Source organism: Anolis carolinensis, chromosome 1 (assembly GCF_035594765.1).
Source record: "Anolis carolinensis isolate JA03-04 chromosome 1, rAnoCar3.1.pri, whole genome shotgun sequence".
Classification (NCBI taxonomy): domain Eukaryota; kingdom Metazoa; phylum Chordata; class Lepidosauria; order Squamata; family Dactyloidae; genus Anolis; species Anolis carolinensis.
Window position 1 is genome coordinate 237,020,913 of NC_085841.1, and position 72,089 is coordinate 237,093,001.

The following is a 72,089-nucleotide window of genomic DNA, read 5'->3' on the forward strand; positions in this document are numbered from 1 at the left end:
TTGGGCATATCAGGTATTTTTGTCAAATTTGGTCCAGTGAATGAAAATACATCCAACATATTAGATATTTACATTATGATTCATAACAGTAGCAAAATTACAGATATGAAGTAGCAACGAAAATAATTTTATGGTTGGGGGTCACAACAACATGAGGAACTGTATTAAGGGGTCATGGCATTAGGAAGGTTGAGAACCACTACTATAGCAAGTCTGGCCTTATCATTAGGGAGCATAATGTTATTATGGACCTCATCACATTGAGATCCCAAACATGGGTGACAGTAGGGATCACTGGGCAGCATGGCGAATCCATGGGGCAGTGAGGGAAATCATTGCCCCATGCCTTGCATCACCACTTTCCCTATCACATGGGGGAGCCCATCACCACCTGGCTTACACATACACACACACACACACACACACACACACACACTGGCCCTGTTCTAAGTAATGAGAACACGGGAAGCCTCCTGTGTTCTCTGGGTTCCATCCTAGGACACTTCCAGGATGGACCGAGGACTGAGTCCCACTGAAAGTAGTCCTGCATTGTGTGAACGGCTCTGGCAGTTTCTGTCCTGGAAGCATCCTAGGGTAGAGAAAGAAGTCAATGTGACGAGGTCCTACATCAGACAGCAGGTGCTAGAGGGCTATGGTGACATTTGCAGATCTGACAATGGTGTCAAAATCAAAAAACATGAGCATGAAACTGTTACATCTTAATTGTAGCTTGTTGCATCATGACTGCCTAACTGATTGTCAACTAATCAGTCAAAGGTATGATGGTCTTGGTTTAATCATTTTGACTTCTATGGAGAACCCAGTCTTGATTTATTCTAGGATTCAGCTGATTTTCTTTTCTTTCTTTTTTTCTTTCTTTTTGCAGTGCTGAATGCAAAAATGGAAAAGGGGTTAAGATTTTAGGTCTGGATTAAGAAACCAAAAGGTTTTGCCACCCCATGGATTGAGATGCCAACAGGTACCACTATTGCCAGTTTTCTTTCTCCAGCCATCTCAATGAGCGCGAAGCAACAGATGTCTAGAAACCTATAGGTTTCTTATACAAAGGCAAGTGCCCCTATTGCCCAAATACCCTGAAGGCAGCAGATCCTATATGATCTTGGAAACTAAGCACAGTCTGGCCTGGTAAGGACTTGGAAGGGAAACCACCAAGGAGTAGTAGGTACTGCAGGCTGTACTTCAGAGGAACACTATGGCAAATCACTTCTGAGTATTCCTTGCCTAAGAAGCCCCTATAAAAATTGTGGTGTGGATATAGGGTCTCAATAAGATCATAGATATTTTGAACACACATAGTTTGCTTTTAAGCTCCATTATGGATGTTGAACATTTTTTGTTCAATGAGAAATGTGTGTATTCAGTTCAAGCTCATGAAAGGGCATATACATCTGTGGTGCTGTATATTTTTAATCAATGCACATCCCTCTACCGTAATTGAGAGCAGAACTCCTTCAGTTGTCTGTTCAGGTGCAGATTCAGTAACATCTTGGGTTGTGCACTGTCTCCATTCAGTGAGACCTAGGGATGCTCTTGAACGGGAATATTTTGGTATTTCTGAGAATGGCCAAATTTGTTCTTTATTTGGTAAATAAAAAACGAGGCTTTGTAATTGTGCTAATCTTTTCTTAATTGTATGTGTTCGTTGCACTAGATAGATAGATAGATAGATAGATAGATAGATAGATAGATAGATAGAGGTTGGTTTGTTTAGAAGCCTTCCAGTGTTTATGAAAAATACTAAGAAATACACGTTTTAAACAAGTAGGACAATTGATAGCAAGTTTTAAAGCACGATTATTGAATATATTTAAAATCATATTTATGTTTAAGTACCATTTAATTCAGTGAGACTTTATCCCAGGTAAGTTTGTACATCTGGCTTCAGAAAACAGTAAAGTTCTGAAATGAAGTTTTGCTTTTCAGAAATATATTCAGTTCACTAGTCAGATTGCTCACAAATCCTGTCCCGCTCTTAAATTACCAACAGCACTGTACTAACCTGAAACAGATAGATCTCTAGTGACATCTAGTGACTCTCTAAAACTGTACATGGTCTTTTTGAGCGAGAGAAATGCAGCTTATTGTATGCTTTTTAAAACACTATCAGGCAAGAAAATGGTATGGAATATGCATTCTATGTGTGGGTGTAGGTGTTCAAGTTGCTTGCGAATTATGGTGAGTCCCACACATTTTGCAGGGTTTTCTTATGCAAGGACTAATCACAGGGGGGGTTTGCCAGTCCTGTCTTTCTGAAATATAGCTCTAATCCAGTGGTTCTCAACCTTTGGTCCTCCAGATGTTTTGGTGTTCAATTCCAGAAATCCCAGCCAGTTTACCAACTGTTAGGAATTCCTGAAGTCCAAAACACCTGGAGGACCAAAGGTTGAGAACCACTGGCTTAAAGCATCTAATATTTGCATTAGTTCCATATTTGTATTAGACCCACATGGAGCTACACATACCTATGTTAACAAGAAGGTCTTGTGATTCTGCTTCCATTGGCTCCAAAGTAGGTTTTTTAAAAGACTGGATGGAATACTGTTATTGGGTAACGATAACATAACTTCAACTAATGCCATCATAACTTGGTCATTGCACAGGATCCTATATAAACCATATAGTAACCAAAATCCCCCTTCCAAACCTCAAAAACATTTTCTCTGCTTTTAAAATGGCAGTTTCCAGGATGCTGGAGGACAGAGAAATTGCAGAAATGCCCAGCTGTTTTCCTACATCATCAGAAAACACTATGAAATCAGGGTTGTTGTATGTCTTTCGGGCTGTGTGGCCATGTTCCAGAAGTATTCTCTCCTGACGTTTCGCCCACATCTATGGCAGGCATCCTCAGAGGTTGTGAGGTATGGAACAACCTATGAGGATGCCTGCCATAGATGTGGGCGAAACGTCAGGAGAGAATACTTCTGGAACATGGCCACACAGCCCAAAAGACATACAATAACCCTGTGATCCCGGCCATGAAAGCCTTCAACAACACTATGAAATCAGTTTTAAAATATTTGTTGGAAAATACTAAATTTGATTTGAATTACTTTAGAATGGAACAAAAGGAATCAGATCCTCCTGTTAAGATCAACTAATAAAAATTCAATTTATTAAATAACTAAATTTCCTTAAATTTAAAACTTTCACTGGCTGAGCAAAAGTTGTTATTTGAGGTATATTGGATGCCATTTTGGCTTCTTGATTAATGGTTCCTTGATACTGAAAACCCAAATCAAAAATCTAAGATTGGGAATGCATGCCTCATTTCATTATAACTCTATACTCAATATTCTTCTGACACGATAAATAAATTAATCATGTGCCAGCGATAATCAACCATGTACAGATAAGTAAGAGGCTGAAGTTTTTTCAGGGATTACTCCCCAAAGTAACTGATCTCATAAATAGCTCCTATTATTCACCTCCAAGGGTTTAGGAGAATGTGGCCATACCAACAACTAGCCTGGGTAGTAGATTCTTGGAGCTTAGAATATCAGAAAGAAAGAAGGCCTTATCTCTGCTGTTATGTTGACCACTCAGACACAAGGTATTGGATTCCTTTTGGTTAGTAAAGTGCCAACGTAGGTGACATTTCATTTCTACCTCCAGGAATCCAGTTCTAATCAAAGACCTAACTCCCATCAGCTATGATTTGCACTGCACAGTTCCTCTTCTTCCCCGAGGGAGAATATGTGTTTGGCTCTTCAGAAGTCTCCCTTGGGGTTAGTAGAACAAATACATATAGCTTACAGATCTAGATAAATACTGTGGTGTTATCAGGACCTCACATTTTCTTTTTATCTGGGAATTACAAATAAGTTGCTTTAACGGACTCTTCTAAGTAGCTTAATAGCTGAATAAATATGCATTTCTATTTTGCAATATTTATGTAAGTTTTTCACTTTTCTATCAGCTCCCCTGTATGCACTTTCTTCAGATTGGGAGCATCTTGTTTCTATTTTTCCACCTTGTCTAACAGAAGTTAAGATAACGTGTAGACATAAATGTATGTTAATTCTTATGGATTTGTTCTAGTGATGTTTGACCATTAGTGCAGAGTGTCTATCGTTTATCGTACCTTATGGGTTTTGCTAGCTGACAAATAGGAAGAACACAAGCCTTAAACTGGTAATAAGCTCAGAGTAGAGCAACCTTCTAATAGCCTGGTTTTCACAGCTGAAGGTCCTCATCTCTGACCTGATGTAAACCTCCTTCAGAATGGAAGGTGAGTCTGGGATCTCCACTTTCAAATGTATGTCAGGTGTGCTGGTATGTCAGGTGTCACTGGGCTATTAGGCAGATATAATACATAACCAGATAATGTGTGTGAAGTTATTTGCATATTTGAAAATGCTATTAGTGTTACTATTATTTATTTATTTACTGTACTATATTTATACCCCGCCCTTTTAAGGGGCAGAAAATTTTACTATATTTATACCCTATACAAAGTTTATAGTTTAATGGAAAACAGTGATTAATTCAGACCCATATAACTCATAAAAGGAAAAGAAAAAAATGTGTTGTATATATTCAATAAAATATACAAAAAGGGAAATTGTCCGACTGATAATACAGTAGAGTCTCACTTATCCAACACTCGCTTATCCAACATTCTGGATTATCCAACACATTTTTGTAGTCAATGTTTTCAATAAATCATGATATTTTGGTGCTAAATTTGTAAATACAGTAATTACTACATAGCATTATTTCATATTGAACTACTTTTTCTGTCAAATTTGTTGTATAACATGATGTTTGTGTGCTTAATTTGTAAAATTATAACCTAATTTGATGTTTAATAGGCTTTTCCTTAATGCCTCCTTATTATCCAACATATTCGCTTATCCAACATTCTGCCGGCCCGTTTATGTTGGATAAGTGAGACTCTACTGTACTTGTCAACAATAAGGACACAAGAATACAGATAAGGTTATATATGCTTAAGGGGCCCCTGGTGGCACAATGTGTTAAAGCGCTGAGCTGCTGAACTTGCAGACCAAAAGGACCCAGGTTCAAATCCTGGGAGCAGAATGAGCGCCCGCTGTTAGCCCCAGCTCCTGCCAACCTAGCAGTTCGAAAACATGCAAATGTGAGTAGATCAATAGGTACCGCTCCAGCGGGAAGGTAACGGCACTCCATGCAGTCATGCCGGCCACATGACCTTGGAGGTGTCTATGGACAACGCCGGCTCTTTGGCTTAGAAATAGAGATGAGCACCAACCCCCAGAGTCGGTCACGACTGGACTTAACTTCAGGGGAAAACCTTTACCTTTTACTATATATGCTTAACAGGACTAAAGTTGAAACTGCATTAGAATAAACTCATAGGTAAGCTTTAAAACAATGCACAAGCACACTCAACATAACAATGCAATGTTTTGTATTTTGTACTGTATTTAAGAGTGCAAATCCAGCCTAGTGGGCCTCAGTTCCTCCATAGGTTCAGTGCTGCCATCTAGTATCTCAGCCCATGTTTCATCAAGGAGGTTGCACCTATAAAGAATACTCACAGAATGACTGACACACCTTTTTATTATTTAAGAAAATCACTCCAGCTTCCTGAATGTGCAAACTGATCAAGAGGGAAACTGCACTATGATGAGAAAATTCATTCTTCTGGGATTTTCTGAAGGTCAGAGGAGCAGTTCCCTTGTTTGTAGTGTTTCTTCTGATCATCATCCTAACAAGGAATATGAGGATGATTGTGTTAATCAGGATCAGCACCTGGCTTCACCTGCCCCATGTATTTTTTCCTGATGAACCTGTCCGTTGTTGACATTTGTTAATCATTGACCATCACCCCAAGGAGACTAATAAGCTTTCTATGGGAGAACAAAGCCATTTCCTTCAGTGTATGCCCTTCTTATCTCTACTTTTTTGTTGCCTGGATGTGCACTGAATGTTTCTTCTTGCCACGATGGCATATGACCACTACTTGGCACTCAGTAACCCATTTCTCTATTCAGTAATCATGTCTTAGAGTCTGCATCCCCTTGGTTGCTGGCTTGTGTCTCGTTACCTTCTCAAATGCCACAATAACAGTCTGTTTTTTAAGTAGCCCACCATGTGGTAGCACTAACATTATTAAGCATTACTTCTGCAATATTTCTTCTCTTTAGGTGCTGCCCTTTGATAACTGCCTTACTGAAATGATAATTTCCATCCTAGCTGGGTTCACTGCCACTGGATCTGTTCCAGTCAAAACAAACACAAGCCTTCTCCACTTGCACTTCTCACCATCTTCTAGTGGGCTCTGAAATTTGCATATCTGCATCACAAAAAGATACTCTTTGCACTGGGACCAAGTGGTATCCGTCTTTTATCCGTCATTATGGCAGAGGTGGTTCACCCTTAAGGCAATCTAGGCACTTGCCTGGAGCGCCATCATTTGGGAGGCGCACTTGAGGTGCCTCTTGAGGCACCTCCAAGTGCCCTAAAGCCAACTTTTTGTTGGCGCGTGCCGCTGCTTCCGGTGGTAGGCTGCGGAAGCCATGTCCCTGTACTCCTCGTAGCCAAAAGCATAGCGCCGGCTCCCTGCTCACAGGGAAAAGGGGTGGGATCTTCTTTGTGGCCCAATGACCAGGCTCTGCTTACTCCCAAAGCCTGGCTGGGAGTTGGAGGCGTTCTCCTCTTCCAGCGCTACTTCCACCGCGACGTGTGGAAGCCTGGAAACCTTGCCGGAAGCAGCAGCACACATACTCGCCAGCCCCCTGCCAGGTGAAGCGGCTGGCAAACGTGTGCACCGCCACTTCCAGCGAGATCTCCAGGCTGCCTGGCCCTGGTCTCAGCAGCATGCTGCGGCGGAAGTAGCGCCGGAAGAGGAGGCTACCTCCAACTCCCAGCCAGACTTCAGGAGGAAGTGGAGCCTGGTCATTGGGCCACAAAGAAGATCCCGCCCTTTTCCCTGCGAGCAGGGAGCCGGCACTATGTTTTTTGGCTACGAGGAGTATGGGGCCGTGGCCTCCACATTTCCCTCTATTTGGTCCTCCAGGCACGTTCTGACTTCAACTCCCAGAATTCACGTGCACCGACTTTACTGGGTAGCTATGGGTTTTTCGGGCTGTATGGCCATTTTCCAGAAGCATTCTCTCCTGACGTTTCACCCACATCAATGGCAGGCATCCTCAGAAGTCCTGAGGTCTGTTGGAAGCTAGGTAAGTGGGGTTTCTATATCTGTGGAAAGTCCAGGGTGGGAGAAAGAGCTCTTGTCTGCTTGAGGCTAGTGTGAATGTTGCAATTGGCCAGCTTGATTAGCATTTCATGGCCTTGCAGATTCAAAGCCTGGCTGCTTCCTCCCTGGGAGCATCCTTGGTTGGGAGGTGTTAGCTGGCCCTGATTGTTTACTTTCTGGATTTCTCCTGTTTTCAGAGTGTTGTTTTTTATTTATTGTCCTGATTTTAGAGTTTTTTAAATACCGGGGGCCAGATTCCCTTTCGGTGGCCTTTTAATTATCTGCCTTGATATTCTGGGTTGTATGGCTGGGTGGAAGGACCCTCAGGGCTCTTCCACACAGCTATAGAACCCAGAATATCAAGGCAGAATAACCCACAATATCTGCTTTGAACTGGATTATCTAAATCCACACTGCCATATATCCCTGTTCAATGTTTGATGCTAAATTCACAAATATAGTAGTTCCTACATAACACTACCATGTATTGAACTGCTTTTATTTATTTCTTTCTTTATTTACAGCATTTATATTCCGCCCTTCTCACCCCGAAGGGGACTCAGGGCGGATCACATTACACATACAGGCAAACATTCAATGCCTTTTTAACACAGAACAAAGACAAACAAACATAGGCTCCGAGCGGGCCTCGAACTCATGACCTCCTGGTCAGAGTGGTTCATTGCAGTTAATTACAGCTGGCTTGCTCTCCCACCTGCGCCACAGCCCGGGCCCCTTTTCTGTTGATTTGTTGTAAAACATGATGTTTTGGTGCTTAATTGGTAAAATCTTTATGTAATTTGATGTTTAATAGGCTTTTCCTTAATCTCTCCTTATTATCCATTTTCGCTTATCCAACGCTTCTATTTTTCAGTGATTGGTTTGGGGCGGGCAAAATTCTGTTCGCCTACACTTGAAAATTACCTAGGGCCGGCTCTGCACTATGGTGGTCCCTATGTAGAATCCTTTAATCTACAACCTAAATAACAAGGAAGTAAAGGAGACTCTCATGCAAACTTTCACCATGGAAATATATTTGCAATGATTACAGAAATGATCTAGTAACTTAAGTAAGTTGCAAACATGTAACAAAATAATTACACAAAAAAATAAACAGAAGCCTCTGTATATTATAGAGTGGGCTTGACAGTGTTTGTAAATGTATTGTATTCCTGTAGACCTTAATTAAGACAATGACTAAGATTTTAGGAGAGACTATCAGAAGAAGTAACTCAACTGGTGGAAGTTTGTCATAATTACAATGGAGCATTTTGTCCTTTATTTATTGACTTCTATTTATTTATCTACAGTAGGCTCTTGGTGTCTTCTGGGTTTTGATTCCAGTTCTTTTGCGGATAACAAAATCTGGGTACAGTGTTCCCTCACTTATCACAGGGTTTACGTTCCAGGACCACCCGCAATAAGTGAAAATCCGTGAAGTAGGGACGCTGTATTTATTTTAATGTGTATACATTATTTTAGTAGTTATACACTATTTTAAGTCTTTATCAACCAATCGAGTGTTGATAAATCGCTTCCTTCTCCTCCCGTTGCCATTTGGGCTCCTTTTGTCTCCCTTCTGTGTCTCCTTCCTCCCTTCCTTAGGCTGTAAATTATAATTTTTTATGATTTATAATAGTCTTTTAGGGTTTATTGAAAAACCGCAAAACAGCAAATTTGTGAAAAGCGAACCGCGAAGTAGTGAAGGAACACTGTACACCGATACATCAGCATAGTGCTCTGTGTGAGGTGAAATCAAGCTTTCTTTTTTAGGTTATTATTCTGCACATTTCTGGGCCATGGTTGCTTGAATGCATGAATTCAGAACCAATAGATACAGAGGGCCATCTGTTAAAAAAAGTTTAAAATTTCAGTTTTGTCTTAACTGCTACTGCTTAATTATGCTGCTGCATTGAAAATTACATTAAATATGGAATTGCTTGCTTGGTCCAAATGAATCCAAAACGTGGGACTTTTTAAGCCTTGACCCTAAATTATCGAGGCACCATTTTTTCAAGTTCATTGACTAAAGCCAGTAACATGTTCATGGTCAATTGCACTGGACCTGCATGCAGGAGATGACAGGAAGCGAGTTGCACATTCCATGGGAAAAGCCCATTGCCCACATATAAACTGTAAGCTTGAGAGCAAGGTAAAGTCAAATTAGCAATTTGTAAGCCACTCTGGGGTCCTTTTTGGCTGAGGAACTGGATATTATTATGCCCTAGTTACCTCCAGACTGGACTACTGTAATGCACTCTACGTGGGGCTTCCCTTGAAGACGGCCCGGAAATTACAACTGGTCCAACGCTCGGCAGCCAGATTAATAACGGGGGCAAATTACAGGGAGAGATCCACTCCCTTGTTTAAGGAGCTCCACTGGCTGCCGTTCATCTTCCGGTCCCAATTCAAGGTGCAGACCATCATCTATAAAGCCCTGAACGGTTTGGGACCCACCTACCTCCGTGATCGTATCTCCTTCCATAAACCTGCCCGTTCCTTGCGATCATCCGGAGAGGCCCTGTTATCACCATTGCCTATATCCCAGGCTCGCCTTGTAAGTACAAGGGAGAGGGCCTTCTCTGCTGTGGCCCCCCGATTGTGGAACTCACTTCCCACTGAAATAAGGCAAGCTCCCACTCTGTTAGCTTTTAGGAGAGAATTAAAAACATGGCTCTTCCATTGTGCTTTCGGTGAGTAATGTCTGTCATATATCTCCGTATTACTCCCCTCCGAACTTCTATCCTCCAGATTACCCCTTCCAAATGTCCCTGCCCATAGTGGAGTACTTCTCTGTCCCTCTCACTCCGGGTTTTATCTTTGTGTTCAAGTGGCCTGCCCTTGATTTATAGTTTTTTTGTTTTTGTTTTTTTTCTTGATTTCTTGATGTTCTGTTTATTATTATTTATTGTATTTTAAATGGTGTTATGATATGTTGTTCTTATATTTTATTATGTTGTATTGCTCTGGGCATGGCCCCATGTTAGCCGCCCCGAGTCCCCATTGGGGAGATGGTGGCGGGGTATAAATAAAGTTTTATTATTATTATTATTATTATTATTATTAATAATAGTAGTAGTACTGAGTCATGATGAAAAGTGGTTCCTTCATGGCTCAGATAATGTAAAAAGAGCTCTCCTGTGTGGTGTTTCTCCCTAATTTGCAAATGAGTAATAATGCATATTATAATCATCATTATCATTATCATGCATTTATATAGCAGCATCAGTATACACACAAAAATTACATGACCCTCGGGGAATCTAATCTAAAAACACTTGACATACAAGGAAAATTGGATGGCAGTAAGAGAGGAGATTAGGTCCAGCAGCTGCTGGCTGCTGTAGTCTCCTTCAGAGACCACAACAGTTGCAGTTGAGATGGAGAGAAAGCCTTTGCAGTAATTAATTCTTTTTGTTTGCTACTTGTAATCCCTAACTCAGAAGACTCACTGACAATCATGAATTTCAATTGTTCTGGAAAATGAGTGCCTAGTTCTTTGGGTATTCAGTTGTTCCTCGCAGTACATCATGCTCTTAGTTGTCCTTGAGACAGCATGCCTCCCTTGGGGCAAATCCACAATGACCACTTAGGCTGGTCTGAAACCAGCAGAGGAAGCAGTTTCACTGTGCAGATTATTTTATAAGAAACCCTGGAACCAGGTCAAGGCTTGGACAGTGTTTGTACATACCATAGAGGTTGACTTCAACCTAGTTCCAAGATCTGAGATACCTGAAGCTTCACCAAGGGGTCAAGTCTTCACCTCCTCTGCCCCTGCAATGCACGATATGGAGTATCAGGGTGCTTACTCCTTAATCGCTTTTACCTCTCCACTTTCAAAAATATGTCATGTGTGCTGATGTATGATGGTAGCAGAGGCACTGGACTATTAGGCAGATAAATTACATGACCAGATAATGCATGTGAAGTTGTTTGTATATTTGAAAATGCTATTTGAATGTTAGTGTTATTATTGTACAGTCTACAGTTTAATGGAAAACCACAATGATTAATTCAGATCCCCATATGTGCAATGACCACAAAACGGTTCAGACTATGAGTTTCAGATGTCGTGATTTTAATATTGATTGCAATTTTAAATGTTTAATATGTATTAATTTTAATTTATTTCAAGTTCAACGTGTTGCATGTTTTTAAGGCATGTAAGTCGCCTTGAGTCCCCTTCAGGGTAGAGAAAGGCAGGGTATAAATGGGGTAAATAATAAATATAACTCATAAAAGGAAAATAAACAATTGTTGTATATATCCAACAAGATATACAAAAAGGGGAACTGACCACTGATAATACCTGTCAACAATAAGGATACAAGAATTTACAGATAAGGTGATGTATCCTTAATAGGACTAGAGTTGAAACTGCATGTGAGTATACTCTTAGATAAGCTTTAAAACAGTGCACCAGCAATATGATTTACACTAAAGCATGCTAATGTATATTAAGCGCACTGTCCTCCAATTTTGTTTATCCCAGTTTAAAGCCCTTAATGCATGTTGGTATGTGCATTTGTGCCATGCGTCATGTAAGCACTGTGCTGTCAAACTACCTTCAAATTGCATTAAGTGGTTAGTGTAGATATGCTCTTGTTAGATGCCAAGCCCATTCCTCTGTGAGAATTTAAAAAACAGCATGTCCCCCAGGTTTTCCCAAAATGAATATCAGGTGTGCCATTTAAGAGATTTATCACACAAGGCAGTAATTGCAATTACAGCAGAACAATGTAGTCTTTGGCAGGGACTTTTCCACATGGCATTGTGTCTCTCTCGTATTATTACATTGTATTTCCATCGTTATTGGATTGCATCTTTTCACTGAGATGAAAAATCCATTAGTGGCTGCAATATTGCTCCTGTTCCACTACTGTTTTAGATAATATGGTAATATTGCAGCAGCATATAATGTGGGTGGTGTGGTTTTCTTCTCTCCCTCGATATCCCCAAATTACAGGAGCAAGTTATTACAGGAAAATGGAGCCAATCTTCCTTGTTGCCTCCAGGTTGTTGCATCCTTGTTCTCATACATCCACCATCTTGGTAATCTCTCCCTCCCCTCCCTCCCTCTTTTTTCTCTCTCTCAGAACATAGCTCTGAATACACTAGAGAGGATGAAAGGGGTTAGCAGATAACATTCAGACAAGCAGAAGAGAAAGAGCGCACCCATGGGTTTTTAGGCTACACACACACTTAAGTTGTCCAGGCTGTGTGTGAGGAACTGCAGGATTGGAACTGGAAGCTTTTATATCTTGTGGATTTCTGCAGAATTGTTCTTACTTTTTAGCTGCTGGTGCGAGCTTCTCATACAGGCAGCAAAGATCTCATTATTGACTTTGTTGTTGTTGTTTTTACCAGCTAGGACTTCAACCAGACTCTTTTCCTCATCATTTGTCATGCTTAACAAAGCACCTTCTCAGGACAGAAATCAACTGGATTTCTTTAGCCTTGAAAATAAATTGGTATGATCTGCAAACATACCGGGGAGAGAAGAAAAGGAAGGAAGGGAAATAAGCTTCGATTACATGACAAATGAGCAACTGCAGAAAAAAAATAAACAACATGCATGCACTAAGTAGAGCAGACACAAATAGGATATAGGATAGCAGGGTCAATGAAGCAGTGCTATTTCAGAGAAGTGTGATGCCGTTTCCATTCCAGTATGTTCCCAGTTCTTTCAACAATGCGACTGTTGTGAGACAACCAATAAGTGTTATAAAGTCCTAAGTCAGGCCATCTCAAACATAACCTCCTAATCAGGTGATTATCCAGTGAAATGGCAAACAGAATCCACTTCAGCACGCCACTCTCAAGTTAAATTTGTATCACCACATAGTTAATATTTTGTCAAATCATCACAATCATACCCTCCAAATTTGGTTAAAATCTATATACTCATTTTCACATCATGTGATAGTAAAGTAAAGGTAAAGATTTCCCCTTGACATTAAGTCTAGTTGTGTCCAACTTTGGGGGGTGGGGCTCATCTCCATTTCTAAGCCGAAGATGCCTCCAAGGTCATGTGCTCAGCATGACTGCATGGAGTGCTGTTACCTTCCGATCAAAGCAGTATCTATTGATCTACTCAGATTTGCATGTTTTTGAACTGCTAAGTTGGCAGATGATGGGGCTAACAGAGGGAGCTCGCCCAGCTCCCCAGGTTCAAACTACCGAACTTTTGATCAGCAAGTTCAGCAGCTCGGCAGGTTAAACTGCTACACCACCAGGGGGTTCCTAATTTGTATAGATTTGTGACTAAACTTTCTGGGACTTTAACCCTATACAAAAGTAGTAATTAGATGTTGAACAGCTCACTTGGGAAACAATATTCTCTGTCCTGGTTTTTCACCCGACCAAGATGACATGAATTATTGCCCCAGTGTGCTATTGGATTTTATGCTTTTCTGTAATGCTAGGTTGGTACACAGCAAGACATCTATTCTTTAGGATTTCATCTTTGTTAGAAGCTTCTGTTTATTTTACACACATTACCATGATCTGGGCAGACAATATGGGAGAAACTGACTTGGTTTCTTGATGCAGAACCAACAGATTGGATCATAGAATCATGGATATGGAAGTGATTTGGGGGTTCCTCTAGTCCTATTGTTTCTCAGTTCAGGATCTGTAGTACAGGATGGTTGGCCAGCCTTTATTTAAATACCTCCAGTTGAGATCTCAACATTTTCAAGACTCTCAGCCCCACTGCAAAATAACAATCCCAAGTATGAATTTCCTCCTAATTTTTAATCAATTTTTTTCTTATGATATAAGCTTAAAACAATGTTTAACGGAAACACCTATGTAACGGAAAGCATTATTTTATTGATAATTTTTGCCTATGTTATTTAATGTTGATTTAGAGATAAAAGTGGGCAGAAGTTAGCTACTGATGATTGACCATGTGTCACTATGGTAACGTAGCTGCTTCGGTAGAAATGTAACAATTTCTAAGCTAGTGAAAGGGGCGGAGCTAGCTTGAGGAGAAAAGGAGGAGATGTTTTAAAAAGAGTGGAGTTATGTTGATGTTTCTTGTGAGGAAAACTAGAGAAAAGATGTGTGTGTCTGAGGTTCAGTTATGGTAGTCTCTAGCCGGGTGAGCTAGAAGGAAAAGGATCCTAGTTTAAGTGGGACTTCAGTTGGAATACTGAAGTAAAAAAGTGACTATTATTGAGTCAGATCTGGGGTTTCTATTGAGGAAGAGCTGAGGAGAAGGAATATGGTAGAGACAAAGTTTCAGTCAAGTTGTTAATGTTGAAGAATGAAAGATATGGTTTATATTGTATATATGTGAAACTGAAGAAGTAAACTATTGCCACAAGTTACGATTGTTGGACTAAAGTAACCATAAATAAATAGTTCTCTGTTTTAAATAAAGAAAGTGCTTCTGAGTGGTAAATTGCTCAACTTAGTATCAGTAGAAGATTTGTCTCACATATTTCCCCTCAGTGTCATATCGTATTGTACATGCACACGTACAGACTCAAGGGTTTATAGCTGGCAGTGGCTGGGATCCTGAAAGAAGGATTGCCCCCTGCCTGTTTATGAAGTGGACCCTTGCAACCTACCATTCCTAAAATTTGGTTCACACCAAGTGCAGAATGGGCAAAAATTAGAAATTTTCTGGAAAAGGAGTTCACAGATCAGTCCTTATAAAATGTTAGGATGCCACAAGGTACACAGAGAGAAAGAAGCAAAGGGAAGCAGCAAGGAAACTTTGGGACTAAGGCTACCTATCTCACCCAGGGAAGTTCAGCTGGATAAAGCATCCAGATTCACAGTATCCATGAACATCCAAGATCCAGAACATCTGTATTCTATGCAGAACATCTGTGTAGAATATAAATGTTTAACTAATTGCCTTAGGGCTTATGTTGCTTTTTTAACCTTAGCTGAATATGATATATAGTAAAGGTAAAGGTTTTCCCCTGACATTAAGTCTAGTCATGTCCAACTCTGGGGGTTGGTGCTCATCTCCATTTCTAAGCCCAAGTGCCGATGTTGTCAATGGAATCTGGAGAGAGGAGTGGTCATGTGGCTGACATGACTGCATGGAGCGCCGTTACCTTCCAGCTGGAGCGGTACCTATTGATCTACTCATATTTGCAAGTTTTCAAACTGCTAGGTTGGCAGAATCTGGGGCTAACAGCAGGAGCTCACCCCACTCCCCAGATTCGAACCACCAACCTTTTGGTCAGCATCTCAGCAGTTTAACCCATTGCATCACTATGACATATAGACTCATTATAACTTGAAACTACTCCCAAGTAACATCTGGAAGAAAATGCCTTCGGGAATAAGATATCCATTTTGCTAATGTAAGTTACTATGAATAAAAGATTTCCTTTGAAGATCTCCTCTCTTATACACCCCCTTCATGTGCCTTTGCTTGGTGCAAGTGTGCAGGATTCTCTTCTCCAAAAGGGAGAGAATGAGAATAAAGGATGTGGAAAATGTAAATTAATCCCTTCATTAACTTACAACTAAGTTATTGGGTCACAGCGTTAAATTAGTGGGTGGTGATTGCTAGATGCTCATTAGGGCTCCTGTCTTTTACTCCAGATCAGGAGTTGGGATCATTACAGTCCTAAACTTTAGCATAATGTTTAGGACATCAGTTATAAGTTAATACCAAATTTTGTCAAAATCAGTTCATTAATCTGCATTCTAGAACAAAATATATAAACAAATAAGAAATCAGAAGAGCCAAAATCAGTCCAATTATCCAATGGATGGGGAAGAATTAGACTGGCTCTGTCCAGTCTTGGGCTTAAATTGTAGGCCCAGAGTGAGGGACTATGGCCCCCCAGATGTCTTGGACACTCTGCGTTTTCACTCCCACAGCCAATGAGATGGAATAACGGCAGTAGCAATCCATCAGAACTATAAGATCAATAGGTTCCCATCACTACATAAGCCACTATCTCATACTGGATCTTTGGTGTCTTGTCTTGTGGGCCATAAATATTATTAAAGATGACATCTATAAGTCTACACAGATGAGAACCACTATACCTTCCTAGAGAAGAAAGGGACTTTGATTCAATCATATATGGTCAATTGTCCCACCCATTCACTCTTCATGCAAATAAGACATCTATCTATGGGTTGAATCTATCTAATGGTTCTTGGCAGGGGTTGGACTGGATAGCTCACAAGGTCTCTACCAACTCTATGATTCTATCTCTTTTTTCTTTTGCTGCTTCTTCATTTCTTCTGCTAGATGATCATCTTCATTTATAACCCATCTTTTCCCCCAAATTAGAACTCGGGACAGCTAACATTCAAAAATCCCAGGCTGAGATTTTTTTTAAAAAGTTGAAACAAAATACAAATCATAGATGGTAGTGGTGCTGTTATTATTTCTGAATTCATCTATTGTTCAGCACATCTGCAAATTGCAAGTAAAGATGACCCAAAGGACAACCAGGTCTCAAAGCACCCAGAACAACATAGAAATACTCCAGTAGTACCAGTGTTTGAGTCCTTTTAAATGCAGCCTCAAAATGCTTCAGGGCCTTTCTAAATCTTAGTATCTTCACTGTTAGAAAATTAATCTTGCACATATGTCTACAAGCAAGAGCCTCCCTCTTAAACATCTTAGGAATAAACACACATAGAGCCATTTCAATGCTTTAATATTAAAAGGCATCAGAACCCAAATACTCTGAAGCATGTTATGTTAAACCGTCTATCTATGCATGTATTTATTTTTGGATAGTAAACTGGACTTGCAGGCAACTGCAAAACAGCATATTTTAACATTCATTCTGCATTATATTGAACAGGAAAACTTGCTGCCTGAAGTCCTTGGATATTTTCATTCTTTGGGGAAGTGGAAGAGTCGTCTTCTACTGGGTCACAGTAAGTCCAGTTCATTTTCTGTGTCCGTGTTGCATCGTACAGATAAAATATTTGAGGCTTAAAAAAGATTTGAAATTATATATTATATTATATGATTGATTGATTGAGATAATAGATAGATAGATAGATAGATAGATAGATAGATAGATAGATAGATAGATAGATAGATAGATAGATACATCGATAATAAATATAGAGGTTTTTAAACAGAAACTGATGGCCGTCTGTTTGCTTCGTGTGTTTTTGCATAGTAGAATGGAGTTGAACTGGATGGCCCTTGTGGTCACTTCCAACTCCATGATTCAATAATTCTGTTTCTTTATAATCATTTGAGCAGATCAAAATATGAGCATGAATCCTTCTGTACTTCCATAGAGGTCAGCCCAACCACTGTTAATGGTGGCATCCTCAAATAATGTCATTTGTTGGACTTTCATGCTCAGGTAGGAGAAGGGAATCCCACAAATGTTTCCTTCTTGGGTGGTGAGGTGTGATTTTTTTTAAAAAGAAAGAAACACCTGAATCCACTCACAACAGATTTACAATTTCTCCAGTCAAAAGTATATTTATCTTTGGAATGGGTTTCAGCTTCTGCTCATTTGGTCCATATTGTAGATTTAATGCAGTTTGACACCCCTTTAACTCCATGACTTAGTGCTATGAAATCCTGGACTTTGTAGTTTGGTGAGGCAACAGCACTCTGGCAGAGAAGGCTAAAGCCTTTGTAAAACTACAACTCCCATGATTCCATAGCACTGAGCCATGGCAGTTAAAGGGGTGTCAAACTGCATTAATTCTGCAGTATAGGTGTACATGCTGATAGCAAAAGGGACAGCAAATGAAAAAAAAAATGCTTAGTATTTTGCCTGGTTAATTGATCAGGAGAAATCTCTTTCTGCCCACTTAAGAAATGGCTACTGCAGATTTTTGTGCCTAGTGCTTCTCATTGTCCAGGCATATCAGCAAATGGAAAATGGCAATGCAGTTATCCAATTCCCAGAGATTCATAAAGATCACCAAGGCATGCCTCCTAAGCCCCACAGCAACAGAGGAATTTCAGACATGGAGGGTAGCATCCTATTCGATATTTACAAGATTGTAAACCCGTTTTATGATTTTGTAGCTTTGGGGATGCAGATTTAATGCAGACTTGTTAATGACCAAACATGATGTTCCAAATCTATCACTTAAAGCAAGGCAGCACACCAGCTGAGATCCTGAGGCACTGCAGACCAAGGCAATGAAATGGCTGAAGCACTCTCCCACTCACAGGGCACACTCGGCAAAGCAGCTCTGGCAGAAGGGTTCTCTCCAGCTGCATGTCTCGACATCCTCCCAAATAGGAGCATGCTGAAACCATCCCTGCAGTTGGGATGCTACCAGACCTATACTGCTGATAGGTTTGGCAAAGACTCATATGGGGTGGGCAAAGTGTGCTCCCAAATCCCACAGCCCCAAAAAGCATTTCCTATAAATATTTGGCCATGGAAATGATCACTTCAAAGCTTATTAGAAGATGGTGTTTCCTTGAGGCAATTCTCCTTCGCATTGACTATTTTTGACCTATGGGGACCTTTTTTCATAACATTGACCACTACTTTCCTTTCCTGTTGATCTGTAAAGCAAGACCTTTGGCATTCAAGTATAATATTCAACATACCTACCATAATATTATACCTGGATGTCAATCTAAGCCAAACATACAAAATTGTGAACAGCCCAAACTAACTGTACTGAAAGAACCTATAATGTAAAGGAAAAGGTTTCCCCTGACGTTAGGTCCAGTCATGTCTGACTTTGTGGGTTGGTGCTCATCTCCATTTCTGAGCTGAAGAGCCGGCATTGTCCGTAGACACCTCCAAAATCATGTGGCCGGCATGACTACATGGAGCGCCGTTACCTTCCCACCGGAGCGGTACCTATTGATCTACTCACATTGGCATGTTTTCGAACTGCTAGGTTGGCAGAAGCTGAAGCTAATAGTGGGTGCTCACTCCGCTCCCGGGATTTGAACCTGTGACCTTTCGGTCTGCAAGTTCAGCAGCTCAGTGCTTTAACACACTTCACCACTGGGGCTCCATTATATTATACCTGGCTGTCAATCTAAACCAAACATAAAAAAATGTGAACAGCTCAAACTAACTGTACTAAAAGAACCTATAAACCAAAATGCAAATTATCAACCTCTTTTTTTCAGAATATAAGTTAAGTCGTATTGAGTTTTGTGCAGTGTGTGGCAAATTCATATAACTCTTTAAAAGGATACGACCTCTGTCTGTCATTTCAGATATAAAAACAGAATTTTTTCATTCACCCTGCATGAGATAGCGGAAGGGAATGTGGCAGCACTTTTAAGACAAATTGATTGAAATTCAAGAAATGTCATGCTAATACAAATCAGTTTTTAAAGTGTTGCTAGATTTCCGCCCCCCCCCCCCCATTTTATGCTGTAACAAACTAACAAGTCTGTCTCCTAAGTGCTATGTATGGGTGGAACTGTATGCAAATACCTTATAATAAGATGGGAAATATTTGGGAAAGCTTATCATTTTTAGTACACTTTAGATAGGAAGAATTCCAATCAAAGCAGATGCCATTTCTCTACTGCCCCTTTGCAGGATACAGAAGCAGCTGGTTTATCCATCACCATAAGGTCAGCAAATCCATTCCAGATTAGACTGCTGTCCCTCTCACAGCTGCTTCCAGTTGAAAAGGAACTTTAATGGTAGCAAACTAGGGTTCAACTAGTTCAGTTAGTCAGTTCAGCACATTTGCTGCCAAACAAGCATCAAACTTGGAGCAGTCGTGAATGGAGTGGCGCCAATGAAATCCAGAGTTCACTGGCTGGCTGCCCTCACAGCAGTAGATCCACTGCTTGTTCTTGCGAAGTTAAATTAGAGCAAGCTTTTGATGTTAGCAAAAGATATGCCACAAAACGTGGATTGCATGCGTTGTGTGAGAAATGGAAGCTACTATGCTTTCATTAAATCTTGATGCCACTAGAGGCTTGCTTTCTCCTGCAGAGATGAACAGCTGCTTGAGTTACATTTATGATTATGTTTTTCAGAGAAGATGGAGCATGTGTATAAAAATGGCCGACAGTCAATAGCCGTTGCACCGATGTGAAGAGGTTAAAACATTGACCGAGCAAATTTCCCATTGACTGAGCAAATTTCCATCAGGAAAGCAAACACTGATACAAAAGAGAGGGTAAACATTTATTGCTTAGATATTTTAACTGCTAATCAAGTATATTACTGTTAATTATCAGCTCATTACAGAAATGATGGAGACCAATTCCACCACCATGACTGAATTCATCCTCCTTGGACTAACAGACAGGGCTGAACTCAAGAGTGCTCTGTTTGCAGTGTTCCTGATCATGTATTTGATCATAGTGGTAGGGAACCTAGGCATGATCACATTAATCAAAGTTGACCCCCGGCTACACACCCCTATGTACTTCTTCCTCAGCCACTTGGCTTTCCTGGACTTCTCTTACTCTTCGGCCATCATGCCCAAGGCACTGATCAACCTTTTAGTTGAGAACAAAACCATCTCATTTAGTGGCTGTGCAGCCCAGATGTACAGCTTCATTGCATTTGGGACAACTGAGTGCTTCCTTCTGGCTGCGATGGCCTACGATCGGTATGTGGCCATCTGTAAACCCTTGCTGTATAATGTCATAATGTCCCGCCAGCTCTGCCTACAGCTCCTTATTGGTTCTTATATTTGTGGTTTTGCGATTTCAATGATACACACAGGCTGTGCCTTTCGGCTCTCCTTCTGTCACTCCAATGTCATCCATCATTTTTTCTGTGATGTGATACCACTCCTCAACATCTCCTGTACGGACACCAGAGTAAATGAGATCATTCTTTTTGCCTTCTGTATCTTTAATGGGGTTTTCATCACACTGGAAATATGTATTTCTTATATCTATATTTTCTCTGCCATCTTGAAAATCCACTCCTCTGAAGGCCGGCATAAAGCCTTCTCCACTTGCACTTCACACTTGATTGTTGTTGCCATGTTCTTTGGAACAGCTGTCTTTATGTACATGCGGCCTAGTTCAGCTTCCTCACCAGACAAAGACAGGGTTGTGTCAGTATTTTATACTGTGGTGAATCCCATGTTGAACCCCTTGATCTACAGCCTGAGGAACAAGGAGGTGAAGAATGCCTTGCGAAGAGTGTTCAACAGAAAAACACATTTCTCAGTACAGATACATTCTAAAGTGATTAAAACAACTGCTTAAAATGGATAGACTGCTTTTGACAATTTTTTTTACAGCTATAGCAAGCTATTATTGATATAACCAATAGCTGATATGTCTAAACCAGGGGTCCCCAAACTAAGGCCCGGGGGCCGGATGCGGCCCTCCAAGGTCATTTACATGGCCCCCGGCCCTCAGCTTTAGACTTAGGCTCGCCCAAAATCTGAAATGACTTGAAGGCACACAACAACAACAATCCTACGTAACATGACTATCTCATTGGCCAGAAGCAGGCCCACACTTCCCATTGAAATCCTGATAGGTTTACTGTATGTTGGTTCCAATTGTTTTTATTTTTAAATATTATATTGTTCTTTCATTTACTAATATTGTGCTATGGTAATAATATAATATATTGTGTATACATATAATATTGATACGAATATTATAATGTAATACAATATAATAATACAATATTATAATATTTATTACATATTTCTACATTTGTAAGCCACCCCGAGTCCCCACGGGGAGATGGAGGTGGAATATAAGAATAAAATTATTATTACTACTATTATATATCAAATGTAATATTACTAATAATATTACAGTATATTGGTATAGTACAATAAGGTAAAGGTTTCCCCTGACGTTAAGTCCAGTCGTGTCCGACTCTGGGGGTTGGTGCTCATCTCCATTTCTCGGCCCAAGACCGGGCGTTGTCCATAAACACCTCCAAGGCCATATGGCCGGCATGATGGCATGGAGCTCCATTACCTTCCCACTGGAGCGGTACCTATTGATTGACTCACATTGGCATGTTTTCGAACTGCTAGGTTGGCAGAAGCTGGAGCTAACAGCGGGAAGTCATTTCGCTCCCCTGATTCGAACCTGCGACCTTTTGGTCCACAAGTTTAGCAGCTCTACAGTTTAACCCACTGCGCCACCGGAGGCCCCATAGTACAATATAGTATTATATAATGCTAATATTGTGCTATGCTAATAATATAATATATTATATGTACATAAAACTTGTAAGCTGCTCTGAGTCCCCTTCGGGGTGAAAGATGGTGGGGTATAAATGTAGTAAATAAATGTTGGGAATTTTTACACTACAAATAAGACATGTGCAGTCTGCATAGGAATTTGTTCATTTTTTTAAAAAGATAATTCAGCCCCCCAGCAGTCTGAGGGACCATAAACGGCCCTCCACTTAAAAGATTTGAGGACCCCTGGTCTAAACATTGCTTACTTTGGGGGCTTTGACAGTTTTCCTTTATTTTCCAAAGCAAACTTCGCAGTTTATACACGATCGTTAATTTTTTTGTGTCAGGAGCGACTTGAGAAACTGTAAGTGGCTTCTGGTGTGAGAGAATTGGTCATCTGAAAGGACATTGCCCAGGGGATGCCCAGATGTTTTGATGTTTTTATCCTTGTGGGAGGCTTCTCTCATGTCCTCGCATGGAGCTGGAGCTAATAGGGGGAGCTTATTTGTGCTCTCCCCGGGTTGGATTCGAACTGGCAAGCTTCAGGTCAGCAACCCAACCTTCAAGTCATCAGTCCTGCCGGCACAAGGATTTAAACAGGGGCTCCACAATAGTTAATGACGGCCAGAGAAAAATATGTATAACGGGAACACTAGTGTCCTATTAAAATTTGCAGCTGCAGAAGTGATGAAAATAATGGCAGTGCACACAGAATTCCAGCTATGCGTGGCTTCTCGTTTCACTTTTCGTCTATCCCTCTTTTACTTTTCAAAGACCAAGAAAATGAGCTCTCAGATGTTCTTCTGAGGACAGAGAAGATCACCATATCAAAAAGTGATTCAAGAAACATTCGAAGAGTTATGAAAATTAATGTCTAGAGTTATATGTGCAAAAGTACTTCTCCATTTGCCATTTTAACAAGTCTAAAAGGGATGGAACTAACCCTTTATGTGCTTTCTCCACAATACTTCCTTGACATGCACCTTCTGCTCCAGATGTTAGGTTCCATATTGCCTGGATTTTCACAAGATCTCCAGAAGTACATTTGCTTATGTAATAGCTCATCATGACTTTATTTTCTCTTCCATGTTCTTCTTCATTTGCTTAGTGCTTTGAATAGCTATCACTTTTGGGTGTCATAGCATTGTACCTAATGTTGTTAGGTTTCACAGCACTGGCTGAAGTCATGGGGAATTTCTCTGCTTTTCTGAGTTGCCAGGCAATGAGACATAACTCAGGATGAATAATGCTGGAACAAAGGAAAGGCTCGGAGCAAGGGATTCAGTTTGTCTCCAGCAAGGATCCAAAAGGGGCAGGTTTGACTTTCACACTATATAGGATTGGGAAATATTTGTGTTTGTGAGGGAAATAGTAGAATTCCAGCTCTGTTTTCTGTTCCTCTCCTTCTGACTACCAAAGAGTAGGAATAAAGACTTAATGCTATTGTGTGTCTACATAAAGTCTCTATTTTTGTTGCTTGGAGCCTCAAGACAGGCATAAGGATACGAAACAATAGCTGAAGCAGGTTTCCACTCAGGAGGGGCTAGACCTACCACTCATAGCAGCTTTTGAACTTGGTTGGTGTGTGATGACCAGGCAGGCTTCAAAAGAGGAAGGTTTTTAAGATCAAGTCAGGGGATGCTTAGGTTTTAGCTATAAATAAGTTTTTTAATCAGTTTTAAGGGGCTTAAACTATTTATTTTTAATACTACTAATATTTAATTCTATTTCAATGTTTGTACGTTTTGGGTTTTTTAAAATTGTTTGTATCAGTTTTACTGGAAGCTGCATTGAGTCTCTTTTTTTGAGAGGAAAAGCGGGATATAAATAAAACAATCACATCATCATCAGAGCCTTGGAAATATTGATTGACGAACATCACCACTCTGATAAGGATCCACTAAAACTAGATCTTAAGTATTTTGAAAGAAATACCAAATTGCAGAATGGACTTTACTGCGAGTAAACTCACTGAGGCTAAAATTAAAGCATGAGGACCATACATTGATAGGCCAATTGATTGCTGAAACACTACAGGAATGGGATTCGAAATGGGAAACCTGTCTTGTCCAATCACCTTTTCATTTAATTAAGTCCAGTGGGAATAAATCCCATGGGTTGTCTAAATTATGGAAAACAGAGAAAGGTTATTTGATGATGCAGATATGTGCACTGATGTGGAAAAAACTCTCTCTCCAGCAGCCACTGCAATTGTGTGACTAGACTTAAATCAATACAGGAACATGCACATACCGCAGAAACACTTTATTCTACCAGTGTGGCCATATAATGAGGCTACTATGTGGCTTTCCAAACTGATTAAAACATGTACATGTGGCAGTAAAGGATTCAAACCAGGATAGGGTACCTACCATGCAGACGAACTGGGATACAGTCTCCATAAAGATTCTGTTGCACCCCAAGGAAGCGCAAGCACTCGAAAACCAGGCAGGAGCCAATATAACACACAAGCTGTTTATTGAAGCAGAGTAAATATATAGATCTATGCGCATTTAAGGTGGAAAGTCAAAGTAAGAAATAGTCCATTATATACAGTCTATTGCAATTCAGAATGAGTTTATCAATGTCCAATTTGTAATCCACAAGTGAAGCTCGATAGCTTCCCTTAGATATCAAAGTTTGTCCATGAAACAATAGCGAAAAACAAAGCACTACAAATCCGCTTGAAAAGTCCTGTAGCAAAGTCAAAGAAGCAAGGTAAACAAAGCAGAGTCAATCTCAATCCAGGAACAAGGAAGTCGCGGTAACAAGGCAAGGTTTACTCGGGAGTAGCGGCTCGGCACAGCTCTCCTGAAACTGGAAACTCGGCACAGATTCAGAAGACAAGGCAAGGAGCTGGAAACTGGAACCTCTTCCGAGTAAAGGCAAAGTTGACACCGCAATGAAAATACAGTGCAGAGTACTTTTAACAGAATCACAAGTCTGTAAGAATTAGGGAGTACAGGCCCCCCGAAAGTTCTCATGGGAAAACTAATCATTATCTAGTTTGAGAGCAAGCCTTTGACTTCTTCTCAGTTCTTGTTTTCTACTTCTATCTTTGGTAACAAAATCTCTCCGATTAAAACTTCCATTCTCCCCTAAGTCTGTACCATCTGGTGTAGTTAACACTGGAGAGAATTCGGAATGTTTGCCAATTAGCGGATTTATGATATCCGGCACCTGCAAGGCCATAGGGCCTGAGTTCTCAGCAGGAATGTCTTCGGATTCCGTCGCCTCATCTGTTTCTGACTCCAACTCTCGATGTAACCTGGGCCATGATGGCTGAGCCACAACAGATTCAGCTCTAGATCCTAATTCAGGGCTGTAATATTTAACCAAATGCAACCGTGGCATGTGGCATATTTTCTTCCACACTCACAAATGCAACCTTTTACCTGTTGTAGTCCACCTCTGACATAGCTTTTTAACAGTGGGTGCCGAGAAGAAGGATGGCAGAGAAACATTCAGACATGTTCCTATAGCTAGATTCATACTCATGAAGCATCCTCCAGAATTCCCAATGGGACTTCATTGTTCACAGATCAAGGATGTGGAAAGCCATGGGTTTTCTAGATATCTTTTCATTCTGATTCAATAAACAACTCAGAAAGGCACAGGCCGAGTAGGAGGATGTTATAAGATCTTTCTTGTGGGAAAACCTTTTTTGAATCCCGTCATGTTGAATAACTGTCAGCCAGTCTCCATTTAAATAGTGTGATGGCACACCCGAGTCAAAAAGGAAAACTATAATGTCTGGCTTTCTCGGGGGCTGTCAATACCATCTGGTGAAATCAGGTCCTTAACATAAAGGCACTTTAGACAGGATTGAAGTTAACCAAAACATGTTTATTGGAAAACAAAGGAGTATAGGGTTAACCCCACTTAGGGTAATTAAAAGGGTAACTTAAAACAATACATTACAAAGGAAGAATTTGTTGAATGCAGACATCAAGGAAAAAAGAACGACCCAAACAATTACCGTCCGATTAGCCTCACGTTGATACCAGGCAAGATTCTGGAAAAGATCATTAAGGAAGTGGTCTGCGAACACTTAGAAACAAATGCGGTCATTGCTAATAGTCAACACGGATTTACCAAAAACAAGTCATGCCAGACTAATCTGATCTCATTTTTCGATAGAGTTACAAGTTGGGTCGATACAGGGAATGCTGTGGATGTAGCATACCTGGATTTCAGTAAGGCCTTCGACAAAGTCCCCCACAACCTTCTGGCAAACAAACTAGTAAAATGTGGGCTAGACAAAACTACGGTTAGATGGATCTGTAATTAGCTAAGCGAATGAACCCAAAGGGTGCTCACCAATGCGTCGTCTTCATCATGGAAAGAAGTGACCAGTGGAGTGCGCAGGGCTCCGTCCTGGGCCCAGTTCTGTTCAACATCTTTATTAACCCTCAGAAGAAGGGTTAGAAGGCACGATCATCAAGTTTGCAGACGACACAAAACTGGGAGGGATAGCTAACACTCCAGAAGACAGGAGCAGAATTCAAAACAATCTTGACAGACTAGAGAGATGGGTCGAAACTAACAAAATGAAGTTCAACAGGGACAAATGCAAGATACTTCACTTAGGCAGAAAAAATGGAATGCAAAAATACAGAATGGGGGACGCCTGGCTTGACAGCAGTGTGTGCGAAAAAGACCTTGGAGTCCTCGTGGACAACAAGTTAAACATGAGCCAACAATGTGATGCGGCAGCTAAAAAAGCCAACGGGATTCTGGCCTGCATCAATAGGGGTATAGCGTCTAGATCCAGGGAAGTCATGCTCCCCCTCTATTCTGCCTTGGTCAGACCACACCTGGAATACTGTGTCCAATTTTGGGCACCGCAGATGAAAGGAGATGTTGACAAGCTGGAATGTATCCAGAGGAGGGCGACTAAAATGATTAAGGGTCTGGAGAACAAGCCCTATGAGGAGCGGCTTAAAGAGCTGGGCATGTTTAGCCTGCAAAAGAGAAGGCTGAGAGGAGACATGATAGCCATGTACAAATATGTATGGGGAAGTCATAGGGAGGAGGGAGCAAGCTTGTTTTCTGCTGCCCTGCAGACTAGGACGCGGAACAACGGCTTCAAACTACAGGAAAGGAGATTCCACCTGAACATCAGGAAGAACTTCCTGACTGTGAGAGCTGTTCGACAGTGGAACTCTCTTGCCCGGGCTGCGGTGGAGGCTCCTTCTTTGGAAGCTTTTAAGCAGAGGCTGGATGGCCATCTGTCGGGGGTGCTTTGAATGCGATTTCCTGCTTCTTAGCGGGGGGTTGGACTGGATGGCCCATGAGGTCTCTTCCAACTCTACTATTCTATGATTCTATGATTCTATCTTTCTGGGATTTTGGAGGTTCCAGATGCAAAAGAACTTGATTTCCTCTTTATGAAACTTGGGCAGGCTCCAGGTTTCTGGGGTCGCTGAGACTGTTGAGTACTGTACAGAACAGAGTAGAACAGGCTTTTACCGCTGTGCTATACTGTTGTACTTAACTTGCCTGTTTGAATTGCTGGGGCCAAAGATTTCCATCTGTAATGGAGTGGGTGAAGACAAACATATTGAAGTTTAATTCAGACACAACAGGTGTACTCCTGATAGTTGACAGTCAGATCTGGGAAAAGGAATTCAGACTGTTATAGGGTAGCTCCATCCCAAAGACACAGGTCATTGTTTGGATTTATTCCTGAATCCAACCCTGATTCTAGAAGTCAGATTTCTGTGGAGTCCAGGAGTGCTTTTGCAGAGTTAAACTGCAGCTGTTCCTGGAGATGCCTGACATTGGCATAATGACACATGCCTTGGTTACATTCGGTTTGGCTTATTGTCTGTCTGCCTTTGAAAAGCATTCAGAAACTTCAGTTGGCCCAAAGATCTACAGCCATATTGTTAACTGCAACTAGCTACATGGAACATACAACTCTGTTGTGGCCACAGCTCAACTAGCTATTTTTTTCCCCCAGAGCAATTCAAAGTGCTGGTTGTTACCCATAAAACCTTCACCATTTGGATCCAGGCTGCCTAAAGGACCATATTTTCCTATATGAGTCTGCCTAGGCACTAAATTCTTCGAGTGAGATCTTTCTCTCTGCCTTGTAGCTTCCCAAGCAAATTTTATGGTAATTTTATTGTCCTTGCTTCCAGGCTTTGAAACTCCCTCCCTAAGGAAGTTAGCATTATTTCCTCCTTTCTGTCCTACAGAGAACAAGCAAAACTGTTAATATAACAGACCTTCAGGAACTGTGATGTACTTTCCATGTTGTGCTGTCATACTGATTTTTCGCGGTATTTCAAAGTAATTATTTACTGCTGTGTTTGTATGTATTTTCATCTGTACATATTTTAATATTTTGTAAGCAACTTGAATCCCACTGTTAGGAAGAAGGTGGGATATAAATGAATATATTACAGCAAACCACAACAAACTATCGATATTTATAGTTCCGAGTCCTACTCTCCATCATCTTGCCCGGGCACATATTGTCAGGCAATGATTTGTACTTCTTAATTCTATCCATGTCCAGGCAAAGTTACTTCAGCAGTGGTAAATTAGAACAGCTTTTCAAGAAGTTAGAACTATTCTGTTTCAAATCTGGACTTTAGACAAACACATTCCACCTGCTAAACTTAATAAGCCACAAAAGGCAAGGGTCAAACATGCAGTGGTCGGGTAGACTTGACCAAACACCTTCTCTGTACCTTCAGATATACACAAAGGGTAGTAGTACTTCACAAACAAAGCTTTCAATTTTTTAAGAATATTTAACAGCAGTCAATATAATGGCTGAATTATTCAGAAGTGAGGGGGTTTGGGTTACAGAGAATAAAAAGAGAAATATTTTAAGGCCTATTAAAAAATAAATGCTATTTCAGATTCCAGTATGCTCAGTACAAGTGGCTCAGGAAAATCATGAGGGACAGATTGGAATATGTTTGGAAGAAGTAACGTATGGCAAGTATAATCTACTGCTACTGTTTTCTACTACTTTGTCTTTCCAACACCAATGACCTTTGTCTTCAGGTAAATGTTTTGAATTGAGTGGTTGCCACAGAAGGATATTTTAAGAGAAGGAAGGTGTTGCTACATACATGCAGTTTATATGTGTATATTTATTCCAATATGTTTCCTAAATTGTTTTAATCCAATTACGTTTCCAGTCTGTAATGTTTTTTTACTATGCCCAAAAACATATTTAACGACTGTGCACATATATCTTCAGCCCCACCAAATCGGGCTCATAGTGTAGCTAGCTACACTATAGAATTAAAGAAGTTCTACAGTGCCATAGCTCAATGTTATGGAATCATAACATTAATTGTATGCGTTCTTTAGGCTTCTCTGCCAATGAGTGTTGGTGTCTCACCAAATCACAACTCTTGTGATTCCATAGCATTGAGCCATGGCAGTAAAAGTAGTCAAATTGCCTTAATTCTATAGTATATACATGCATCGTCAGTTTGCTGTTGAAAGTAAATGAGACAAAAGTAGAGAGATCATAAGCAAGGTAGAGTTCTCCTTTTCCTCATTTCCTCAGTATGTTTCATCAGAGCAACCTTTACTTCTTGATTTCTCAAACTATAGATCATGGGGTTCAGCATGGGCGTAACGATGCAATAGAACACCGAGATAGTTTTCCCCTGCTTGGGTAAATACTGGGATCTGGGCCTCAAGTAGACAAACATGGCTGTCCCAAAGCACAGGCTCACCACCATCAGGTGGGCTGCGCAGGTGGAAAACGCTTTGTGTCTTCCCTCAGCTGATCGTATCCAAAGGATGGTTGAGAGGATGTAGATATAAGACACTACCACAAGAATAAAGGGTATGAGCAGAATAAGCGTCCCAGCTCCCGGCATAATTGCATCCCCAACAAAGGAGCTAGAACATGCCAAATGCTGAACAGCTAACACTTCGCAAACAAAATGGTCGATATTCTTCTTCCCACAGAATGGCAAGTGTAGAGTGGCCACTGTCATTACTACACCACTCACAAACCCACTAAGCCAACACTCGGCTGCTATCTGTGTACATAGCCCCTGACTCATAATGGTACTATAATGCAAAGGATGGCAAATAGCCATATAGCAGTCATATGCCATAACAGTCAACAGGATGAATTCAGTAGCTCCCAAAGACAGCGATATATACATCTGTACCATGCAACCTACAAAGGAGATGGTTTTGTGCTTTGCTAGGAAGTTGGACAACATTTTAAGGATGACTGTGGTGGTATAGCAGATGTCCAGGAAAGAGAGATGGCTCAGGAAATAATACATTGGAGTGTGTAAGTGCATGTCCCTGCTTATCACTAGCATGATGAGCATATTCCCTGCAACGGTGACAAGATACATCACTAGAAAAAGAGCAAAAAGACATTTCTGGGTTTCTGAATTAATGGACAAACCCAAGAGGAAAAACTCCATATTCCATATATTATATCCGGAGCTGCATATTCTCTGTAATAATGGAAATCACAGGATAGAAGGAAGGAAGGAAATTACTTTACTCTCTTGTCTCATTTGCCCCCGAAGTAAGCTCCGTCTGATGAGTTCGTTGATGATAACAGCCTGGATTTTTACAAATATCAAAATTTGAACTGTTGATAGTATGAAATCTTACATAATTAATTTATGTTTTTCCTGTATATATTTCTACAATAAAGTTTAATCTATAAATTAGGCACAGTAAGAGATCAACAACAATAACTAATAATAAAACAATATATTGAAGCAAGTCATATGAATGTGGCATGCAATTTAAAACTTATAAGTTGTTAATTCTGCATTTTTTTCATTTAATATTTTTAGACTGTGGTTGACTGTAGATGAGCAAAACTACAGATAAGGAGGAACCACCATACATAATCCAAAATCAAATTTCTCAGTTCAAATTCAAAAGACAATAATAAAAATGATAAAAACGATGTCCAAAGTGAAGCAGGATCCATCAAAGCACACCAAATATGGATTGAACACTTAGCAAGTTCAAAGGGAGGAACACAGGGTCAAATACAGTAGTTCCAGACAGTTGCCAATTAAGTACAGTAGAGTCTCACTTATCCAACATAAATGAGCCGGCAGAATGTTGGATAAGCGAATATGTTGGATAATAAGGAGGGATTAAGGAAAAGGCTATTAAACATCAAATTAGGTTATGATTTTACAAATTAAGCACCAAAACATCATGTTATACAACAAATTTGACAGAAAAAGTAGTTCAATACTCAGTAATGCTATGTAGTAATTACTGTATTTACGAATTTAGCACCAAAATATCATGATGTATTGAAAACATTGACTACAAAAAAGCATTGGATAATCCAGAACGTTGGATAAGCGAATGTTAGATAAGTGAGATTCTACTGTATGTTCAATTACCATGTAATGATGGAAGTGGGCAAACCTCCCCATTCATTCTAGTTCAATTACCTTCCTCATGTGCATGGCAATAAGTCTGATTAAGAGAGATTCCCTACATTAGATGCTCTCCACACAATTGGGAACCCAAATGTATGTTAAATGTTCTCAATTATTTGGAAGTATACACATGTATGATAAAGTTTGCCCATTCAGACTTGTCAGTTTCCTGGTGTAGGTTGTACATTTTTCTCTTTTGCAGACCGATAAGGCACATGATTATAAAGTGTTAGTATATCTCTGAGAACTACTGGCATTCTTCCTGGGGTTTTTATATACAGAAAACACAGTGACTGATTGCCTTGTGCCTTGCATTTCTGTCTTCTCCTATCACAATAAATTATTTTACCAAAGTTCTCCAAGTTAACTGACCCCTATGTCAACTCTTACATACACATAAGCACATACCTAGATATGCTGCTCATATTCTTCTGAACTTTTGCCAGTTTCTTGAGCAAGCTGGCCTCTATGTTGTAAATCATTTTCAAGACAATTTCCTATAAATACTGTGGTGGATAAGTGCACCTGTGTTGGAAATTATTTGTATCCATACTTCTGCAGAAAATTTCCTGCATCTCCTTTTGGAACCTGTCAGATTTTATCGCACCACAAGGGTAAAGTATTTCTGAAAAGTTCTTTTCATTCTACACACACACACATTACCAGCAGTATCATTTTGTAAAATATCAAAATCTAAAAACACAGAGCTCTAAATCCCCTTTGCCTATTTGTTTCAAAAATAGCAGGCATAATAGCCTCGTAAAAGATTACTGTGCCTATAAATTTCATCCAGTTTCAACAAATAGAAAAAACATACAGCTGTGTATTGATTTCCAGTGATAGTCAGTAGAAAGAACAGTTATTTGGTATTGAACCAGAGTAAAACTATGAGACAGCTGTGTATTGATTTCCAGTGATAGTCAGTAGAAAAAAGAGTGATTTGGTATTGAACCAGAGTAAAACTATGAGACCTTCAAATAAACCTGGGCTGTTTTCCAAATTATTGATCTGTTGTCCAAACAGAATCTTGTGGTAATTGAAGAATTTTAATAAGAACCCAATACTGTTCTTAATAGGTTGTTAGCATTTGTGGCAGTTGTCAGCATTTGTACAATACCTGTTACAAGATATGTGTGTTTGACTATTAAATGAAACTGCTTTATTGTTGGCTAAGGATAGATCAGGATGAGCTAGAAAGAAGCCTAAGTCAAATCCTATAGCTAGCAACTATACTGAAATAATATGTGGAATTAGAGGGAGAATACTAATCAAATTGTTAGGCATAACTGAATGCCTTAAATAAGTTTCTGTTCCTCCCAATATAATATGCTGTAGTTTGCAAAACAATGGATTATGGGCAGAAACTTGTGTGGCTAGATAAGGTCATCTTGGGGACCCAGGCGGATCTGCTCTGTACTGGCTCTCTTTATTAGTCAAAATATAGAAATAATATATCTCAGAGAGATTTTGAGCAGCCAAATCATGCAATATTAAGTAAACCTTAAAAGTATTTCCCCACCACGGCTCTCGTTAAACATCCCCAGATTCCAAAGGCAGTTCACTCAGATGGAAAAGTCAGTAGGCATCCGTGATCAAGAGCCCTTCTAGGGAAAAAAAAGTCCTACTTTAATCATCCATCTTTGCCCAAAAGCCCAAATGTTTGAGAAGATTACTGTCTTCTGTTTATATAACTGCAAAATAAGTGTAAACCCAGGCTTCACTCCTTTCACTCTCTCAATACCCTCACCCACCCCAAATCAAGAATTTTAGCCAGAAAATCTCAGGATCTTACTCTCAGTCCCAGAGAGGCTTGAGTGCCTTGTCAACCTTGCTCTCTTCTTTGCAATGCTCCAAAAAGGAAGAAAACACTCTCCAGCTTCTCTCAAGAAAAGTCCAATGGCACCAAGAGTTTTGTTTTCCTCTAAAATTTATCTTTTGGGAAGTATTTCTTTGCATAGGTCCTCTCATCCGCCCCACTTCTCTTGCATTGGTATAGATTAGAAAAAGTATCTATTTGTTTTACTTTTTCAACCTATGCTTGTGTCTTCTCCTGCTTCTCTTAGCAGCCCTTGAACCTCAAATTGTTTAACCCCTCGCAAGTTTGCCTTGCAAATTTGCTCTTTCCACTTATTATTTCCCCATCTGGAAGCCACTATGCTGTATTAGCTCATTATTTGTATGATTGTATGAGTTATTCATACCTGTGCTCAGCAGTTTGTGGCCTCTAGAATTTCCCAGAAAATACTCTGAGATTTTCATCACATATTAACTCTGTAAGGCTGCATCTCTGTAATTCCCAAAACCATAATTAGCATGTTTTCCCTAGTCTGTGCTTCAGAGAAAACCGTAAGTGCTAGTGAGCTAAACATAAACCCAACTGTTAGGTCCCTCTACAGTACATCCAATTGAAACAATGGGAACTGGCTAAGTTCTTCAATTTCTATTGAAGAGGCCACTCAGTGGTTGCCATGTCAATCACATGTGAACTCTACTCATTCATCTCAGACTTTAAAGGACCTGTATGAGGCCCCATCTACATTACCATATAATGCAATTTCAGAGTGCACAACATGGAAATTTCACTACGTGTCGCATTATCCACATGCCTGGATATAACAGGGTCCAATGCAGCGCATTTTTCAGCCAACCCGGACTTTCTCCAGACTATTTAAAACACAAGTTTCCCCCGTTTAATGCGGCTTCTCCTATATTATGGGCATTTGTCCTTTTGGCATTCCCCCTTTATAATACACTTCAATATGGATTATAAGGCCTATGTGGATGTGGCTCAAGTACAACTAATTTCTTTTTAAAGTGATATACCAGGATACCTGCAATTCACTCGCACACATGCACGTGCATGCAAGCTCACACATACACATACACCCTTCTTTGATCATTTTTCTTATTGCAAAAAAGAATGTTTTGCAAGAGAACATGGAATAGATATGCAGTGCATTTCATAGAATCATAGAATAAGAGAGTTGGAAGAGATCTCATGGGCCATCCAGTCCAACCCCTGCCAAGAAGCAGGAAAATCACATTCAAAGTACCCGTGACAGATGGCCATCCAGCCTCTGCTCAAAAACCTCCAAAGAAGATGCCTCCACCACAGTCCGGGGGAGAGAGTTCCACTGCCGAACAGCTCTCACAGTGAGGAAGTTCTTCCTGATGTTCAGGTGGAATCTCCTTTCCTGTAGTTTGAAGCCATTGTTCCACATCCTTGTCTCCAGGGCAGCAGAAAACAAGCTTGCTCCCTCCTCCCTATGACTTCCCTTCACGTATTTGTACATGGCTATCATGTCTCCTCTCAGCCTTCTCTTCTGCAGGCTAAACATGCCCAGCTCTTGAAGCCACTCCTCATAGGGCTTGTTCTCCAAACCCCTAATCATTTTAGTTGCCCTCCTCCGGACACTTTCCAGCTTGTCAACATCTCACTTCAACCGCAGTGCCCAGAATTGGACACAGTATTCCAGGTGAGGTCTGACCAAGGCAGAATAGAGGGATAGTACAACTTTCCTGGATCTAGACACTATACTATTTATGCAGGACAAAATCCCATTGGCTTTTTCTGCTGCCGCATCGCATTGTTGGCTCATGTTTAACTTGTTGTCCACAAGGACTCCAAGATCTTTTTGGTTGGTAGGACTAAGAGGCTTCCATCTAGAAGTACGCTCAGTGCTTGCTTTTGTTGAGTGTGCAAGTTCACATTCATTTACATAATTTAAAGGATACACTATTCTGTGAGCACTATGATACATTACAAATGCAGAAAGAAAGAAAGCATTGATTGACACCACCCTATATAAAGACATAGCTGAATGTCTTGATGTCTAGCAATAAAACCCTGGACGACTAAGCATAACTGTAGAGCACAAATGAGGAAATCATGTCACTCTTTTTGAAGAATTTTCCTGAATTAATCCTGGCAATCCATGTAATATGCTTGCTGTCATAGCCCTACTCAAAGATTCCTCCAGTAGGAAGAGTGTGAGCTGAAAGAGACACAGACCGGAGAGGAATCAACTGCCTCAATAGATCCAGGAACTCTCAGGAGTATCTGAAATTGCAGCTTGGTTCCAGAGTTCAAAGAGGAGACTGATCCTTTTCCCAGCACACATGATTGATGAAACCTAAAAGCCCAAATGAGGCAAGTTTGGGCCTTTAGGTGCCCAAATGAAGCACTTGTTTGCAAGGAAGTTTTCCTCAGTGTAGAGACCTTCTTGGGAGTAGAAAATTCAAAATTTTAGCCAAGTTAGAGAACAAGATTGAAGGGAAGGTACAAAAGTTTATTACAGTTTGGCCAAAAGGGATGCAAGTATCAGCCGATGCTCAAAATGTACAGGCATAACTCCTTAAAAAAATACAAGACATTTAATACACCTCTGATAGCTATTCAGGCTTCCCATGCATCCTCCTGATTGGCTGAGAAATGGGCTGGTCAGAATCCATGCAAGGAGTGGTCAGGGGTTTCTCTGACATCACAGACAGGAGGAGGGAATACCCATTGCGGAAAGAAGAACAGCTGATTATTGGTAGGTTTAAAGGTACAGTCCATTGCAGAGACACCTTCATGGAGGACATGAAACTGAAAGAGATGATGACATGGGTATGCAGATGATTCCTTGATTTATTTAAGTGTCCAGTTCCATGAGGACAAAGGTGCAAGACCTGGAGAGCAAAAGGTGATAATTCTGGGTGACCCTTTCAGAAGGCTAATATTTGCTTTAGCCTTTCCTTCCATGAGATGATGAGCCCCCAGTCATTTCTAAACAGGTAAACAGTTTGGACACAGCCCTGGCAATAAATGCATTATCTGGCACACAACTGTTTACAAAGGAACTAGTTTTATCTGTCCTGGGAGACTGCTGGAGAGATCTTTTTAATTGTTTTAGCAATCTCCGTTCCCAGAAATGTATGTAAATAGAGGGGGCACTGGGATAAGAGCATGCCTTCATAATATATTTGATACAGTTTCATACATTTAGGAATTGACACAGTACATAATCAATGCAAATTACAAAAGAAATATCATTTTATACATTTATTAAAGGGTTATAATTAATATAGTTTGGGATACAGTTGCTGCTGGATTCCTTGTGGAGCCTCCAGTGGCTTCAATATTTTGTCAAAGGCTTTCATGGCCGGGATCACAGGGTTGTTGTATGTCTTTCGGGCTGTGTGGCCATGTTCCAGAAGTATTCTCTCCTGATGTTTCGCCCACATCTATGGCAGGCATCCTCAGAGGATCTTTGATCTCCACTTCAGCCTGAAGCCATTTTGGCAAGAAGAATTTGGAAATATCCTTGTTGAACATTTATATGTACAGTAGAGTCTCACTTATCCAAGCCTCACTTATCCAAGCTTCTGGATTATCCAAGCCATTTTTGTAGTCAATGTTTTCAATATATCATGATATTTTGGTGCTAAATTTGTAAATACAGTAATTACAACATAACATTATTGCGTACTGAACTACTTTTTCTGTCAAATTCGTTGTATAACATGATGTTTTGGTGCTTAATTTGTAAAATTATAACCTAATTTGATATTTAATGGGCTTTTCCTTAATCCCTCATTTTCCAAGATATTTGCTTATCCAAGCTTCTGCCGGGCCGTCTAGCTTGGATAAGTGAGACTCTATTGTATATCTTACTGTACATACAATTTGCAAATAGCCATCTTTGTCATATCGTTTAACAAGTGATGACTAATTTTTTTTTGTCCTTTGAAGATATCACATATTCGCAGGGCACTTGGTATAGAGCCCTTGAGAACCAATTTAATTACTTTGTTGGGTACATACAGCACAGAATCAGAAGATTGGATCACAAGGGACATTCCACTCATAAAAGAGCTCTTATATGATTACTGCTTTGGCATCATAAGTCTCAATGTTGCCTCGATCACACAGCTGATTTAAATAAGAACTTTATACAGATATATCTTGTGATTATGTCTCATTCTTATCCATGTTTTTTTTTAATTCTACATTTTATGGAAGTTGCAGACATGAAGGTGAGTCAAAGTTATACGTATTCAGAAATCTAATTAGCCAATTTTAGCACATGCAATGGCTTCTGTGTATGGGTAGAACTGAGAATAGTTCACCTTTGCTGTCGATCTCTTCCAGAAAAGGCGCCTAACAATAGCATATCTGGTACATATATGCAATTTATGAGAAATGGGTCCATTGCCTTGGTTATATTCTATAAGTACTGAGGTGAGACCAATTTAAGCAATTCCTTTAGATTGTAAAAAGATAGATTGCTGAATTATTTTGCTGACCTGTTTAGTGGTTTTGATTAAACCAAGCCAATGTAGTGGTAGAGATGTAGCATAAGCCACTTTTTTGTACTATTCAGATAACCTTCAGAATGATCTAGTCTCCCCATGTGACTGCCCAATTCCACAGGAACATACAAATCTGTCTATTCCAAATAGAAACAGAAAAAGATTGTTTCATACTAATGTACTTATTTTTTTTCCAAATTATAGGCGTTTCAATAGGTCAGTCATTTAGAAGCAGAAAATGATTGAAGGAAATCACACAAGAGTGAATGAGTTTGTCCTCTTGGGATTAGTGGATAGTCCTCAAATGAAGCTGGTGTGCTTTGCTGTGATATTAGCAATGTATTTGGTTGCCTTGGCAGGGAATCTTGGAATGATCATGTTAATCAGAATTGACCCTCAACTCCAGAACCCCATGTATTTCTTCCTCAGCCATTTGTCCATCTTAGATTTTGGATATTCCTCAGCCATTGCCCCTAAGATGCTGGAGAACTTTTTGGTGGAAGAGAGAACCATTTCCTACAGAGATTGTGCTGTGCAGATGTATTTCTTTGTCTTCTGTGCAAGTACTGAGTGCATACTCTTGGCCGCAATGGCATATGACCGGTATGTTGCAATCTGCAATCCTCTCTTGTACATGGTGGTGATGTCCCCAAAAACGTGTGCTCTGATGGTGGCCGGCTCCTACCTTGTTGGCTTTGTGAATGCAATGACACAAACCATCTCCACCTTTTCCCTCTCTTTTTGTAACTCCAATGTCATCAATCATTTCTTCTGTGATGTGCCCCCTTTGCTAGCTCTTTCCTGCACTGACACAAGCACCAACGAAATGGTGCTGTTTGTATTTGCCACGGTTCTGGGAATATTCACATCAGCAGAAATTATGGTGTCATACATATTCATCCTCTGTGAAGTCTTGCAGATGCATTCCACTAGTGGGAAGCAAAAGGCTTTTTCAACATGTGCTTCACACTTGGGGGCGGTCATCATTTTTTATGGGACAACAGTTTTCATGTACCTGCGACCAAGCTCAAGCTACTCCATGAATCAGGACAAATGGGCCTCAGTGTTTTATACTGTAGTGATTCCCATGCTGAACCCTTTGATCTACAGCATGAGGAACAAGGAAGTGAAAAATGCCCTGAGGAGATTCCACATTTGGGAGACAGTCTGTTTGAGAGACATAAACAATTCATAAATGCTGGCACCGCAGAGCTATTTTATCCAAAGTGCAATCCACTACACTAAGGGCTCCTCTAAATAGGCAAATGTGAAGTGAGGTGGCTGGAGGTTTTGGTATTTGTTGTTGTTTTTATTTATTCTTCACACACGTCCCAAACCAATATTCAATATAGGTTACAAAATAAAACAAACACAATATAGCTAAAAAATACAGATGATCAGAGTTAAAGTGAGATCAAACTATTAACAAGAATGAAAACAATTTAAAGCAAATAACTAAAATGTTAAATAGCACTTATATTTCTTATGTTTTTTAATGTATCCAAAAAATTGACTAAACTTTGTTGTCGTGTGCTGTCAAGTCATTTCTGACTTACAACAATTCCAGGATGACCTATCACAGGATTTTCTTGGCAAGATTTGTTCAGAGGTGGCTTGTCTGTGCCCTGCTTTGAGGCTGAAGGACTACACCATGCTAGCTCTGTCTCAAACTATTTGAAGTGATTTTTTGTTTTGTTTTAATTTTAAGACATATTGAAATAAAAAGTCCCCTCTATTTCTCTCTTTTTAAAGAATTATAGTGCTTCAATTAAAATGGTAATATAACACCATAGCTCTAAGGGTGGAGGATTCAGGAAGGAGAAATGTGTCATTTAGTCCATAGCACTGTTTGGAAACCATATGAAAAGCCTTCGTGCAGATCCAATATATTGCTACAAACATCTCCCCCAAGTGGACACATGGACTGAGAACAAACAGATCCACAGGCAACAACAACCAGCCAGACACAGCAATACTGTGAGAACTCACACTTTTTTAAATCTGTATTGTTTTAAAATGTTGTGAGTCGCTTTGGTTCTCACTTAGGGAGAAAAGCAGGATATAAATAAAGATGATGATGATGATGATGATGATGAGACCAATATGATAGAGAACCCTAAAAGAGTTTACAGTCATTGAGAATCTGAAATAAATTATATTAAAATGTATTCTGTTTATGTGCTGTTATGCCCAAAATGTTCAATCAAATAATGTAGCATGAATAGCTTTTTAACCTATATCTTAAAAACTCCATGACATAAAAACTTCTGAAATGTAATTGCTTTGAGTATCTGAGATTAGAAATACAGTAAAGGGTTTAGATTTTTGGATTTATTAATGTTTTTATTTTATATTGCCTTTAAAGCTAATTTTGCAGGATAACATGCTGTAGATAAATAAACAGAGGTAAGAACATTGTTTCTAGACAGCACCCAACATAATAAAGACATGTGGCTGCCATGGCTATTTACTAGTGCCCACTTTATCTTGCAGCAGAAAAGATCATTTTGCTGAGATAATGATCCATGTTGTGATCTCTGAGGCCCCTCTACACAGCTGTATAAAATCCACATTATCCACTTTGAACTGGATTATACAGCAGTGGAGAGTAAGATAGTCCAGTTCAAATCAGATAATGTGGATTTTCTGTTTTGATAACCTGGATTATCTAGCAATGTAGAAGGGGGCCTGAGAAAAGAAAGATTTCTTCAACACCAAGCAGGGAGAATCAATTCTTACTCATCAGGGATCAGAGCTAAGGACAACAAAAAAGCACTGAAACATTAAAACCCTAAAAGCGAAGGTTATTTAAACCTGTTCTACAATGAAGTGTGGAAATGATAGGAAAATTTATGTACTGATTTTTATTCTGTATCTTCCTTATGAGCAGATGCACCTGGAGTTGAACTGTGCTTTGTGCACCTGAAAGCTATTGCACTGCAATGTCCTGTTGAATAGAAATGTATCTGAGCTGTGCTTTATATGCCTTACAACCCATTGTACTAGAGATTACTTCTGTACAGATATGTCCAGGACTGAGCTATGCTTTGCATGCCTGGAATTTGTGGTATTGGGACTTCTGAGTAAACATGCAAAATAACTGAACTGTGCTTTGCATTCTTGATAATGTGTGCATGAAGGTTTATGCATGTATCTGTTTCTATATAGTATCACACACACACACACGCAGCATACTCCCAGATGCAGCACTCTGAACAACAACTACAATTACAACTACTACAACAACAAACTACATGATGGGCATGTCATGTTCTGCATCCAATTTACTGGCACACATAAAAACACCAATATAACTTGTATTCTGACTGGAATTCTATTGGTGATGTACTCTGATGCAATGTGTACTCTGATGCAATGTTCTTGTTTTCTGTCATTGAGGAAGGAGGTAGTTAATACCTTCTTGTTCAAGGAAGGCACACAAAATGTCATGGGCAGAAAGGTGGTTTTTTTTAACCACACGTGGTTTCAGTTTTCCAACCAGAAGAAAGCACAAGCCATCACTCTCTTAGAAACCCCATTACTGGGGGTTTATGATAGCAATTTATTTATTTATTTATTTACAGTATTTATATTCCGCCCTTCTCACCCCGAAGGGGACTCAGGGCGGATTACAATGAACACATATATGGCAAACATTCAATGCCAACAGACAAACAACATACATTAAACAAACTCAGAGGCATTTTTAACATTTTTCCAGCTTCACGATTCCGGCCACAGGGGGAGCTGTTGCTTCACCGTCCAGTAGTAGCTGTACTTCCGCATTCCTTTCCTCGTGTTTTGCTGGCAGTTTTATGGTGTTGTAAATTAGCCTCCCGCATAAAGCGTCCCTAAATTTCCCTAATTGACAGGTGCAACTGTCTTTCGGGGCTGCATAAGTCAACAGCAAGCCGGGGCTATTAATGGTCGGAGGCTTAACCCGACCCAGGCTTCGAACTCATGACCTCTCGGTCAGTAGTGATTTATAGCAGCTGGTTACTAGCCAGCTGCGCCACAGCCCGGCCCAGCAATGGCTCTTCCTTTATCTCATCTGCAAAACCCTAGGGCGGTGGCTCTCAACCTGGGGTCCCCAGATGTTTTTGGCCTTCAACTCCCAGAAATCCCAACCAATTTACCAGCTGTTAGGATTTCTGGGGGTTGAAGGCCAAAAATATCTGGGGACCCCAGGTTGAGAACCACTGCACTAGGGGCACCCTCACCCTGATACCAGAAAGCTCATCAAACTGCTAGCATGAGATCTTACAGCCCATGGCATGCAGAAAGAATGCTCATTGAGAATTACGAAAGTCAACCATCATCTTCAGCTAAAGGCAGAAAACATTCTGTGACTTTTCATTATGACTAAGATTAATTTCACTACGTGGAAGCAGCCTTCAACCGTCCTGACCAGCAACAAGGTGGGGTGATGGATGGATGATGCACAGACACTGAAATGTTATCAGGAAACCTTGAACCATCTCCTGTTTTAATCACATCAAAATTAATTTTACATGCACTTTGGGATTATATGCAAATACATGGCTTGACAGGAAATTATTACAAGGAAAAAATAAAATAGGAAGACAAATGTTTTGCCTGTACAGTAGCACAGCTGGGAAATTATGTCTCTTATTTGGTAGCTATGTCACAGAGAGGTGAAGCAGAGAAGGATGCCTGCTTCTTATTGTCTGAGCTACTAAAATCTAAGGAAGATGAAACAGCAAAAGTGTCAAGGAAAGGGAGGATAGCAGTCGCAAAGGGAGAAAGAAAGGTCTTGGGCCTCTTGCAAATGACTCTTAACATCCCTGTGAAACTACAGTCCACAAAACTACCTCAGGAAAATAATAGAGATAAAAGTTTATGATACCACTTTGGAAAGTGTCTCATAAGCTATGAAAGGGACAATCTGTGCCATTATTTATGATTGCTTTTTTGCAATAGAAAATGTATTGTATGGGACCGGTCTGGATAACCTAATGATGCTTGGAACTTCCCATCATCTGAAGATTACCTGGTCATAAACATAATATTCTTAATCATCCTGATCAATTTTCCCAATCTCTCCCCTTTGCCAAAACAAATGAGATTGTACGTGGTGTCAGTAAAGCTGTGAAAATGTATTGGATGTTAATATTGTGTCTCCACCTCTGCTCAATCAGTGCATTTATTTGGGGGGGGGGGGGACCTAAATATTGCAACACTTCAATAAGTTTCAAATTATATTATTCCAAACCTTGGGACGTGATAGACCCCTGACATGTCACAACCCTTTACAAAGTGGGACATACATTTTCCTAGAGATTCTAAATCTAAGTTAGAAATTCTTAGTCATGAAATACTAGCCTTACACAAGCAGTTGTTTAAGAAAATTCTAAACAAAACTTCAGAAGGAGAGAAGCTTACACATCAGATGTCCTAATCCAACACACCTGGTACTCCCAACAAGAAGGTTAGGAGGCTATGTCAGCCTCCTTCCACACAGCTGTATAAATCCCACATTATCTGCTTTGAACTGGAATATATGGCAGCGTGGACTCAGAAAAACCAGTTCAAAGCAGATATTGTGAGATGTTCTGCTGTGTGGAAGGGCCCTCGGTCCTACACTGATGCTAATCTAAACCACAAAGTGGATACAAGAAGGATTAGCACCAAAACAGATGCAGGCGGGTCTTTTTTAAATCCAGCCATGCAACTACATCCTTCTTGTGTTACACCCACTCACCCACAGACATACACTTATTGCTCCAAGCTCTGCAAACATCCTCAAACTCCGGCCCTCCAGCTGTTTTGGCCTCGAACTCCCAGAAGCCCTGGCCAACTTGTTCAGTGGTCAGGAATTCTGAGAGTTAGAGGCCCAAACAGCTCAAGGATGCCTGCTCTAATGAAAGCAACTTATGTGTAGGCTCCAAGCGATGCCGCGATTGCTTGGATCACTGTATCTGCAAAAAAAACAAGAATAACATTGATGAAATAAATGCTTCTGATGTTGCATATAATCTTACTCCCAAATATTTTGATTCCCTTGACCTACCAACAATTGTAGGTAAAATCACTGTGAGTAGGGAAGCTAGGATGAAACACCACATACCATCTGTTGCCTAGAAGAGGAGGCGCCCTCCCAGTGACAGCAATGCTCAAAAGATGTGGTTTGCAATATAAATGGCATAAATTCCCTTGGAGTTTGTAAATCACCGGTGAAATATTTGTTGTTTTTTGAAAATGCAGGTTGTTGGCCTTTTACAATAAAACATTAGCTTCTGCATTTACAAATGCCATTTAAGGCTGTGTTCTGACATCCTTCTACCTTAGATTAAATCTCATTTAACTCTGTTACAGGAGTTAGGAGAGCTTTTGCTAGTGGTGTGTTTGTGAATTTCCCATAGGCAACTGATTGACCATGTGTAAACAGAACACTGCTCTCAATAGTCTGATACAGAGGTCTGTTCCTGTGTTTCTAGGACTGCTCCTAAGTCTCTTAAGCACTCAGATAAAGCCATTAAAATAATAACTTTTTTTTAAAAAAGGTCCTGGCTGTAACCATGGTTAGAAGACATATATGGACCATATCTTGACTAACAATATTAAGGATTGCAGTAAAACCAGGGAATAATCAACCATCCCAAATGAAAGCTGTATGAAAATTGAGTTTCCATGTTCATATCTTGTCATAATTCCTCCATTGCTGGAGTTAACCTTCATTTATCCCAACAGCCATTAGAAGCCTAGAGGCTGTTTCAAATAGCTGGCTGTTTTAAATTTCAAGGCTCATTAAACCTTAAATAACTACTTCCCTCTGCAGGGGGAAAGTATTTCTGGATTAATGAGAACCAAAGAGAAATATAATCAATCTTTTAAAATAAAGACACTGTTAGTGTAGAGAACATAGTTCCCGAGAAAATGAGTTTGCCTCAAAAACAACTCTGCAATTGTGGTTTGATTTTTTTTGATTTTTTTTTTGTGTATACAATCGACAACTGTGTAATATCAAGTTAATGACCATGTACTCCATTCAAGCTGGTGTCTTCCACATGTCTTTACTGAATGTGAAGGTACATTCGAGAAAAGCATCAGATGGAGGGAAAAGCATATACAGTGTTCCCTCACTTATCGCGGGGGTTAGGTTCCAGGACCACCCACAAATAGTGAAAATCCGCAAAGTAGGAATGCTATATTTCTTTTAATATTTATCCATTATTTTAGTAGTTATACACTATTTTAAGTCTTTATCAACCAATCGTCTGTTGATAAATCGCCTCCTTCTCCTCCCGTTGCCGCTTGGGCTCCTTTTCTCTCCCTTCGGCTTCTCCTTCCTCCCTTCCTTAGGCTGTAAATTGTAATTTTTTATTATTTATAATAGTCTTTTGGAGTTTATTGAAAAACCACGAAACAGCAAATCCGCAAGAAGTGAACTGCGAAGTAGTGAGGGAACACTGTAGTCCATTGCAAAAAAATTAATTGAATTACCTAATCTTTACCAGGAGCCCCCTGGTTAAACCACTGAGCTGCTGAACTTGCTGACCAAAAGGTCAGTGGTTCGAATCCCAGGAGCAGGATGAGCTCCCGCTTTTAGCCCCAGCATCTGCCAACCTAGCAGTTTGAATACATGCAAATGTGAATAGATCAAAAGGTACCGCGCCGGAGGAAAGGTAACAGCACTCCATGTAGTCATGCCAGCCACATGACCTTGGAGGTGTCTAAGGACAATGCCAGCTCTTCAGCTTAGAAATGGATATGAGCACTAACCCCCAGAGTCAGACATGACTAGACTTAATGTCAGGGGAAAGCTTTCACCTTTGCTTTAGTCTTTACCATACCAAAACATCACTAGCTGTGCACAGGAACATCACAGAGCATCAGTGAGACATTTAAATAACCAAGTTCATTGTATGCCTTAAAATAAAGCTCCAACTTCTCTGTAAATACTTTCCGTGACATTTAATTTTACATCAAAGAAGAAAACAGCAGCAGACTGTGGTTTGCCTTCAGCACATGGACCATGAACCGCCAGTGTAATAATGACCTATTCTCCTCCACTGTTCTTTCTTGCATCTCCAGATCACTCTTATATTTTATAAATGTAAGATATTTCTGCCTTCAAGGAACCTGGACATTTCCTCCATCTCCTCTATAGTATTTTGTTCAAGGACACTGTCTCAATCTTCAGAAAGACTAACGTATTTGAGTTTTCAGTGGGGATAATAAGGGTCCCTTCATGGTTTACAGAGGCAGTCTTGAGTATATTCACAAGAAAACTGAACACTGAATCCAATTAGGAGTTAGAACTTGAGTGTATCCAATAAATTAAAGAGGTTTACCTAAGTGTTGACACACAATCAACAGTCAATTCAATGAGAATTAGCAATAGAACTGAGGTCACTGTATTTTGAGAAATTTGTAGCTTGCTTTAAAAATAACTCATAATAACCAAAGAAATGCCATCTGGAGAGACCAGTAGCCTCTTCAGAAATCAGCAAAGACGGGTGCAGAGCATCAAATCCAATCAGTTACTAAACCAGAAACTTCAAAAAATTTGAGAAATTATGGCATGGTTTCTTAGGCTGTCTTTCCCAAATGGTCTCCCATGCTTTGCAGACAAGATTAATTTTTAGTTCCAATTTTAACACTAGATAAAGTATCTAATGATGCTTCTGCAAAAGGACACTTTGTGCTGAAAAACCTTCTGGAGGCCTACATTCCTGTGAACCCCCAAAAAGAAAAGAATCATGTGATAGGATTGCAGTATTTCTTCATTTCTAACCTTTGCTTCCTGTGCAAGTAAAGAGGAGGACTGGGTGTTGTATTTAAGAAAGGAATGCCCCATGAGTTTTCCAGTTCCTCCCTCTCACCCGTCTCTTGCCTTTTATTCAAGATCAATGGTCAAAGACATAAGAGGAAGAAAAATATGCCAATCTCCTTGTGACATGACTTCTGATTATGTATAGTCAGCCAGCCAAAATAGAGGTATTGGTTTTGAATATGGATTATTGTATTTATTTCTCAATTATTTTCTAGGCTAATTAACATGAGCAATGTATGCATGTGTTATTTTTGTACATCTTCAATGTATATGTTGCTTGGAATTATTAATGTATGAATATTGCCATTCCTCCGCCCTTTAACAGTCCCTGAGGAAGACCATTCATAGATTTCTGGGGAAAAGATCACTAGGATATTTCTCCAAATAAAACCTTTTTCTATAAATCCCAAGATTCTGGCTAGAATCCTGTTGGTGACTTACAACCTCATTACATGGGATGAATTTAGCATTCTAGGACACTTTCAGCCCGTTTAAAGGATGGAGCCCCATGCCGAACATCACATAATGTTGTGTGACTTCCCATGTCGTGCTGGCTCCAGTGGAGTCAACACGGGTCCTCGGGTCCCCATGGCACTTGTACTTGTTGCACCATCATCTTCATGGCAGTTCTCAGCTGGATAAATAATTGTCCCACTTCTTTCAGTTCTGTTATCACTTCATCCTTAATTTCTACTGAGATCTGGATGAACTGATCTCTTATTGCTTGGATCTCTGCCAGAATTTTCTGATTTAGCTCTCCCATTTTAGCTGGTATTTCAACTGATGGTCTTTTTTTTCCCTTAGGTAAAGATAAAGGCTTTCCCCTGACATTAAGTCTAGTCATGTCCAACTCTGGGGGTTGGTGCTCATCTCCATTTCTAAGCCGAAGAGCTTAGACACCTCCAAGGTCCTTAGACACCTCCAAGGTCATGTGGCCAGCATGAGTGCATGGAGTCCCATTACCTTTATGGTGAAGCAGTACCTATTGAACACTTTTTTTTCTTATTGAAATATATAATGTCTATGTCTTTTATTATAGTTACTATCTGTGTCTTTAAACTCAATCATAATTTAGTCCCTTTGACACTGCTGTTTATGATTCCAAAATGAGTGCGTCACTGTTTATATTCAACATTGCATTACATACATTATATTACAACAATATACAGATATAGGACAACACACCATATTTTTCTCTGCATAGGGGTTCTCCTTACATGAAAACTTCAAAGGGGTATCCCTGCTTCCTTTTTACACACAACTCTTTGTCCTTGTGGAGAAGCAGAAACAAAAAACCAAGTATCTGAAAAATGCTGTCTTGGTTTCATTACATTTCTTCAGATTCTACTTGTGTTTCCTGTCCCAAGATTTGTTCACGTGGGCAAATTTGGTATGTATTTGCTATAACATGTGTATTTACACATGCACTTTCACCATAGTGTTCATTTTGTACCTTTTGCTCCCATTGACTAAGTATGTCTTTGCACATTTTTAAAAAAATTTATGCATTTTAGGTGCTTGTGTTTTTGTATTCGTATTTCATATGATATGTCTTTGCTAGGCTCACAAAAGTTCATATGTCTGAGGAAAGATGTGTTTTGTCTCACATATCTCAGGACATGCAAAATGCTCCATTTATTTTAGGGTGAATTTTAAACCTATCCCCCCAAACTTACTTAAAGGTAAAGGTAAAGATTTCCCCTGACATTAAGTCCAGACATGTCTGACTCTGGGGGTTGGTGCTCATCTCCATTTCTAAGCCGAAGAGCCGGGGTTGTCCGTAGACACCTCCAAGGTCATGTGGCCGGCATGACTGCATGGAGCGCCATTACCTTCCCACTGGAGCGGTACCTATTGATTGGCATGTTTTCAAACTGCTAGGTTGGCAGGAGCAGGAGCTAACAGCAGCCGCTCACGCTTACTTAAGTTTACATCAAAGCAATGTTTTGTTAATATGCACATGAGAAACAATTCAAGACTAAAGGGAAGTTGTTTTTTTCTCTAGATTTCTGGTCCTTTTATTTCCTCTTCCAGAATAGATTCACCTTGGCATGTTTGTCTCTTAATGACTATAATAACACATGAAAGTATTCATATTCAAATGATCCAAAGATAGCATTTTCATTGCTGAGTATCTCAGATCTCTTGTTTTAATATTAAATCACAGCATTAATCTGTCAGCCATCAAATCTCTGTTCATGAAGTGCAGCAATGACTCCTCAGTAATTGATGCATTGGACTCTCTGTTGTTTACAAGGGAAAATAACTCTACCTGGTTCACCCTGTGCTTGGTTTGATGATGACACTGATAACATCGAATTCTGAAATAAACTAGATGCATTTGTGAAGCAAGGTTTATTCTGGAATTAAGATACATGAAGGACTATTAAACTGAGATCAGTGGGTGGGACCCTGTTTTGACTGGTGAAATTGAGTTCTCCCTCCAGACTGCTTCCCAAAGCAACCCAATATTAGGACACAAATTCTGCTGAATGGAAGAAAAAATAATCCCCACGTATCAGATGGAAGATACCTCTTCTGACCACAGGAGTCAGATTATTGGCCCATTTCACTGTCCATGTAGATATACTTGTATTAAGTGAAAGCCTACTTCCTTATAGTGTTTCTCCTACCTCTTCATTTCAATAGCCAGCCTCTACAGCTACTCGTCTACAATTCATTACATTAGGATTTACATCCTTCATTATCAATTCTTTTAAGGCAGCCTTTACATCTTTGTTTCTCAGGCTATAGATCAGAGGAGTCAACATTGGGATGATTAGTGTGTAAAACATTGACAGTTAGTATCCATTGACAAGCTTGAGTTGGGTTGGAAATATATGAATAGGATGATGATGCCATGGAACAGGGCAAAGGTTGTCAAGTGAGAGACACAGGTGGAGAATACTTTGAGCCTTCCTCTTAAGGATGGCATCTTGAGAATGGTAATGATTATGAAGCCATAGGTTGTAGCAATGGTCACAATGTTAAACCCTTCAACAGATGTGTCAAAAGTGAACAACAGTAGCTCATTGAGGAATGTGTCTGAGCAGGCTAGGACCATCAAGGCAGCGAGATCACAGAAGTGGTTGACAGAATTCCTCCCACAGTAAGATAATCTCAAAGATGTGCAGGTATGCATGAAGGAGCTCACAACACCACCAATGAAAGCCCCAGTGAGCAGCCAGATACAGCATGGCTTTGACATGATGACAGCATAGGACAATGGTTTGCAAATGGCCACATAATGATCAATAGCCATGACAGCCAGTATAAAGGCTTCTACATGTTTAAAAGTACAAAACATGAAGAACTGGACCATGCATCCATTATTAGAGATGACATTCCTCTCCCTCAGGAAGTTCATCATCATCTTGGGAGCAACAGTTGAGGTAATGCATGCATCCATAAAGAAAGGTGTCTCAAGAAGAAGTACATGTGGGTCTGGAGCTGAGGACTGTATGATTAACACAACCATTCCCAGATTCCCTACCATGGTGAAAAGATAGATGAGAAATGTTACAAAGAGGACATTCTGTGCCCTAGGTGGTCAGTAAATCCTTGTAGGATGAATTGTGTCACCATTGAGCTATTTCTGATTCATCTTTTTCTGAGTCCCGTGTGCTTTGCAAATAAGTGAATAAGCCAACTTAGGAGGAGTCCTGGTGGGTTTTCTGTGACTCCACAAGAATTAGCACCCATAAACATTCTTGAGGATTTCCCATGATTGTGAAGAGCTTGTCTGAAAATCAATGAACGACAGATGATAATTTACAAGGCACATGGTACATATGCAATGCTTATAGGTTCTGTCACAATAAGTTTAGGGGGCAATTTGGTCTATATATGAATATCTCATTTGAGAAGATATACCAGGTCAAGGAGAAAATATGTCTTTTCAGAAAAAGAGAATGTGTCTGTGCAGCTCTAAAACAAAAGAGAAAATCTACATTTCTTGGCCTCCAGACCAAAGGCTAGCAAAAGGAGGAAAGAAGCTGGGCTTGTGACATGGTTTCCAGTAATAAATTAGTTACCTTCTGCTATAAATATATGAAATGTAGGACATAAAGCCTTGATTAAATGTACACACTATCTAACATGGGAAGGGGTCCTTGTTGTTGTTTTCCTTTGCAAACTGACCAAGACTTAACTCTTATTATCCAGCCTGGTGTCCTTGGAAAAACTATAACTTACTATCTTTTTGGGGGGGGGGGGGGGTCACCTTCGACTTCACTAAGAAACACATGTTGTCATATAATCCACAGTACTAATGGCCCAACATTTCTTCCTAGGTTTTAATTCTTGAAATTTCATACTAAAATTAATATATTGGTTCACCTTACGGGAACTATAAAATCGTACTTCCCCCTCCTCCCTTACTTCTTTTGTTCTTCTAATACTTCTTATACATTCATACTTAAAACTGTAGGCAGAAAATGAAAGAAGACTGAGAAGGAAAGCAGGTATTCTTTGTGTCAGCATCACAATACAATGTTCCCAAAATTTCTATAATGAGCTAAAGTTGTATGAGTGCATCATCTCCTACTAATATAGATTGCTTCAGTGTTTAACCCCTGGTCAGCCAACACAGTAGAATTAAAGCAGTTTGACACCACTTAAACTGCCATGGCTGAAATGCTATAATATCATGGGAGTTGTAGTTTTGTAATGTCTTTAACTTTTTCTGACAGTGTCAGTGCCTCACCACTCTACAGTTCCCATGATTCTATATCAGTGGTTCTCATGCTGTGGGTCCCCAGGTGTTTTGGCCTTCAACTCCCAGAAATCCTAACAGCTGCTAAACTAGCTTGAATTTCTAGGAGTTGTAGGCCAAAACACCCGGGGACACACAGGTTGAGAACCACTGACCTATAGCATTGCGCCGTAGCAAAGTGGTGTCGAACTGTATTAATGTTACAGTATAGATGCACCCAGAGTCACAGCTGAGGAAACACTAGTATGATGCTCTGATCCTGGTGAATATTGGAGAGTAACTTGAGCAACTGAAAACTATTGGGAAAGAAGTGTCACAGATAAATTCAAAGTGTACGATAGTTTAAAACCACTAGTGGTATTTTACCACCTAGAACAAATAAATCACTTCAGGGCAATGTAAAATAAAGGTATGTAAGTTTCAATTCAGATTGAAACTCTGTCTATGTGTGTGTGTGACCTGTCAATTTATGGTAGCTCCGTAAATTTCATAGTTTCCTTGGGCAAAGAATATTAGAAATGGTTTCCCAGTATATAGCCTACAGCACCTGGAATTCATTGGTTGTCTCACATCCAAGCATTAACAAGGGCTGACCCTGCTTGCCTTCCAAGATCAGATGGGATCTGATGCCTTAGGAAATTCAGGACTGCACTCCAGGCAAAGTGGTCTGCCCATAAGTCACATGCTACACTATCAATTCATATTATTCCAACAGTCAACTTCAGTAAGTGATTATAGTTGCTAGAATTACATGGTAAGGAGTAAGCACCAGTAAATAAAAGAAAAACTTCACGTAGTACACAGTTAAAATGGTAGAACTGACTTTCGCGTGATAGAATGACAACTGTCAACTCTGACATCTTTAAAGGGAAATTGAATTAAATGAAACCATGAATAATGGGGGCACCAATGACTAGTAGTTGAGTTTTCTTTTATCTAGTGTGAAAGAATTGGCCGTCTACAAAGACATTGCCCAGGGGATGCCTGGATGTGTTTCCGTCCTGCTGGGAGGCTTCTCTCATGTCCACACAAGCTAAAGCTGACAGACGGGAGCTCATCCTGTCTCGTAGATTTGAACCAGCAACCTTCAGGTCAGCAACCCAACCTTTAGTCAGCAGTCCTACTGGCACCAGGGTTTAACCCATTGCGCCACCGTGGCTCATACTAGTTGAGATGTCTATGTATCAATTTCAGAAACATTATGCCTCAGTATATCAGTCACTGGAGAGCGCATGAAGAAGAGCTCTATTGCATTCATATGAACTTTCCATAGGCAACTGGTCAGTCCCAGTCTGCACTAGTTAACACTAACTAGTCACCTGTTAGTTCACTGATCACCTGTTAATTGTGACTTTAGAGCAGTGGTTCTCAAACTGGGGTCCACAGATGTTTTTGACCTACAACTCCCGGAAATCCCAGCTAGTTTAACAGCTGTTAGGATTTCTGGAAGTTGAAGGCCAAAAACATCTGGGGACCCCAGGATGAGAACTACTGCTTTAGAGTATCGAACAGTTTGGAACCTTCATGGCTACAAAAGCCAAAACAGGTTGTGTAGTCTTTATATGTGTCAAATGTTTTCTTTCCATCATACTGTCTATTATGCTCAGTTGGTTTAGGAACCAATGTGATATAGTGATTAGCGTATCAGATTAAGACAATAGAGACAAGTTAAAATCTGCATTTAGTTGTAAAGCTCACCAAGCGGCATTAGGAAACCCACCTTACATCACAGATTGAGGCATTCCCTCAAAGCCATGTCATGTATAAAATATATTTTTTTAAAAGAAGAACAACAAAATAAATCAATGGGATGCCAAGTAATTCTTTGCATATTTCTTCTGTCCTACACAGAAATGAATTGCCTACATAAAAAATGAGATTGTAGCTCAGGCTTCTGTTAACCCCCTACCAGTATGTTTAAAAATCTGTCGGTAGTTTTATTAAGACGCAGCACGAAGAATCGGGAAAACAATTATTTTCCACATATTTTGAGTATTCAGTTGAATATTCAGGCCAAAGATAGATGGTAAGATTGCAATAAAACAAAGTTAAGTTATGATCCCCCTTCTAATGAAAAGTCAGAAACAGAAGATTTACCTTTTAGGATGATGCATTGCTTTAATTGACTCTAGATGCTTTACGTTCGCTATTACAGAAACAGCAGTGTTTAGCAGTAGCTTTTAGGTCTAAGGTAAGGATCCCCAAAGGTTTTGAAACATGTTCCGCCCAGAAGAGAAAAAAAGGAAACAAGTATTGATTGTTTGAAGTTGTTCAGTAGAAAAACATTTGTATGTCATACAGTTTATTTATTTATTACAATGTTTATATCCCGCCCTTCTCATCCAACAGGGGACTCAGGGCGGCTTACAATAAAACACACATATAAAAACTGTACAATACACTATAAATCGGTTAAAAGATTAACTTACAGTTCCTTCAGGAAGTGTTGGAATACCATATTTCTCAATTTTTCCCTTGGGAAAATACACACACATTCTTACTTTAATTGTAACATTCTATATTAGACAAGTGGTTGTACAATGTACACTCCAGTTTTTGACATAAGATACCATTTCACCCAGGGATCGAATCCAAACAAATTATTCCATCCATGTGAAACTTGATGTGGAAAAGCCCAGAGGTGAGGATACTAATAGCAAGTCTAAATTGGTTTGAATATTTGAAACTGCCTAAAATGTTGCTCTAGCAGGGCTAGCCATACTATTAAGTAAAGTGAAGTAGTTGCCTTCGGCAGTAAATTTTGGGTATCATTAGGAGATGGAAAATTGTGACTCACTGAATGTATTATTCACTCTTAGGGATGGGAAGGGATACTTGAGGGAGTTTTCTGTCTGCTGTGCCAAAATAACTCTCCTGGCTTTCAGTACAATGTTATAGAAACAAAGGAAAAAATATTAGGTGCTGCAGAACAAAGCTGCAGAACAAAAGGAGTCCCAAAAGTAAAAAGGAGCTAAATGAATAAATATTGTTTAACAGCATTAAAATCAGATTTTAATGATGCAATAGTAAACATGTATGAAATGGACTGTATGTACCAAATAATAACAACATACCAGTACTTACATCTAAACGGAGGTAGGAAGGAACAAAATGTCAAAGAAAACATTTTGCAAGAAACTTAAAAATGTAATATTCTGTAACTATAATACAGTAAAACAAACTGGTAACAATAATTAATTGGAGCACAAACCAGGTCTGCAAAATTCATTAATGCGCAGTATCATTCATTCATGGATGATCATTCATGGCCAAGTATGATTGTCTTCTAGAGGCAGTGGATTTGTAAATGACTGTGAAGACCTATTCTGGATCTTTCATATTGAGGACATAGATTTCCAGGTGGAAGGCAGTCACAACAAGGGTTTGTTTGGCATGCCTTACACTTGGCATGTTTCTTACTTTTACCTCTATTCCTGCCTCTTCAAAATCCATAGCATCCTTGACAACAGCTGGCCTCCAATTACAACGCACTGACACTAGAGTGTCAGTGTGTACTGAAGTATGAATTTTGGTTTATAGTTGTTATGTTTAATTATAGGTATATGTTTTGAAAGGGTAAGTATTAGAGCTATCAGTGCATGGGGGATGGTAGCCAGCTCAGCATTCTGAGGCAGGTTGCCATAGAAACGTAGCTGCTTCTGTAGAAATGTAACTATTTCGAATCTAGCAAGAAAGGGGTGGAGTTAGCTGGAAGAAAAAGGAGGGAATGTTTTAAAAAGAGTTCAGTCTGTGATCTGAGAGTCACAGGGAATAGACTGGTTCCAGGTTTAGGGAAACCAGGGAAGTTCAGATCTCAGTCTGTGATCAGAGGAATCACAGGGAAAGACTGGTTCTGAAGTAGTGAGAACCAGGGAAGTTCAAATCTCAGTCTGTGATCGGGGGGATCACAGGGAGGTTCAAATCTGAGTTTGAGAGGGAATCTATCATATGTTATTATTGTAACTGTTGAAGAAAGTGTACCTTTAAGTAAGAAACAACATTGAAACCACTATGCTCTGTACCTGAATAAACTTGTTAATGTTCTTTCAACATCCAAGCCTCTGTTGCATATATCCTAAACCAAGTTACGCTACCATCTAAAGTGAATAATAATAATAAGAAAAAACACAGGAAAAGGTCTCCTCCCTGAGTCTTTGGTGGTTGCGCATTGCTGAAATAGGCGGCACCTCCTTGCCAATTGGTGGTTGCATCTTTCCAAATTGGTGGCAGTCATTCATAGTCTTTTACAAATTGATGGCAGCGTTTGGGATAAAAAGATTCCCCCCTGCCTGAAGGAGCCTTAGACGTTCATAATCCTTTACACAGTGCTTCCCAGTTCTTGGTGTTTATACTGTAGTTTTTAAGGTGAGTTGTAAGCCCACCTTTGTATCTCTTTTATTGTCCACTGACATAGCTTTGAATGAGCACACAATACATTACCTTCTGCATATTGCAGTTCTATAACAGAAGTTGTTGTTACCTTACTTTTGGCTATCTGTCTGCTGAGGTTAAAAAGCTTGTCATCTGTCCAATATATGATTTCCACATTGGTGGGAAACTTCCCATCAACAAGCTATAAAAACAATGAAGATAGAAAATAAGGTTAGGGCAATAATGCCTCCCTGCTTAATACTTGATTCCACTTTAAATGGGTCACTTTGGGAGCCATTGCTGTCCAAGACGATTGCCGCCATGTCACTGAGGAGCCACAGGATGTTCACAAATTTATCAGAGCATCCGATTTTTAGGAGAATAGCCAAAGAGCATTTTGATTCACAGAGTCAAAGGTCGATGAATGCCATATACAAAGGTTGGTTCTGTTCCCTGCATTTTTTTAGAGCTGTTGTGCGGTCAAAATCATGTTACTCTGGGTGGGTGGAAGCCATTATGGGATTTAGGGAGGATGCCCTTTAAAATAAGTAGAAGGTGGTTTGTGACGATTTTCTTGGCAAGGTTTGATAGTTTCCAGTAGTTCTGTGCAATCGATTAAAAAATGTTTCAAAGGTCATTACAAAATTAGGCAGCACTGAAGTTTCATTTCTAAAGTGTTCCTAAAGTATCATTAGTAAAAAAAAAAGTTACTATTACAAGAGTAACAAAATTTCGTTAATGTTCCATTAACGTAATAGTACACGTGGGGAGCTACTGGGACTCCTATCTCTCTCATTTTTAGAGCTATTGGGGTCAAGCTTACTACAATGATAGAACACATTTAACTCTGTTACACCCATCCCATGTTTCAGAACATTTCACTCATCTATTGATTTGTGGGGGAATTTTTTTTTTACCAAAACACTTTTTTTAATAAACTACAAGAGCTATGTTTTAGAATTTCTCTACAATTACACAACATAACTAGGGCATCATTCCTCCAAGTTTCATAAAAATTAGCACATCTCCTGAATTTTGGGGAATTTTTTAGCTGCTATGGCTGGCTGGGGTGGGGTAGGGCGGGGCGAGGTGGTGGATACACTTGCTCAATTATGCACACAGAGATCACACTAGTGACAGAAAGTGCTTCCAAGGCAAGTTGTGGCTAAGTAAAAAAAAATGTTGTGTGCATTTATGCATTTATGCACGCATAGCACACAGAGGACAATATAGCCCAGGCAGTAACCCTCAAAACTTCCCTAAAATGCAGCAAAAATATAAAACAGTCATAAGGCAAAAGGCGCCCACCCACTCCCATAAAAAATAAGCAAGCCCCTGCCTGCCAGTGCTTATCTCAGTGTCTCTACAGCATGCAAAGCTTCTCTCTCCTTCTCTTTCCTCAGTGCGAAGAGTCAGCTTCAGTTACAGTAAGCAATAATAATAATAATCATCATCATCATCATCATCATCTTCATCATCATCATCTTTATTTGTATTCCTCCCTATCTCCCCAAGGGGACTCAGGGCGGATTTCAACATACAATGGCAAACATTCAATGCCTCTGTAAACAAACAAATACAGACATAAAATACCAGAGAAATCCTGCATAAGAAAATAACATTAAATAACATAAGCTAAGCAGCAGCTAATGGAGTCTCCTTTGTTCTCTTCTTTGGTGCAACCATGTGCCCTATGCCTGCCTGCCTGCCTAGAAAGCTAACCTGGCGCGGAGCTCCTCTTTTAAAGAGCAATGGCCATGGTTCTGCCTCCGCCTCCTTCTCCGCCCTTCCAGCCCTGCTTGGCTGAGAGGCATGGGAACACATTTGGGTTCACCTCCCATTAGTGCTTAGTTCCTCTGTGAATTAAAACTGCATCACAGAGAGTTACAACATTTACACAACTTTAAAAAAAACTAGCTTAAATTTTGATCCTTAATTTTTTGGCACAAACAAAGCCCAGATAACATATCGTAAGTATGAATCTAATTAATTTGATCCGACTTACAACATGTTACGAAAACTTTGCCCAGCACTAGTTTCCAGTCTATTATTTTAAAAAGAGTGATGATAATGGCATTCCTAAAGTCCACAGGGTTCTTCTCAATCGTCCATACTTTTTCAATAAGCTTGTAGATTTGTTGTGTCAGCTCGGGCCTGCCTGCCTTCTTTAAAGATTTGAACAGAAATCCCATCGGGTCCACTGGCTTTGTTATTTTTTAATTGTTTTACAGCTTTACTGACTTCCTCCAAACTCAGCAGTAGTACAAGCTCATCCCTGGTTTGCCACTGCAAGATTTGCAAGAAAACTTCTTCAGCCACATAGGAACTACAGTTAAGAAGGTTTTGGGTAATGCTCTTTCAAAAGTCATTTTGGTTCGATCTAATGAATGTAGAAGATGTAGGCCATAATTTGTTGGACCATTAATGACCTTTGTGGCATATTTAAAATCCCTGAATATAATGGACATCTGGAAAGTGTTAAATTTCTTGAGGTTTTTTTGTTCACCAGATGTTCTTAAGTTCTCTAGTTCTTCTTTTGACCTCAGTCCTTGCATTAATGTAATGTTTGTCTTAGAATTCATTAATAAACAGTATAATAATAATTCATTAATAAACAGTAATAAACAGTAATGTCTGTCTCCTCTATTTGACATCCTCCCAAGTTTCCACTGCGTCTTCTAGGTATGTCCAAAAAATCGTTTTGAATCTTATATCGGAATTATATCGAATTGCTCTCGCTTTTTGAGACGCATTCCAAGATGTTGTCTCACGGAGCAACCAGCAATGTAATTTGAACCATCTTTGGCCCATTCTCTAATCGTCTCTTAATGTTTCATTAATCCCCCCCAAAAAAAATTTAAATATATTTTTTAAAATATATTTTTACATTTTTTTGTTTCTGCAACCTATCTTGAATGGGAGCTTAGCGAAGCCTAACTTGACTGCCGCTCCCCAACATGGCTGCTGCTCTCCGGCCAATCAGAAGCTTCCACGATGGATGCAAACGTGGGGGCTAGGGCCCTCTGCATCCACATGGAAGATTGGCATAAAAGCCTGTTGTGCAGCCCAGGCGAGCCATTCTGGGATGGATTTTGCCGGAGAGGGTGGTGGTGTGGAAGTGGAGAGCAAGCAAGCCTGTCTTGAGGGAGAGAGGGAGAAGGGGTCCGGTCTGGTCTGGCTGTTCCCACAGAGGGGTTTGGAGAAAGGGTTAGGCTTTTGTTGCTGGTTCCTTCTCTTGTGAGTGACTGAGTGTGTTAATTTTGGGTAGCGCTCAGCTATAGAGCTGTGAATTCCAGGGTTTTTTTCCATATTAAAAAAAATTATCTAGCTTTCAATTTCGTTAAGAATAGTTCTTGCTGGATCACAGCATACCTTTGTTGCAGAATCAGTAGTCTATTTCATTAAGAAGGCATTGCCTTTGAGGCTTGTGGCATCACATAGCCAAACAACATTGATTTCCAGAGTTCTTGCTTACAAATATAGCAAGGGAATTTATAGTTTTCAAGGTATCTTTGCACTCCTGTCACAGCTCCATTTCTAATTGAAGGCAAGGCATTGCCTTTGAGGCTTGTGGCATCACATAGCAAGACACACCATTGATTTCCAGTGTCCTTCTTGCTTAAAAATATAACAAGGGAATTTCTAGTTTTCAAAGTTTCTTCGCACACCTTGCCAGAGCATTGGCCAGGTTGGTCACTGGTACATTAACAAAGGAAGGCATTGAGTTTGGGGCTTGTGGGAGCACATAGCAAGACATAGCATTGAATTCCAGTGTCCTTTTTCCTAAAAAATATTACAAAGGGAATCTCTAGTTTCCAAAGTTCCTTTGCACACAGTGCCTGAGCATTGCCTGGCTTGGTCACAGGTACATTTCCTAATGAAGGCATTGGGTTTGGGGCTTCTGGGAGCGCATAGCAAGACATAGCATTGATTTCCAGTGTCCTTTATCCTTAAAAATATTACATAGGGAAAATCGGACACAGAAACAAAGTTACACAAGTAGAAGAAGGACTTTCACATTGAAAAAAACACAATTGAACAGGAAATAAAACTTTCAAACCAAGAACAGGTTTCTTCAATTATTAAAAAATAATTTATTATAAAAGCTATGAAAATTCACCAAAAATTGGAGGATACAGGAAACGTTCTGCAATTTGTTGAGCTAGGAGGGTTGAATGTGTTCTCCCACTGTACCAAATTTGATCAGGATAGCTCAAGAAATGAGGGTGGGAGAGCCCTGTAAAAGTCTCCCCGGGTGCTGGTTTTTTTTGGCAATTGCGCATGCGCGTCTGCCATTTTAGAAACATTTAGAAACATTACAAATTTTCGGAAATATCTGAAATTTTTGAGGGAAAAAATCAGAAATAGTTTCTATATTGAAGCGCCGGCACCCCCTACTTTAGAAACGAGAATTGAAACATTTTTTTCATCGATTGGACATGCCTAGCGTCTTCCCATGTTGTGGGAAGCATGCATCTACTTGTCCTAAGATCTGGTAGAAATATTTAAAGTTAGTGCTGCATGGATAGTACCTTGGGACTGAGTCCTCCATTCAGCAACAATTAAACATTACACACTCCCATCCTGGGAAGCCACATCCCACAGTGCCAATAAGCCATATATAGGAAGGGTTGCATAACTATTAGCATAACTTTGTGTGTGTGTATGTGTTGCCAAAACTGATATAACATCACATTTAGAAAAGTTTCTTTATAACCAGCTTTTAATTGTACCCAAGGGATGATCCTCAGCAGTTTTAGAATATATGTTTATTTAAACATTTTCTTGCAGCATTTCAAGGCAAGGCCTCCCTGAGGCTGACCACCAAATAATTAGTTAAGATAATAAAATATAAATACATTTAATAAAATATTTAAAATAATCCCAGAAGGCTTTTTTAAAAAACTCTCAGTATAAAGGGAGAAATTTAATCCATCTGCTAATCCCAACTGGAAAAAAACCCACCAAATCAATCAGAATTAATAGAAATGTTAATTTATCATTCATCAGTTGACTGCCTCAAGAGAGGCAGTGTGATATAGTGGCTTAAGCACTGAACAGTAAGTCTGGAGACCAGGGTTTGAATTCCCACTGGACCATGGAAACCCACTGCGTAACATTGGCCCCAGAAAACACTATGATAGGATTGCCTTAAGGCAGTGGTTCTCAACCTGTGAGTCGAAGGTGATCCCCCCCTCCCCAATAAAAGATAGTAACTTATAGTCTTGCTAAGGACAAGAACATCAGACTGGATAATAAGGGTTAAGTCTTGGTCAATTCGCAAAGGTACTAACAACAAGGACCCTTCCCATGTTAGATAGTGTGTAGGACTATATGTCCTATATTTCATATATTTATAGCATAAGGTAACAAATGTATTACTGGAAACCATGTCACAAAAGTTATTTGACTTTTTCCATCAGAGCCACACCTGGGCTAAAGAATTAACGACTCTGCTAATTGTTTCCCATCTCAGTCAACGACTCACAAACAAAAGGAAATGAGCTGAAAAACATTTATATGTCTAGGCTAAAGGTTAGCCAAGCAAACATTATGCTTTATAATCTTTCCCTTGCCATTCATTCCCCCTCCTGCATGAACCCCTTTGTACCCTTGCGCCGTCTCCCAGTTCTAAGAGAACCCCAAAAAGCCTTTTTGCCTCCTGGGCTGCTGGGGAACTTCTGAAATCCCTTTCTTTGTCCTCCATGAAAAACACAGGGAAGATCAGAGCCCCCTGAAAGCCCCAAGGATAAAATCTGTGTTTGTCTCCGAACACAATGGGGATGCTGGATCTCGTGTTTCCCCCTCATTGTGAATCCCACGTGTGTCTCCTATCAAATTTTTATTATTATTATTATTATTATTATTATTATTATTATTATTATTATTATTATTTATATCTTGTACCTTATAAAAAGAAGCACAGTGACCCTGATGTGAACTTTTGGCCAGCATATCATCCTGACCTGAGTGCCACTAGCCTGCCTCAGGCCATATCCTACCTCAATGGATTATCATGATCATCATCTGAAAATAACACAATAGACTCTTTCTCAAGCTTCAGAGGGCAAAGGCAGACCACTTAAGAATGGAGCAAATTTTGGACATTCCAATAATTCCACATAAATGGTTTATCTCCTCTGCGAGGAGGTAAGGATACGCCACAGTTGTCAAGACAAAAACCATTTCCCTTCCTTGGACTCTGAATCATTTAATCCCATCAAGACTGCCGATGCTGCTGCCTTTTTGACAATGGAACTGACAACTAGGTGTCAGACCCCTATCCAAGAGACTTGTTATTTCAATCATTGTATCAATAGACAGGTCCACCTAGCAGGGCCCTGGGGCTCTCGCTGGACCACTTGACAACGGACCCAACATAGGGTCACTGATTAATCCTTTCATCAACATATGATTGCCTTTGTTTCTCCTGTTGCTGCGCCTCCATCTCCCCCATTGGCCAGCCAGGGAGATACGTCACAGGTGGGGCTCGCACTCTCATTGGCCGAGGTGTGTCAAGCTCCCACAGGGAGTCCCTGCCAAGCTGGGTCCAGCCAGGGGCGGTGGGACTTTTGAACCTGAAAACTGTATAAAAGTGTATGCTTTGCTATGTTATGTATCTCAGTCTATTTTTGGTGAACTATTGCAGATTGGCATCACTTTCAGCTGAAATTAAATAAAATACCTCGGTAGTTTCTGCTTTGACTTGATGAGTTAAAATCTGGAAATTATTGGCTTCTTTTCTCACCAGGCTTAACCCACAGCTTGGATGTCACTATCCAATGCTGCTCTAAATTGCTTGTTAACACATCCAGGTGAGATGGTTAAGAATAAGTCTGTTATGTTCTGACAGCTTCTAGAAGCAACTTTTTAGTGGTTCTCAACCTGTGGGTCCCCAGATGTTTTGGCCTTCAATTCCCAGAAATCCTAACAGCTGATAAACTGGCTGGGATTTCTGGGAGTTGTAAGCCAAAACACCTTGTGACCCACAGGTTGAGAACCACTGAACTAGATTATTACATTATGTATCAGCTAAAGCTACCCAGATCATGCAAGGCACATTACAGTAACCTACTGTGGATATCATTCTAAAATTCAAAGATACAGATGTGTAAGCATCTGAAGAAGCATACTTATGCTACTAACTTTTTTTCTCTCAGTTAATATCTAAAACTCCTTTGCATATAAATGACTACAGTCAACTTTGTCCAGAAAGGGAGCACAACTGGCCAATCAGCCCAAGTTGATAAGTGTCGCATCTAGTAAATCTTCCAAATCCACCTCCACATTGTAGCACTGGGACCAGGAGAACCCACCAATGTTACTTATTTGGTCCTTGTAGTCCATGGCAAAGAGGGCTGGATGAAATAGCCTCTGAGTTTTCTGCTGTTATTGCTATTGTTAATATTATTACAAAAGCCAGGTGGCCAACTGTGGGGGTGCTTCAATTGTGTTTTTTCTGCATGGCAAAGGGGGCTGGACAAGATGGCCTCTGGGGCTTCTGCTATTATTGTTATTATTATTACAAAGGCCAGATGGCCAACTGTTGGGATGCTTTGATTGTGCTTTTCCTGCTTGGCAGAAGGGAGTTGGACTGAATGGCCTTCCACTGAAATACTGTTAAGTTTATGTTGGTTAAAATTGTTCTTCATTTAAAATATTGTAAAATTTTTTTTTGCACTGCGTGAATTAGTTCACACAAATATTCACCATCAATCTGCCACTGGCCCGGCCCATGCCTGACTCGATTGCACCCATCTGTATATTTATTATTGTATTTTTAGGAATGTTGTTGTAATTGATTAACTAACTAATTTTGATTTTTTTTACTGTATTTTATAATTTGTATATATGCATGGTTTATTGTAAGCCTCCCTGAGCCCCCTGTTGGGTGAGAAGGGCGGGATATAAATTTTGTAATAAAATAAATTAAAAATAAATAAATAAATACAATGCCCAGCTGCTCACTGGAGTGAAGGATATTGGAGGCAACGTTGAAGAATTTTGGCCACATCATGAGAAGACAGGAAAGCTTGGAAAAGATCATGATGCTGGGGAAAATGGAAGGATAAAGGAAGAGAGGCCGACTATGGGCAAGATGGATGGATGGTATCCTTGAAGTGACTGGCATGAACTTGAACGAACTGGGGGAGGCGATGGCTGACAGGGAGCTCTGGCGTAGATAGGTCCATGAGGTCACAAAGAGTCGAAAATGATCAAACGAATGAAACACTTTGAAGGCATGAGCATCTAACCTCAGCAGCTACTGCTCAACATCCAAAAACTGACCTCAAAAGCTTGTCGTGTGGTTATGTAAAATAAAAATAAATATGTAAATAGAAGCTTTATCACCATCTTTAAATCAAAATAAACTCTGCTGTGTAATAAGGCTGTCACGTAGGCTTGAATAAAACAATAAAAGTATCTTTATTCAGGTTCAAGAGTTCAAACACATATATAGGGCAACAATATGTAACAGTCCTTTTAAATATGCCTCATCTCTTCTTTAAATAGTCAAACTTTGGAGAGCACGATAGCCATTACATTCCTGACCAAAAATTCCTGTCAGCTTCTTTCCTCCACTCTCCAGAAGAGGGGAAAAAATATGAATTATGATGTCAGTTAGAAAAACCGTTGGTCTGCCTCTACCAAGCCAGAGGCAACAACCAATCAGAATGTTGGCTGGCTCAGTAGTTGTTGCCATAGCAACCCTTTCCAGTGAACTGATCACAATATGGAGTCTTTATTTCATATTCCCTCACAAAGCTAACCTCAAAAACTATGGCATAGACACTGAGAACTGGGAAACCTTGGCCCTTGAGCGCTCTAACTGGAGGTCAGCTGTGAACAGCAGTGCTGCGGAATTTGAAGAGGCACAAATGAAGGGTGAATGGGAGAAACGTGCCAAGAGGAAGGCAGGTCAAGTCAACCCTGACCAGGACCGCCTTCCACCTAGAAACAGATGCCCACACTGTGGAAGAACATGCGGGCTAAAAATAGAACTCCACAGTCACCTACATACTCACTGCCAAGACACTACACTTGGAAGGCCATCATACTCGGTCAACAAGGGATCACCTAAGTAAGTAAGTAAGTAAAGCACTGAGCTACTGAACTTGCAGACCAAAAGGTCCCAGGTACAAATCCCGGGAGCGGAGTGAGCGCCCGCTGTTGCTCCAGCTTCTGCCAACCAAGGAGTTTGAAAAAATGTCAATGTGAGTAGATCAATAGGTACCGCTCCAGCGGGAAGGTAACGGCGCTCCATGCAGTCATGCCGGCCACATGACCTTGGAGGTGTCTACGGACAACGCCGGCTCTTCGGCTTAGAAATGGAGATGAGCACCAACTCCCCATAGTCAGACATGACTGGACTTAAAGTCAGGGGAAACTTTTACCTAAGTAAGTAAGTTAGCTCAACATCCAGCACAGTTTATTTGCCTTCTGGGGTTAAAAAAAAACTCTTGTGGGGTGGGGAGGGGGGCTCTGCTATACAGCAATGGAGCAGAGAGAGGGGGGAGTACCTCTGAAACAACCTAGAAAGAAAAAGGTTGCTCTTTGCTTGCTCCTGCCTTAAATCTCTGCTTCAATAATTGGACCCAACATGATCCTCGTCCTTATAAAACAATGGCAGCTAGGATCCTTAGTTTGAACCTGAAAATAACTATCTAATGTGCTGAATACAACCCCCAAAATAGATTCAGCACTGTGGATTGCACCATTAAGCTTCATATTAAGATCCAGAGCCAATTCAACTCCCACCCCTTCCAAGATAGGAGCCACCCACCAGCAATCATTTGCAGAAGCTGCTTCTCCTCCCACTCTGACACATTGTTGAATGACCTTTTACCTTTGCCTGTTCCACTGTTCCTTCATGGTTGTCATCTCTCCCACATTGTCTTCTGAAGCAAGGTGTGCTATGTATCTAATCAGAAATATTTCAATTTGATCTTGGAGATTTTAAAAACAAAGCTGGGGGCTCTAAAATACAATTGGTGGGCTTATTATTCTCTGCAGAAGGATTATCTGCAAAAACTATAAAACAGGATTGATGACTCGTTTGTTCTGCGAGGAGCCTATTACTGTTTCTGAAACTTCTATTATGTGCCCACAGTTAAGGGAAATTGCCATATTTCTGCCAAATTATCTAGCGAATAGGGAGCAATGCAATTCTTTTGCTATATTCTCACTGTAGCTATAATGCTTGTATAAATAGAACATCTTTCTGAAATTCATTTGAAAGAAGGATATTGAATTTGTCTAAAACTAATGCTAGAAACATTCTAAAAAGTTTTGTTTCTAGAAATCAGTTATGGGTCACATAGAGTTAGATTCACGTTTTACCCTCCATCCCCACCCCTTTGGGTTTATTGTAGTGAATTTGCTTAGGGCAGTGGTTCTCAACCTGTGGGTCCCAAGGTGTTTCAGCCTACAATTCCCAGAAATCCCAGCCAGTTTACCAGCTGTTAGGATTTTTGGGAGTTGAAGGCCAAAACATCTGGGGGCCCACAGGTTGAGAACCATTGACTTAGGAAGTTATCCCACGCAGCCCCCCCCCTTTCTGAACACTTCCCTAACGAAACATCACAGAGCCCATCAAACGATGCTGACAGACTTCCGCCTGTTGGTCCTTGATACTTCGTCAGGGAACTATTTTAAAAGTGTTAAGAAACAAAAGGGAGTGGGAGACAGGGAGAAATCATCTTCTGATTTGAAAAGAGATGGAGAAAGAGGAGGGAAACACGTGGGATGGGATCTGTCAAATTTGCCCATGTTGAATCACTTCAGTGACCTGAAGTAATGGGCATTCCTGTGGGCCATCTCCTACCAAGAATTGTTGTGACAAAATGCCTATGTAGAGTTTTAAATATGTTTGTTGATGTTGGGACTTGACCTACCTTATAGGGCTGGCGTGTGAGCGGCCATTTGGTGGTTCTCAGGGAGCAGCAGCACCAGGAGAGGAGCTATTTTGCATAAGAGCGACCTGATTGGTCATATGCAAATGAGTGGGTGCTCAGATTTGAAAGATGGGAGAGTCAAGGATGGCAGTTGAAGAAAAAAAGAAAAACCCGACTGAACATTCTATGGAAGTTGAAGTCAGTTAGTAAGTGAGGGAGTTAGCTGGAGGGTCATGATAGTTTGTTAGTAAGTAAGAGTCAGGGAGGATGTTCATGAAAGGTGGTTAGAGTAGTCAGAAGAATAAGTTAAAAATAATCGAAAATCTATATTTACGCAGTAATATCACATTCCTTTTTATGAAGAAAAAGATTGAAGGAGAGTTGTAATGAAACGTTGTTTCTTAACTACTAAGCATTTATACCTTTGTAACCATTACGCTTTTGCCAGAGGAACATTATAAATAAACAAAGTTAGTGTTACTCTTACTCAGTATCCTGAATATAATTCAAGAAGTTACAAAAGGTGGAAGAAAGATTAAAGTCATTTACTTCTTTGGTGGTATGTTCGCATAAGCGGATAACCTGACCTCTTCCTGACTGTTTTACATTTTTGATGAGATAATTAAGTAAAGGGAATCTTCTATTACACAACAAGTTGGAAGTACCTCACATATTTAAATGTTGGCAGTGGAGGAATAGCTAACAAAAGACTCCCTTGCCTGAAGGTTTCTGCAGGCATCACTAAGGAGAGGGTGTGTGTCTCAACTGACATTTCTGTCCCCAAATCCTACTTCATGAGCCTAGCATAGTAATTTTAAAAAATTATTTAATCATTAGAAAATCCAAAATTTCAGATATTACCACTTTGTTTTTCCTGCTGTTTCTCCTTCATAGTAATCTTTGTTTTTGAAATTGTGCCGTGTCTAGCTTTTATAGTTTCGGACTTCAATGACTGAGGGCAATGAGATTGGAAGGAGAGGAGAGGAGCCCAGAGAATTGGGGAGGGGTCTGTCTTAAGAACGATTCCTGTCTCCTTGAGAGTAAGAGGATTGGGAAGGAGAGCAGAGGAGCCCATGGAGACAATTGGAGTCTGCCTTAAGAATAATGCCTCGTGTCTCCTCTAGAGTAACAAAACTGAAGAAAAAAGTCAAGTACTCCAAAAAATGGTGTCTTTCTTAAGAACGGTGCCTCGGTTCTCCTCTAAGCGGATGGTTGAGGTGGGAGGAAACGATCCTATGTGATGGGGTAGGATATTCTGTCTCTTCTTTAAAGATGGAATCCCATGCAAAGACAATTCTATACACAAGACAACGATTTCTGCTGCTTTCCTCAGTTCCATCTGGTGAAGGTCTGCTATAAGTAATGGCTATCGTTTATAATGGTTTACAAATATACACAGAAGGAAAAGGCAAAACTAAAAAGGTGCACATTTCAACAACTAATCTATATATATAAAAGAGTGATGGCATCACGGCGACCCACAAAACAACAAAACTACAGGCCCCCCAACCTCGAAATTTGACAACACAACCCATCATCCACGCCTCTAGGTTGATACAACAAAAAGAAAAGAAAAATAAAGTCCTAATTAGAGAGAGAGGAATAATTGCTTTTATCCAATTGCTGCCAGTTAGAAGGCTAAGCTCCTCCAACTTGGTCTCCTAGCAACCCAATAAAAAATAATTAAAAACACTAAAAAATTAATACAACAAAATACTATAATAACAGAAAATAACTAAAAATAATACAAGAAAATAATAAAATATAATAAATAAAAATATAACTTACAATAAAATTAATAAAAAATGCAAATAAAGTCAAATAAAAATTACACAACAATTTTTAACCAATACCACCACCACTTTGCCACAGCAACGTGTGGCCAGGCACAGCTAGTTACTTATATAACATTTCAGCATCTTCTTGGAAAGCTTACTTCCGTAACATCTGTCTTATATATCAAGACAATGTACACTTTAAGACAGCTGATAGCAGTACTTTATTGGAATGTCCCCCTTTTACTGCCACTGAGGGATCTAAATTAATTTTATAGCTAAAACTAGGTAAAGTGCTAGGGAGGGAGTAATAATATTCCTCCAGTATTGCTTAAAGCAAATTTAACTTGGCAGACATGTTTTTGCTCAGCTTTTCACCTAGATGGATCATTCAGCTATTTCTTCTAAGATCTGGGGTTTAATAATCATTATCCCAAAGGAGAACAAGCAGATCCAGCTAATTACAGAGCATTCAACTGGATAATTATCATTAATAAGCTACATGCCAGTCATCTGCATTCAAAATTACTGGATTGGCTAAAACAGGAAATATTTGGATTATGAACTATCTGGTTTTAGATGTGGGGATTCAATAGTAGATCAGGGTCTTGTCCTTTAACATTTAATTGAAAAATATGCACCCCACATTTTCACCTCCTCCATTCTCAGAAGAGGGAGGGAGGGAGGGAGAGGGGGGGGGAGAGAGAGAGAGAGAGAGAGAGAAAGAGAGAGAGAGAGAGAGAGAGAGAGAGAGAGTGGCTGTACCCGGCTTGCGTTCCTGTGGCCATTTGGAAAGAATGGATAGAGAAAGAGAAGGTTTCAGATATATGTGATTTCACTTGGTTGCAGGTAGGCAATATTTGTTGTAGTTTCATTGTCTGTGCAGATATGGAAATTGTCTGGTTTGGCAACTCTGGAAAACGGGATATATTACTGCCTATATGATAAGCTATCCATGTGCTGATGTAAACCCTAGCATTCTAAAGATTACCTCTTTCAAAGCATTGGTCTTGGAGTGTATGGGCTGGTGGTTCACACATGGAATGTAGCTTCATTCATCAGTGACATCAGAAGTGTGGTAGCAGATGGTGGAAGGCTATTGACAATAACATGATTGAGCATGTCAAACTCAGCTTACACAAGACAGGTATTGGGGGCAAATAGGAGCTCCACCCACACCACAAAATCAATTGTATGCAGGTCCATGGGGAAACACCCCCCAACATCAACACACAATGGCTGCCAAGTGCAGCAATGCCACGTGTATTTTTCTATGGAAATAATTTAGGCTCTCCCTTTTATTACTTCCTCCTGACAGGGAATATAGACATGTTGTTGTTACACATTCTACATTGGAAAAAGAGTAAGAGGCGAATTTACATATGCTTTTTTTCTTTTCTCTTGCAAGAAGTCAAGAACAAACAACGCAAGAGCACTTCCTATCAGTTGCCTGTGGAGCTTCATCTCAGAAGTGTGTAGAAACAGTGGTCTTTGGATTTGGGGAGCAATTGACTCCAGAGCTTCCCATTACTTAGAAACTATCACATACACTTATTTTAGGTAGGATTGCAACTCTGTCTTAGATCATTTTAGCGAAGTAAAAGTGTGAGTGTTCTTGTGAGCAGCCCGCTGCTGTTGCTGGTTATACCCCACTTTTTCTCTCCAGAAAGAAGACTCATGCCAATACTCCTTATGTTTCTATTACTGGTTAAAAGACTGTGTGGGTCCCATTGAAGTGTTTTTTAAAAGGTGCTTGCCTCCTCTAGAGTAAGGGGCCTGAGGAGCAAAGGGTCCCATAGAAGTGGTGTCCCAAGAATGGTGTCTCATCTCTCTTTTAGAGCAAGGGGCTTGGGGGACAAAGGATCCCATAGAAACAGTGTATCAAGAATTGTGCCTTTGTGTCCTTTACAGTAAGGGGCTTGGGGGGCAAAGAATCCCATAAACATGGTGTCTCAAGAACAGTGCCTTGTATCTCCTTGAGAATAAGGGGCTTGGGGGACAAAGGATCTCATGGGAAGTGGTGTCTCAAGAACAATGCCTTGTGTCCTCTAAGCAGATGGTTGAACTAGAAGTGGGAGGAGGCGATCCTGTGTGAAGGGGGTAAGTTAATTCTCTGTCTTCTTTAAAGACAGAACCCCATGGAACATGACAAAAAGAAGATGATTCCCCCACTTCTGCCCCCCCCCCCAATGGGATGAAGTCTCATGTCTGAGCCAACCATGGTGATCATACTCTTTAATATGATACACCAAGATTATGCAACAGGCTTATGAGGCATTTTAGATAAAAACTGCCACACACCTGGCATTTTGGTGGGACCTGGTGCATCCCTGGCTTTGGATGCAGATGATGACACTACAACAGCCTATTCCAGCTAAAAGGGCCCATGGCATGTAATACAAAAGTCTTCAACAAATATTGCTTCTAAAGGGATAGGCCAAGCCACAGACACTGCTGGGAATTTAGCACACAAGGCATATGCTTTTCTTCATCTACATATTTTGCATTAAACATGCTTTGCTTTGTGATTTGTCACTGGAAGATAAACATGAGCTTCTTTTCAAAGTCTGACTATTGAGACACTCAACTTTGAAGAAATCCCATTTAAGGATACAAAACCTTGGAATGACAAGAAAGACATGCATTCCCTCTAACCTCAAGTTTGAATTTGAGAAAGTTGGGGACAAAGGGAATCCCTTGTCTAGATTTGTACCCTCAGCCCTAATGACGAGATTATGTTTATTTTGCTTACTAAATACACAAACATGCTTATGCTTATTTTGCATACTGCACCACAGAATCCCTTTACGTAGTGTTTCAATCCCTTTCCAATCCTTTCTTCTACAGGGTTTGGTAATGAATGACCATAGCATTTTATTGTTGTTGCTATTGCTTTGCTGTCATTATTATTACCATCTATAAGCTTTAATAGGTCTTAAATGTAACCTCCAGTTATCTACCTAACCATCTCTGGAGCCAAGTCCATAAAACCTGTAATGCCTGCTGTGTTATTATTGCTTGCCACTGTGTGTGTGTCTGTTTAGGGTGTAAACCATTTTAAACAAGTGAACAGCTTTTCCCTCTAAAACATAATTTCTGCAGCTTTATTCTTTTGTTCATTTCTGTTTATTTACTGACAGCTCTATTAGTAAATTTTCAGAGAAGATTCCAATGAAACACAAACGATAAGGAACAAAAATAAAACATAAGATTAGATCATAAAACTATGGAAGAGATAAACTTAAACTGAAACTGAAATTTATTAACAGCTTGGAAAAATAAATGGGTCTGCAACCAACAGATAGGTTCCAAGAATGTTACTGATATCATCACATTAATATAGCACTATTAATGTGCACAAAGTAAAACAGCAAATAGGTAGTCCTGCCAAAGGCAAATGTGTGTGTATAAGTGAGGGAGAACTAATATAAATATAAAACTAACACAGTATAATTGCACAATGAATCATCCAAACAGGAAAACACAAGTCGGTGCAAAATAATACAAGGAAATTTGAAAGATACATATAATCAAGACACAAGATTACATAA

The 72,089-nt window shown here is 40.0% G+C and overlaps 2 protein-coding genes and 1 pseudogene across 2 annotated transcripts in view; 1 reads left to right on the top strand and 2 right to left on the bottom strand.

The window, feature by feature from the left end:
- The first annotated feature begins 20,107 nt into the window (after positions 1–20,107).
- On the top strand, positions 20,108–41,051 carry LOC100554602 (olfactory receptor 8S1). Its single transcript, XM_062964650.1, has 2 exons — positions 20,108–21,311; positions 38,216–41,051. Exons 1-2 carry the CDS (start codon positions 20,358–20,360, stop codon positions 39,179–39,181), a joined length of 1,920 nt encoding a protein of 639 aa, XP_062820720.1. The 5' UTR covers positions 20,108–20,357; the 3' UTR covers positions 39,182–41,051.
- A 6,708-nt stretch (positions 41,052–47,759) lies between these two features.
- Positions 47,760–51,393, bottom strand: LOC100555187 (olfactory receptor-like protein OLF1; annotated as a pseudogene).
- A 20,386-nt stretch (positions 51,394–71,779) lies between these two features.
- Positions 71,780–72,089, bottom strand: part of LOC100555388 (olfactory receptor 4S2) — a 12,663-nt gene continuing 12,353 nt past the window's right edge. The window contains exon 2 of the mRNA XM_062967180.1: positions 71,780–72,089. This exon is cut by the window's right edge and continues 1,017 nt beyond it. The gene's annotated coding sequence lies outside the window, so the exon portion shown is untranslated.

Bases quoted from the DNA above. Each gene is read 5' to 3' on its own strand.
- LOC100554602 (XM_062964650.1), top strand. From the start codon at position 20,358: ATGATGGAGACCAATTCCACCACCATGACTGAATTCATCCTCCTTGGA. The intron at 21,312-38,215 runs GTGATTAAAACA...TCAGTCATTTAG, and splicing joins CAGTACAGATACATTCTAAA to AAGCAGAAAATGATTGAAGG.